Source organism: Narcine bancroftii, unplaced genomic scaffold (assembly GCF_036971445.1).
Source record: "Narcine bancroftii isolate sNarBan1 unplaced genomic scaffold, sNarBan1.hap1 Scaffold_109, whole genome shotgun sequence".
In the NCBI taxonomy this organism is placed as follows: domain Eukaryota; kingdom Metazoa; phylum Chordata; class Chondrichthyes; order Torpediniformes; family Narcinidae; genus Narcine; species Narcine bancroftii.
The window spans coordinates 565455-637543 of record NW_027211835.1 but is presented as its reverse complement, the minus strand read 5'-3'; the positions used below and the strand labels follow the sequence as shown (position 1 = coordinate 637543).

At 45.2% G+C, this 72089-nt stretch overlaps 1 long non-coding RNA gene across 1 annotated transcript; it reads right to left on the bottom strand.

The window, feature by feature from the left end:
• Positions 1–42873: 42873 nt before the first annotated feature.
• LOC138750236 (uncharacterized) lies at positions 42874–54028 on the bottom strand. Its single transcript, XR_011349182.1, has 3 exons — positions 53303–54028; positions 52720–53020; positions 42874–42991 (listed from the first exon to the last, which is right to left on the bottom strand). It is a non-coding gene; the product is annotated as an uncharacterized lncRNA (long non-coding RNA).
• Positions 54029–72089: the final 18061 nt, after the last annotated feature.

The window sequence follows — 72089 nt, the reverse complement described above, 5'->3', positions numbered from 1 at the left end:
GATACTGTTATACCAGGTTCACATTGGGGAGAATGCTTAACAGTAATGTGCAATAAACTGTAGCAGATACTGTGACACCAGGTTCACAATTTGAATAAGGTTTAACGGTGATGTAAAATAAAAAGTGGCAGGCAAAGTGACACCAGATTCAGAGTGGAGAGAGGTTTAATGCTGATGTATGGACGACTGAGATCGTTACTGTGACATTGGCTTCACAGCAGTGAAAAGGTTTAACAGTAATGTACGATAAACTGTGTCAGATATTGTGACACCAGGTTCACAGTTGGGAGAATGTTTAGCGAGATGTACGATAAACTATAGCAGATACTGTGACACCAGGTTCACATTGAGGAGAATGTTTAACAGTAATGTACAATAAACTGTGTCAGATACTGTGACACCAGGCTCATTGTATTGTTCATTTATCTTAATTACAACATCTAATTTATATGCTCCATTTTTTTGTGGTAACTTCCAAACATTCCATAAACTTCAATTCTAATCAGAGTTTTTTCATTTAAATAGGTCACCACTAAAAGCCCAAATCATTTGATCTCTTAAGTACACAGCACAAAATTAAATTCTTTACCTGGGTTTGGGTTCAATGTCACTTCAGTCTGCTTCATTATTTTTTCAGTCCCTCGTTTTGTGCTTTCTGCTTTGCCCAGCCGATTCGCCAAATGGGCATCCAACTCTGTCTTCTCAGCTTGACCCAACGTCTCCTCTGTAAACTTAAGGAAATTTTCACATCTGCATTTTCAAAAACAAAAATGACGCTGTGACTTGCAATTTCACATCATAATCCCACTTGCTAAACTTGCAAGCAACTGCAACACATTCTACAGCTGGAAAATTGCAAGAGAACTGCTTGGTTCAAGCAAAGATTCCACTCAGTCACCCCATTAAAGGCCTCCAAGTTAACAACAGATAGCAACCTGCAAGTTAAATACAAAGATCTGTATCAGGAATATTATCGGGGTTTTTAAAAAAAAAATCATTTCAAGTATTGAAAGAAAACACCTCAGGGAACACCAGGCTCTTGTTGAACAATTCTTGTTGTATTCCTCAAAATGGTTTGAATCTTGATTTCAAGCAGTGTCATTTGGTGAGATTGTTGGTCCAGAACAAACTCTGCCCACACACTCCCTTAACTACCTGCAAAGTCCTGGTTCAGGTCTGCTCCATGCTAAAGCTATCAGAACTTTTTTGAAGAGATAATGGAATTCAGATGCAGGTACGTTGAGTCAAAAACACCGTAATACTTCCCTGAACAACACACCTCTCTCCGAAAACCAACAAGAACCTTCCTGAGTGGTAATCATTTACCTTTCGAGCACCAAAGCCTGGTAAACTATATACATGTTCAATTCTGTCCACAGTATAAGAAAGGCCTGCAACAAGTGGACTTGGAGGAATGAGAAGTGAGATTGGACTATGAACCAAAGAACTTTTCTGAACTTAAACACACGTGCACTTAGAATTAGAAGTGGGGTAAGTTAAGTAAATTAAGTTAAAGTAGTAAAACAATGATAAGTTAAAATGTAAATCCGTGTTCACGTTTAAAGATAATTAAAATCAATTTTTGTTTCAGTAACCATTTGTCTTGGTGAATATCTATTGCTGGTTAGTTTTAGGATCCTCTGGTCTCGTAACACAGCACCAAGCTTCCGGTTATGATAATAGTCCAAAAAAGGACCCGGCATCTTTTACAAATTATTAATTGACTCTTCAATAATTTTTTGTAAATATCAACAAAACATAATATCATTTAACTGTTGTGTTTGTGTCGTTGGAGAATTCCCCTTCCATTCAATCAGAATTAGAGTTTTGGGTGCTGTATTTGAGAAAAGATGTGTTGGTGTTGGAGAAGGTCAGAGATGATTTATTGGAATGATATCAGGAATGAAAGGGTGAGTGTATGAGGACCAATTGTCGACTCTTTGACTGTACTAGTTGGAGTACAGAAGGATAAGGGGGACCTCAGAGGCATTTCAAATGCTGGAAGGCCTGGACAATTAAAAACATCATTTGTTAAAGTATCGCTTTGTCTTGGTGATTTCCTATTGCTGCTAGGTTTTGGGGTCCTCTGGGCCTGTAAAAGTCCCAAGATGAGGTCTTCTACTCCAGGACACCCAAAATGTCTTATTTCTTCAATAAATGCAGTTTCCCCCATACTGACTTTGATAAAATCTGCACCCGTATCTCCAATTCTCTTTCTGCCCTTACCCCACCTCCTCTCCAGCCGAACAAGGACAGAATCCCTCAGGTTTCTCACTTACCACCCATCAGCTGCCACATCTGACACGTTAACCTTGAACACTTCCAACTTCAGCACCATCCTCTAACCTGCTCCACTCAGATCCTCTTTTCACAGGGGCACATCTTTCTGTGACTCCCTCGACGGCACTTTCCTCTCCACCCACCACCACCTGATGCACTTCCCATTGAAACCGCAGAAATTGTCAAACTTGTCCCTTCCTATCCTCTCACCTCCATCCAAGGCCACAATCAGACCTTCCAGTTGAGGCAGTGTTTCACATGCACCCCATCCAACTTAATCTCCTACATTTGGTTGACTCAGTTGACCTCGATATCAGCAAGACCAAATATAGACTGGGAGGCCATTTTGCTGAACACATGCGCTCTGTGGATCTAAACTTGAGATTCCTGTGACCAACCATATCAATTCTCAAACCCTTCCAGCAACATGTCTGTTGGCCCCATCCTTCGCCAGGGTGAGGGTAAAAAATCTTAAAGAAAACACATTATATTCCTCCTGGGCAGCCTTAAACTCTATAGCATGAACACGAATGTTTCTAATTTTAAGCAGCGACTCACCTCTGACTGATTTCATTGTTTCCACTGCCCATTTGAATATAATCACTCCTTTAAGGTAGAAGAGTCGACATGGTGTTTTCCCCATATAGCTTGCCATTGAACAACTGGCAAAATTAAGCGGCAGTTATTGCAGAATGAATGGGGTTATTGATTAAAATCTGCCTGTGATTGAAAGTATTCTTGGACTGAATAGACATCTGGGACAAATGGCTATTTAAAGATAATCTGTACATGATTGTACATCCTAAAGTACAATGACTACTTCTATCCACTAAAGATTGTTAAAGAGCAAGAATAGACAATACAATCACGTAAAATTCCCATCCATACAGCACATGTATTAATACACAAAACAATCACACCTCCTTATTTGTCAGGAAGTGCCTACACTTCCCAAGGAGACTGAGGAAGTCTAGGCCAACAGCTCTCATCTTGAGATTTTACAGGAGCACAGTTGAGTCTCCTGTCTGGCTGCATCATTGGATGGTCCAGTAGCTGTAAAGCATCAGACAGGAATGATGCAAAGAGTTCTGAGGATTACTGGGGTATCCTTTTCTTCTGACGATGACATTAGTGGGAGTGTTGTTCAAATAGGGCTCACGGAATTGTGCAAAGACCATGACCATGCAGTGCACAGCATCTTTAACCATGTCCATCATCAAAATCAGGACTGCCAGGCTGGGGAATAGCTTCTTCCCACAGGGTGTGAGACGGGTATCTTGTAAGTGGGATAATCATCCAAAATATTTATATATGTAGCAGCTACTTTGATAGAGCTACTAAAGGAACACACATACACCAGATTAGTCAACACAAGACTGCTTTATACAGACTTTGCAGGCTTCTTTTATTTACAGCTTGTCCCGGGCTCCATGGGTCAAGGTGGGACATCATTATGAGTTTGCTGCCGATCCACGGGACCCTGTGAATGTTCTGCGCGTTCCGGCAGGAGAATCCACAGATCAGCATTCCATTCTTTGGCACGCAGCACTACGCGAGGTTTGTCAATTAAATGGATGTGTACCCAGCTCTCTGCCTTATGATTTCACGTACCCACCAAAGAACCTTGCCCACTCGGCCCACTAGTAGACAGCTGCTACACCAACCCCCCATCCTCACCCAGAACCGTCGCCAGAAACTAAACCACCAGCTGCATGCACCTTAGGTGGACCCCCTCGCCGTCTGGGCTGGGGGCACTGAAGAGGTGAAGCAGGCTTGAGTCTGTCCACACTAAACAGCTGTGAATTCCCACCAATGTCCAAAGTATAAAGAACCCATCTATCTTCACCACGTGGAAAGGGCCCTCATACGGTCATTGTAACGGGACTCCTGGGATAAAAACAAAATCAGTATCCAGGAGTGGTGGGGGAACATTCTGTTTAGGGGATCCAAGCCAGTGGTTAGGAAAAGGTTTGCTGATCGCGACACCATGTCGGATCTGCTGAAGGATGTTCAGATCAGAGTTGGTTGTGAAAGTCCAATGAAACTGTAAGGACCGTACCATAAACCATCTCTTCGGACAATGCAGACCTATCTTCCTTTTGGAGCCGTGCGCACTCCCAATGGAACCCAGGGCAACTCATCAACCTAATTGAGACCGGTGAGTTGGGCCTTAAGTGCGGACTTCAGTTGCCGGTGGAAACATTCCACAAAGCCGTTGGACCGTGGGTGAATTGTGTTCCGCGATCTGAAGAAATGTGGGTCGGGAAACCAAATCTAGCCATCCATTTGACGATGAATGCTCTGGCCTTTGTCTCAGTGTCACTGGATGTCAAAGGGACGGCCACTGGCCAGCGTGTGAAACATTCTACGACTGTTAGAATGTTTCTCATGTTGTGAGATACTGGCAATGGTCCAAGCAGGTGCACATGCACGTGTTTCAACCGCCTGCGTACCGCCAGGAAAGGTTGAAGAGGTGCCTTAGTGTGCCGCTGAATTTTGGCAGTCTGGCAGGAGATACATGTGCAGACCCATTGTGTGACACCTTTTTTCAGACCGTGCCATACATATTTATTTGACATGAGCTTGAAAGATGTTCTGATGGATGGATGAGACAAGCTGTGTATCTGGTCAAAAAGACGTTGACTCAAAGATGGTGGAATCACTGGTCGAGTGTAGCCCAAAGACATGTCACAAAGTAAGGTTGGCCACCCAGCTGTGTCGCCCCCTGCTGTATGTCCAGGTTAGTAATGGCCGTACTGTATTCCTGTTCACTCTGTGAACAGAGTGAAATGCCGACCCTCCAAAACTAATCAGAAGTGCCATGTGGCTTGATATAATGCACGATATTTCATCTCCAATGGCCAAAGATGTCAGGAAAAGAACACGAGGAGTTGGCAATGGCCATCGACGTACTACTCAAGAACCACACCCAGGGCCGTACTCGAGGCATCAGGACTAAATGTCAAGGAAGTGTTGGGGTTAGGATGGGGGAAGCATTGCTGCATTGACTAAAGCGTCTTTGGCATTGCAAACTCAACCTCTGCCTCTGTTGTCCAGGGATCATCCCTGTGCTTTGTGGTGAGGATTGGAAACCATGGTCGAAGAATGTCAGCAGCTGCTGGAATGAATCGGTGACAGAAGTTTTTCATGCCCAAGAATTTCTGCAGGCCCTGAACCGTGGTAGGTGTTGGAAAAGCACAGACTGCCTCTACCTTGATGGTTAAGGGAAAGACACCATTGACCATGATCTTGTGTCCCAGGAAGTCGATGGTGGACTTGCCAAATTGACATTTGCTATGGTTGATTGGAATTCCTGCAGCCATTGGAACAGACAGCCTAAATGCAGTTGGTTATATCCTGTTCAGTTTGACTGGATTTGAGGACGTCATCCAAGTAGATGGAAGTGAACTCTGCCCAAAGCATCTATAAGATGTTGGAAAGTTTGAGCGGCATTCTTCAGCCCAAATGGTATCTTTAAGAAATTCAAAAAGCCTGAAAGGGGTAACAATGTCATCCTTATAGACCAGGATCTGACGGTATCCCTTGACAAGATCAACTTTGGAGAAAACATGGAAAATGTGCAGATGGGCAGCGAAATCTTGCATATGAGGGAGAGGGTAATGGGACACACCCTTGTCTGTTTTGGAGGTGTTGAAATTAGGAGATAATGATGGGAAATTCATTGAGCAGGACAGCATACGCATCTTTGTGCGGGGTATGCATCCCGAGGTAGGAAATTCTCCCTTTGCTGCATACCAGTGGGTATGGTTTCAAAGTGGTGGAAAGACCAATTTCCTCCACTTCACGTCTACTGGCAAATCATAGGACCTTCAAAAATTTGCACCCAAAATGACCTGTGCAACGGAAGACAATACGCAATTCCAACGGAATGTCACACCTCCTTTCCAAATCGTGACCTGTCCTTTGCTAAAGCAGGGAATTGTAGCACCATTTGCTGCTTGAAGAGCCAGGTGTTGTTATTTATGTTTTTTTTTCAAAATAGGTTGGTTGGATATTTGCACTTACTAGCGTCGTCTTGAAGATACAATAGGCCGGTCAGTACTTGTGCCAGATGCTGAGGCCCCGACTGGCAGCCGGCCTTTTCATTTCCTGCCTTTTTTCTCTTATAGGTAAATGGCTTTTTATGGGCTTTTTTCCCCATTGGAGATGGTAAAAACACCATTCTTGGTGCCCATCAGTAGGTTGATCCTTCTTTGACGGAATTGCAGATATAGGAGGCTTGTAGGACACGGTAGATGGATCTACTGATCAAAGAGGCTGTTTGTGAGCAGACACTTGCGTTGGAGAATGATTGAGCCTGTCAGCCTCCCATGCTACATCATGGGGATGGCAGGAATCCATGTTAACGATTGGTATTGCGACACGACCTGGGAGTTTGGACAGGAATAGAGTCTCAAAAAGTAAACAATCAGAATGACCATCTGCTAATACGAGCATCTCATTCATTAGATCAGATGGATCCCTGTCACTCAGGCCCTCCATATTTAAAAGCTCATGTCTAGTCAATTCCAGGAGAAATAGGCAGAACCTGGTTTAACTGCAGCCGTGGTGGCGGCATCTGCTGTTGTTGTGTCCATGATCACTGGAGATTCAAGCTTCGGCTGAATCTTGCATTCGTGGGGTCACCATTTCTGGCGGCAACTTTGGTACAGCTACTAAAGTCATATACATACCCACGTTAGTCAACACAAGACTGCTTTATTCAAACTTTACAGACTTCTTTTATAAACCGCATTACTTGTCAGGGAAGATATTACAGCGGTGCTCAGGCAAGAGACTGGAGGTCTCATCGAGGGAGGCAGTGTGGGTAAAACTAAAAAATAAGAAGGGTGAAGTTACTATTATAGGGGTATATTATGGGCCGCCAAATGGGAAGGGAGAACTTGAAGAGCAAATGTGCAAGGAATTAGCTGGAATGTGCAGTAGGAATAGGGTGGTGTTGGTTGGGGATTTCAATTCTCATAACATCAATTGGGAAACACAGTCAGTGGGAGGGCAGGATGGCTTAGAGTTCATACAACGTGTTCAGGACTGCTTTTTGCAGCAGTATGTGGAGATGCCCATAAGAGGGGGGGCAATGTTCGATCTGTGGTTGGGGAATGAAATGGGGCAGGTGGCTGAGTGAGTGTTGGGGAGAACTTCAGATCTTGTGATCATGGGTCCATTTGCTTTAGTTTAATTATAGAAGGGGATAGGTCAGGTTCAAAGTCGAAGGTCTTCGAGTGGGGGAAGGCCGTATTTGAAGAAATGAGATGAGATTTGCAGAGAGTTGTGTGGGCTGATTTTTTTGCCGGAAAGGATGTAGAGGAAAATTGGAGGGTATTAAAAGGTGAGATTTTGAGAGTACAGGATCATTATGTTCCAGTCTGGCCGAAAGGCAAGACCAAAAGTTCAAGGGTTTTCTTCGAGATAGTATGTACAAATATCTGGATAGGCAGGGATTGATCAGTAGCACCCAGCATGGGTTTGTGAAAGGAAATTCACGTTTGACAAACCTTGAGTTTTTTGAAGAGGTGACAAGAAAAATGGATAAAGGTAGGGCGGTTGACGTGATCTCTTTGGATCTTAGTTAGGCTTTTGATAAAGTTCCGCACGCAAGGTTAGTTAGAAAGGTTCAGTCACTAGGGATTAATACAGAGATAGTGAGATGGGTTGAGAGGTGGCTGTAAGATAGACAGCAGAGAGTCAGGATGGAAGCCTGTGATGAGAGGTGTGCCTCAGGGATCAGTGCTGGGTCTCGTTGTTTATCATTTATATTCATGATTTGGATGAGGGGATGGTTAATTGGGTAAGCAAATATGCAGATGATACAAAAATAGGGGGAAAAATGGATAGTGAGGAAGGTTTTCTTGGATTACAGGATTTGGTTTGTTTGGAAAAGTGGACTGAAAGATGGCAGATGAAATTTAATGTTGACAAGTGTGAGCTGCTGCATTCCGGAAAAAAATAACCAAAATAAGACATATGCAGTTTAGGGGAGGGCGTTGAGGAATGCAGAGGAACAGAGGGATCTTGGAGTTATGGTACAGAGTTCATTGAAGGTGGATTCCCAGGTAGACAGGGTGGTTAAGAAGGCATATGGCAAACTGGCCTTCATCCATGTGTACATGGATATGAGAGGGTTGGAGGGATATGGATGGAGAGTGGTGGGGGGGAACTAGTGAGTTGTTCAAGTGAACCAGCGCGAACTCAAAGGGCCGATATGGCCTGTTTCCATGTTGTAAACTGTTAAATGGTTAAACGTGCCTGGTTCCATGAGACATGGTGAGACATCATTAAGAGTTTGCTATCGATCCATGGGACCAGCAGGTTTAAATTAAGCCCTGTGAATGTCCTGTACCTACCTGCAGGCAACTCCACAGATCAACATGCCATTCCTCGGCATGCAGCACCATGTGCATGTGATCCATTAAGTGGGTGAGTACCCAGCTGTCTGTTTTATGGTTTTGCGCGACGTCGGAGAACCGTGTCAGCGACGGTTCACAATGTGGGCTGTGCGCCCTCTTGGCCCACTACATTTATTTATTTAGATTATTCATGTGGTCATTACGTGCTGCATATTGTGTGTTTTTGTGCAGACACCATGGTAGTTTTGTCGGGTTGCAGATGTACGACCAAGTGCATCACTCCATAGATTCACAGAACATTACAGCACCGATACAGGCCCTTTAGCTTTTCTAGTCTGTGCCAAACTCTTATTCTGCCTCGTCCCACTGACAAGCATCCAGTTCATCGCCCTCCATCCCCCTTGTATCCCAAATTCTTCAATGCTAACATTGAGCTCACATTTCCTGATGCAGCTGGCAGCTTGTTCCACTCTCCCACCACCTTGCGTAGAGAAGTTCCCACTCCTGTTTCCCCTAAACTTTTCCCCATTCATCCTTTGCCCATGTATTAACGATTTCTCCAAGAGGTGGAGTCTCAAGAAAACAACCTCTATCCTCAAGGACCCTCACCACCCAGGCCAGGCATTCTTCACCCTGCTATCACTAGGGAAACAGGTCCAGGAGCCTCAAGATGAACGCCCAATTGTACAAACGCAGCTTCTCTCCTTCTGCCATCAGATTTCTGAATGGACAAGGAACCACAGATACTCCCTCACTCACTCTTCATTTTGCACAAATGGATTTCTTTTTTTAAAATGTAATTTAGAACAATATTTGCCCCTATATTGCTGCCACAAAACTACAAATATTGTGACATATTCATCACAATAAATTTTTAATTCTGAACACTGCGTGTACATCAGATAACAATCATAGCTCAAAAAACAATTTCAAAAGATGAATTAACTATTTCCATGCACCCTTCCCTTTTATGTCTATTTTTCTCAACCCACTCCATGATCGAGACTTCTCCACTTAACCCAACCCACATTTCTTCTCCTATTCAAAGCACTCAGTAATACACCAAGGCAATAAAATAAAAACTCAATGCTGGAAATACTCAGCAGGTCATCTACTGGAAAAATAATTGGAGTTAAAACCTTCAGGTCGATAACCTTTCACTGGGATTCAGAAAGATGATCAAATAAACCTGATTCTCTTTGCTGAGAAAAAGAAGAGGGGAAATAACAAAATGAATACGTGGGATCAAAAGCCCGAGCAGCAGAAATAGCAGTGGTGCTGGATGAGTGGAGTCGACTCGTTGATCAGCAGATCTGTCTGGATGGAGGGGTAAAGGATAAACAAGACGAACATGATGTCGTCACTGGGAGGTACAATACGACAGCTGCAGAGAATCTGAAATGAAGGAATGGTGAAAATACTTGTTTTTGGATCAATGTGACAAAATTTCACCTGACAAAAGAAAACAAAATTGTTTTGCTCTGCCAGAATTCTCTAGATCAAGGGGCACAATAAAATAGTTCAGAAGCCAACATTACGAAATTGAACAGTGAAGTTAAAGAAATCGGCAGCAAGGGATAAAGCAGAGTTAAATAATTCCCTGAAAATGGTAATAAATATGAAGGAAAGTTTGATAATAAATAGTCTCCTTTGCAGTTGGGTTACAATGTGTTTCTTGAGATCAGAGGAATCCTGGAGCCAGGACCAAGAGATCTTATGAAACCCAAGGATTTGATTGAGTTGTTGGGCTAGTTGGATGTGGAAGGGCTGAAGGGTCTCCTGATCCTTCCACTGCCTCTGTTTTCTGTATTGCGATGCTGATTGGGTGCGCCTGTGTGTTTGCTCGCTCGCTGATTGGTTGCTTCAGTTGCGCAAGCCAATGGGTTGATTCGGTGTGTCCGCTATTGGATTGGACGCTGAAGTCAGGTTGGATTGATGGGCGGATTCATGGGCTGATTGGCTCTTGCTGTGAGGAGGCGGGATGTTGGCGGCGGCGTCGTCTGCTCGGAAGGAAGACAGGGTTCTAAAGACATCATTTGTCATCTTGGCCTTTATTAATTAACATACTGAAAATAGGAGTTGGGAAGTTATGGTGAGGTTGTATAAGATGTTGGTGAGGCCACATTTGGAGTATTGTGTGCAGTTCTGGTCGCCTAGCTACAGGAAGGGTATTAGTAAGATTGAAAGAGTGCAGAGAAGATTTACTAAGACGCTGCCAGATCTTCAGGAGTTGAGCTACAGGGAAAGGTTGAACAGGTTGGGACTTTATTCCTTGGAGTGTCAAAAAATGAGTAAGAAATTGCTTAAAGTGGAATATGAATGGGAAAAAGGCTGAGAAAGACTGCAGTGGACACAATTGTGAAGGAAATATTTTGCTTGAGAAAAATTATCATTGGCCCATTTCCTCGGGAGTTATGAAACCATGCACAGAACAAGTCAATGAGGTACGATTAAAAAAGTGGTTTTCAAACTTTCTTTCCACTCACATCCCACTTTAAGTAATCCTCTACTAACAGAGCACTTCTGGCATAGGGATTAAGTAAAATATGAGCTGGGGAGTGGGGGGGGGGGGAGTTTGAAAATCACTTCTCTCGATGAAAAGGTTTCTCCATCTCCGTATTAAGCAGACATCCTTTTATTATGAGGTTGTGCCCACTGATCCTAAACTCTCCCACTCCTGGCAAAATCCTCTCTATCCAGCCCTTTCACTATTCATAAGATTTCAATGAGGTCCTGCCTCATCCTTCTAAACTCAGGCAAGTTCAGGCCCAGAGCCATCAAATGCTCCTCAAACATTATTCCTCTAATCCACAGGATCCTTCTTGTAAACCACCTCTGGGCCATCACATCCTCTCTTAGAAATGGGGCCTAAAATTGCTAACAACACTTACAAGATCAGGACAACCAGAAGGTGGTCACGGGAGGGGAAGCCAGCTGCAGGACTGCCTAGAGTCCCTGGATTGGATCGTGTTCAAGAACTCACCTGAGAAACTGAATCACTGTACCAGGACCATAGCGAAATTTATCAAAACAGCTGTGGACGAGGGTGTCCCCACCAAATTGTTCAGGGGATTTTCTCAACCAGAAATCCTGGATGAACAACAATATCCAGAAATTGCTGAGAGCCAAATCACAGTTTGGAGATACAGATACACAAGGAGCCAATACGAACCATGGAAACCCATCTCGCAGATGGTGGAGATTCACACGAGAATGGAAACAACAAAGGATACCCGTCAGCTGTGACAGGGGCCTAAATGACATAAAGTGCTGCATAAACAAATCTGGTGCAGTGGGAGGCGGCAAAGCCTCACTCCACATAAACTCAATGCCTTCTACACCTGATATGACCACTAGTACAGGGAAGAACCACTGCACACCCCCCCCCTACATCTCTTGATGATCCGCTGCTATCAGTAACCAAAGATGACAACATGGGCTGCCTTCAGGAGAGTGAATCAAAGGAAAGGATCAAGCCTGGATGGAGAACCCAGACGAGGAATGATAACGTGTGTTGACCAACTGGCCATGGATATCTTCAACATCTCACTCTGACAGGGTGTGGCACCCACCTGTTTCAAATAGGCATCAAACATACCAGTTCCAAAGAGTGGGGTAACCTGCCTAAATGATGATTGACGAGTGACAATCACATCCAGTGATGAGGTGGATTGAGGGGCTGGTGTTGAAGTACATCAGCTCCTGTCCAAGGGGCGACATGGATCGATTCCAATTTGGTTAATGCAGTACCAGACCTATGGCAGATGCCATCTTCACTGGCTCTGCCAAAACCCTGAAACACCCAGACGACAAAGGTGCATCCATCAGAATGCTCTTTATTGACTAGAGTCTGGCATTCCAAACCATCCTCCCATCAAAGATGATGAGCAAATTCCAAAGTCCTGGGACTCCATAACATACTGTGCAATTGGATCCAGAATTTCTTCATCTCCAGGCCCCAATTAGTGTGGATTGGCAAGAACAACTCTTCCAAAATCTCCATTAGCTCCCAAACACCAGAGGGTTGCATATTTCACCCCTGCTCGACTCGCTTTACATCTACAGCTGCATGGCTTGGTATGACGACACCATCTACAAATTCACTGACGATAGCACAGTCATGAGCTGCATGAGGAGGGCAACGAGTCAGCATTCAGGAGGGAGATTGAAAGCAGGGTTCAATCATGGACCAACAACAACTTCGCACTCAATGCCACCAAAACCAAGGAGATGATTGTCGACTGTAGGAAGAAAAAAAGATGGGCATTGCCTTAATTGGAATGGTTTTGGTTTTGATACACACACACACACACACACACACACACACACACACACACACACACACACACACACACACACACATATATATTTGTGCAGAGTGGAGTTAGAGTGAAGTAAAAAGTGTTGTTATTAATCTTTACCAATTAAAATTATTGTTTGAAGATGCCATTGTCCTGTGAATTATCATGGACTATTTTGTGCGAATATTAATCTTTAAAGTTACAATAGTTTATATATATTATCAAGTTATTTTGTGGGTTGGATTCAGGGTCACACACACAATCCTTTGAGATGCCAGAAGGCAAGCCATGTACACAGATGAAACGTCTGCTCATTCAGCATCTGAAACCGAAAGAGGAAAACCTTCATGATGGTCCTTGAGATACTGGAGTGTTTGCTTTATTAAAAACGGAAGAATTTGTGTCGTTAGGGAAGACTGCTGATCAAATCGAGAGACCATCTGTTGATTATCTGTGTTCTTAAAATTGAAACTAAGTCAATAGAGTGCTGAGAGATGGCAACTGTTCGAATAAGCGAGTTCTTGATTCAAGGCTGGAATCCATTGGCTCATGATTCATACTTTTGAAGAGGCTGAATGGACTTCAAAGGCAGAAATGACGGCACGTGTCATGGGATGAGCCATTCTGGAGAAACATTACAAATGAGAGGCAGAAGATGTTGTCCATGCTGTGGGGAAGAGAGGATTGAAGGTACAGTCATCAGAGAAGGTACAGATACATCGTCTTCTCCTTTCACCAGGAGTAACAAGTGGATTTTGAAGGAGGAAGACCATTTCTAACCATCTCTTTGAGATCAAGAGAGCAGCCTCGTTGAGACCGTGGAAATGGTCACTTTTGATGAATTAAGCCAAAGTAATCTTGCATTTGCAACATAACCATTTTTAAATGGAGACTTAGTTCAGCCCTTGACTGAGTTGATGAAATCTTGGTGGAAGAAAATAGCCACTCCACTGTCTCTTTGAAAAGACAACAGATTCATCATGTGGAACAGATTCTGAAACCTCCCTGCAAGAGAGGAAAATAAACTCTCGCAGAGTAAGTTTCAGAGCAATGATTTTTCATCCAAGAAATTCAGACGAGTTTGAAAGAGGACCGATGACGAGGTTTTGAAATCCTTCAGTTGCTTTTGCCACAATTTAAAGAAATCGACATGGTGTCAAACGACTCAAATCCAGATACAACCCTTCACAAATTGAGCTCTTCCAGCTCCATTGGGTTCAACCAGCGAAAGATGAGGGGGTAAAGCCACAGGGTTAGAGAGAGTCAGCAGGTCAAACAGACATAGAGCAAAGAGAAAGAGACATCAAACACATTGTGGGTTTGTCCCTTCATCAAAGAAAGATGAGGAAGAGAAGGTCAGAAATGGGACCATTAAATTGTGGGGGTGGAGGGCAGGAGGAAGCTAACACACACAGAGAGGGGACTTGGGTACCTGGGGCAAACAGGCGGTTCCCTCCCCCCGCCCTGCTCCCCCCGCCCTGCTCCCCCCGCCCTGCTCCCCCCGCCCTGCTCCCCCCGCCCTGCTCCCCCCGCCCTGCTCCCCCCGCCCTGCTCCCCCCGCCCTGCTCCCCCCGCCCTGCTCCCCCCGCCCTGCTCTCCCCGCCCTGCTCCCCCCGCCCTGCTCCCCCCGCCCTGCTCCCCCCGCCCTGCTCCCCCCGCCCTGCTCCCCCCGCCCTGCTCCCCCCGCCCTGCTCCCCCCGCCCTGCACCCCCCGCCCTGCACCCCCCGCCCTGCTCCCCCCGCCCTGATCCCCCCGCCCTGCTCCCCCCGCCCTGCTCCCCCCGCCCTGCTCCCCCCGCCCTGCTCCCCCGCCCTGCTCCCCCCGCCCTGCTCCCCCTCCCCTCCCCTCCTTGCCCAGCCTCCCCCTCGCCCTCCAACACCCACTTCACCCTCCCCCTTACCCCGTCCTGGCCCCGCCCCCTCCCCTCCTTGACCTGCCCCGCCCCCTCCGGGCTCCCGCCCCTCCCATTCCCCTCCCTCTCCCTCATCCCCCTCCCCTACCCGACCCCTGCACCGACGCCTCAGCTCCACCCAAACACCCCGCCGGTACCGGCCACTCCCGGGTGGGGCCCGGCGGGCTGCGGGTCGCCCGCTTTCCCTGGACCGTGTGGCTGAGGAAGGTCCAGGCGCCGCCGCCAACTTCATCCCATTCGCGCCCGCGGCAACGCGACGGACCCCGATCAGACGACGCCGCCGCCAACGTCCCGCCTCCTCACAGCAAGAGCCAATCAGCCCGCGAACCCGCCCATCAATCCAACCTGACTTCAGCGTCCAATCCAATAGCGGCCTCACCGAATCAACCCATTGGCTCGCGCAACTGAAGCAACCAATCAGCGAGCGAGCGAACACACAGGAGGACCCAATCAGCATCGCAAGACAGAAAACAAAGGCAGTGGAAGGAGCAGGAGACCTTTCGGCCCTTCCACTTACAACTACCCCAACAACTCAATCAAATCCTTGGGAAACACAGGATCACTTTGTCTTGGCTCCAGGATTCCTCTGATCTCAAGAAATACATTGTACCCCAACTGCAAAGGAGACTATTTATTATCAAACTTTCCTTTATATTTATTACCGCTTCCAATTTAATGGAGGACACAAGTGGTAGTGTCAGCCAGCTGGACTGCCTCGGGGAACCTCATGGAGCAGGCAATCATGGTGAGACGGTAACTCATCCCGTGGGAGGCCGGTAGTGACCCTACAATGTCATTGTAGATATGGCTGAACCTTGTGGTGCTGGCTCGAATGTCTGGCATGGTGCCTTCACGTATGTCTGTATTTTGGTCATCTGGCAGAGTGTGCAGGCCTTGGCCCACTGACAACCTGTTTCTGGAGGCTCAGCAAGACCAACCGATTGACCACCATTTTGACAGTACTGATGGCCGGGTGTGTCAGATTGTGCACCTCATCATAAAACTGCCATCTCAATGCTGTCGGCACGATGAGGTGGGGTTTGCCATTGGAATGTCGCAGAGGAGCGTCTACTTACCAGGATCGAAGTTAACATCCTCCAGCCTGAGCCTGGACATTACTGTCTTGCTTGCAAGGATCTCAGGGTCATCCTGCTGTCCCCTGCCGAGGGCTAAGTAGTCTATTCACTGGGACAGGGCCTGGATAGACTTGATTGCGGGGATGGGGCAGTGCGTCACCCACGATGTGTTGAATGTCTGTAGTGAACTCAGACTCATATGAGAGGAGTCGCTGCTGCTTGGCCGACCACAGGTCTAACACTTTATGGAAGGCAAATATTAATGGCTTCTGGTCAATGAAGACACTGAATTGTCTACCTTCCAAAATTACCTTAAGTGCCTGACTGCCAGGTACAGCACCAATTGTTCTCAGTCAAAGACGCTGTATTTGAGTTCAGGTGGCCAGAGGTGTCTGCTAAAGAAGGACAGGGGCTGCCATTCCCCTTTGATGAATTGCTCCAATGCACCCCCTACTGCTGTGCAGGAAGCATCTACTGTGAGAGTGGTGGGTGTCTCTGGCCTGGTGTGTACCACAAGTGTTGTGTTGGCCAGTGCATCCTTGGCCTTCTGGACGCCTCCAAATCCTATTGTCCCAGGTAATGTCTTTACCTTTCTCCGCATGATGAGGGCCACGGGGGGCGTGGCAAGATGGCGTAAGGATCAGACGTGCCTTCCAGTCCTCTCCTGACTCTATCTTAATGTTTTGTCTAGAAATGCCCGTTAAAATTCTTTAAAAGTTTAGATAACTTCAGTGCTGTTAATTTAACTTATGATGGTAAAATTGGTGGAAAAGAGCAAAAAAAACGACAACAGATTATCAAAAAACTACATTTTCCAAAAGTTCAAGTTTTGGAGCCTACCTACAGGAAAGACATCGAGACTCAGCCTGAAATGGATCCCAGGAGAAAGGTACAGCTTTCGGATGTAGAGTTCAATATTACATCGGTAGAGCCCTCTAAAGAGGGCGCCAAACAGCCTTTAGAACAAAGAGTTACTCAGGTTCGCACATGTGCAGTTATATCTGATGGCAATGTTATGAATGAACCACTTGTAGTAACATCAGTTGAAGTACCGGCTGGGGAAAGGCATTTGTCAACTGTAGCGGTGGCACTGCAAACTGCACCTTTTGAGATAAAAGAACCTATACAACTTGATGGATGGGGAAAACCCCGGCCAGCGTCCTCCAGTCATTGCTGGAGAGGCTGTGGCTGGGGTTTCCACACGCAGCTATACTACAAGGAAGGCAACCAGAATGAAGGAAGCAAAAGAAGACCCTTTGGTTATGCAGAAGAAGCAGGAATCTGTTGAGCCAGAATCTCTTCCAATTGAAAAGATTCTTGTGAATCTTGAATCTAAATTATCTTATACAATGCAGGGATTATCCAAGATTATGACTGAACTTGGTACTAGGTTTAATACTCTGTGGTGAAAATACATTCTCAACAGATGGCTGAGTTTGGAGCTTTTAAGCTTGAAGTGAGAGATAAATTTAATTCGTGTGAAGAAGATATATACGAAATACGAGATCATGTTTCAGATGTGACCAAAATGGTCAAAGACTTACAAACTCAAAATAAAGATTTGGTGAAAAAGATTGATTATTTGGAAAACCAATCCAGACGGAACAATATAAAGATTATTGGTTTGCCGGAAGGAATGGAGGGACCAGACCCAAGAAAATTTTTTACTGAATGGATTCCGCAGGTGCTGGGTCAAGAACATTTCCCGGAAGATATAATACTGGAATGTGCTCACAGAGCCTTGCGTAGAAGACCTATTTCAGGTCAAATTCCAAGACCTGTTTTGGTTCGTTGGTTGAATTATTACGACAGAGAAATAATTTTATGAGTGGCTATTAGAAATGCACAACAGAGAAAATCACCCTTGATGATTCAAAATAATCGAGTTTTCTTCTATGCAGATTTGAGTCAAGAAGTTATGTTCCAATGACGGGAATTCAATTCTGCTAAAGAGTTGTTGTGGAAGAAAGGTTATAAGGCAACCTTTGGATATCCAGCTGTTTTGAAGGTTTTTCAAGGTGGTTGCCAACCAAAGTTCTTTGATTCTCCAAAGGAAGCTATAGCATTTGCTCAAGTGCTGCCAATTACTCGGTTTCAACAGAGACGTAGTCGCCGCGATCTCTAAGGAGACAAGAGATGGAAGAAAAGAGTCGTGCTCCAAGAAGGAATGGTTGTAATGGTGACTCGGCAGTTGGAGCTGATTAAAAGAAGAGTTGTTCTTTTTTTTTAATTTTTAAAAAAAAAATGAATATTAAATAATGATGATGTGAGTTTAAGATGAAGTGAGAGTTGGGGGAGAGAACTGGATGGGCACTATTTCCAGAAAGTCATCTGCTACGTGTGAGTTATCTCACACCCATTTTTTTTGGGAGTTACCGCATTGCGTGGTTTAGACGGGAGGGGGTATTTTTAACCTCCTACCTGTTTTTTTTTCTTTTTTTGTATTATTAGATTAAAGAGTTAAGGGTTTTCTTTTGTGTTGAAAAAAAAAGCATAAGAAAGTATTTGATTGTTTAAAAAACTAAAAATTCATGTGGTTTTTTTTGTAAAGTTTATTCAGTAGATCAGGAATTTTTGAAATTTAAATGTGAATGGGATGGATAAATTTTTTTTAAATATTTTTTCTTTAACTTTAAGGTGAAAGGAGTGGTAATTCTGGTGCATATTATTTTGCTATTTTAGTTATAGAACGAAGGGAATAATGGTGAAAGTTATAAATTGAATTGTACAATTCTTAATGAGGCTTGAATTTTGTTTGTGGCTTATGCTCTATTTGTTGAAGATATAGATTTCGTTGTAGATGTATTTTTATTATTTGGATATCTGAATTTTAACGTAATGATTGGGGATATTTAAATGTGGTATTGGAGCTTTTATTGGGTAATTATTCAAGGTTAAAAGGGAAAAATGGTGGAAGAGTACCAAATTTGAATTCTACAATGTTTAATGAGGTTGGAATTTTGTTTTAAGATGGCAGTTTATGTGACTAATATGATGTTAGATGTGAAGTTAGTTGATATTTGGTGAAGGTTTATCTCTATAGAGAAAGTTTTATTTTTCATCTTTTTTTTTCTCATGCTGCAATTTTTTTTAAAGAATTGATTATTGTTTAAGAATTTTTGATAGACAATGTTACTAATTTTACTAATTTTTTATATTAAGTTTGTTAATTATATGTTTCATCTTAACTCTGTTAAATATATGCATTTAAGTTTGATTTAAATATGTTTTTTAAGTCTGATATCTTAGTATTAATTACTTTTCTTTTTGTTAGTATTTTAATCGGTTATGTTTTTGTTTTTTTTTGTAAGTGGGTTTTTTTCTCACATATATTATTAACTTTATTAATTCTTCACTCTCTATATTGGGGGGGAAGGGGGGGTTGGAATTATTGGGGAGGGTATACTTTATTTAGATTACTGATACTGTATTGTAATTTTATTATTTTGTTCTTAATTTTTTAAATGTAATTCTATATGTTATTCATGTTATAAATACTTAAATAAAGTTTAAAAACAAAAAAATGATGTCGGCCACTACCGGTATGAATCGGTGATAAAAATTAATCGTACCAGTGAATTCTTGCAGCCCCTTCATTATGTGGGGTTTGAGGAAGCACTTAACAAACTCTACCTTTTCAAGCAGGGTTTAGTTCCGTGCCTGTTGATTTGACCCCCAAGGAAGTCGAACGTTTCCAACCTGAACTAGCACTTAGCAAGGTTTATATAGTAAGTCCAAATTCCCGCAGCCAGGCGCACAGTCACATTAGATGGCCTCTGTTTAGCTTCATTGCCACCACTTTGACATCTTGTGGTTACTGCCACCCTCTGCTGTTGGAGAATATCCTCCTTGGTCTCAGCCCCTCAATGCAACTAAGAACCCCTAAAATGCCCCTAATGTTTTGGCCTTCATCACTACTCCTGGCAAGGCATTCTTGACACCCACAACTCTGGGTAAAAGAAAATACCCCTGATATCTCCCCTAAATCTTCCTCCCTTTGCTTTAGACAGATGTCTTCTAGTGTTTGCTACTCCCATCTGGGTTTCAGGCAAACTGAAGGGCATCTTTCACTGAGTTTCTGGTTTTCCAGCAGTTCTGGATGTCTGTCTCTGGATGCTCTGCTCCGTGGACCACCCCGCAGTATCCCATCTAGTCCTAGAGTCTCTGTGTCAGACATTCTCTGCTGACCACTGCCTGATGGCTTTGTGGTCAAATGTGTTTGTCTATGAAACCGTTCCCAGGAAGGTAAAGGGGCAAAGTCTTGCTGACTGGAACATTGTGCAGCACCAGGGCCAGGCCAATCTTTCGCAACACCTGAGCCAGGTAGAACCTCAGCACATAGCAGCATTTGGTGCCCTTGCACTTTGGTTGCAAGCACAGCCACACACAATTATGGCCATGCTGGTTACACCCTTGTCCCCATTGATTGACGATGTACACGGTCCTTCTCCAGACTCTATCCATTTTGGACCCCCACATGAATAGAAAATTTGTTTTGGGAATTGACAGGGTGGTGGTGTGGGGATGGGCCACACCTGGCCCACGTGCAGCAGGACCAAAAGTTCCTTGCACATTGCACTTGATAATCAGGTTTTACCCGAATGACAGAGATGGGTATCTCTGTGGTTCTCCCTGTCTCCTGGACCTGGGGGTCTTTGTACTGCTCCCCATCTCCTTAAGTTGGTGCTTTGTTCTCCACCACCCCCACAAGAAATCCAAGACCCCTGGATGGAGGGCAGAGGCGCAGAGAGATCAGTGAGAACACGGGTAGTTTCAACAGGGTGGGGTCCATCCAGCCGCCTGATAACAGGAGGAACCAAATGGGAAGGAGGATGCAGGGCATTCGATAGCAGGACATTGCAAGAGAGTGGATTCCTCAAACTCTTGAGGGGAGAAGGCGCTGGTCGATCCATCGGTTTAGGTGGGGCAGGGTATAGACATGGCAGTTGACTGGAATTGTCAGCGGGTTACTGAGACCTGGGAAAGGAGGGGAAGGAGGGTGCAGTAGTGTTCTGAGAGTGCTGAGGGAGAGGCAACATGGGTGCCACCTCAAGGCAAGGGTCCCCTCATTGTTTGCTGGTATGGGCTCTGTAAATAGACTCATAGATATCCAGCACAGAGCATCTTTGTCCCCCTGCCATCAGGAAGGAGATATGGAGGAATAAAAGCAGAGCAGCCAGGGAGGGAAATAGCTTCTTCCCACAGGCCGTGCGATTGACAAGGCAACATGAGCTGGATGGGAGCTAAGAATGAAAAGGGTGAGAGGAATATGGACTGATTACAACAGCTCAGCTAGCAGGAGAGAGGGGCTGAAGGGCCTGTTTCTGTTTTGTCTATCTGGACCAGCTTTTGAGTTCAAGCTTTAAAAAACCCAATCATTTTTAAATTTAATATTAACGGTACAGAGTGAATCAAGAGACAAGTTGTCTGTCCAGCAGCAAGCGTCGAAGGCACTTCCTGAAACGGAGGCTCTGAAACCACAGGGAGGTTCTGGACGGAAAGAGGCCCAGCTTCTTCTGGAAGGAGGAGAGGAGAGGCAGGGGAAATGCGGGGGAAGGGAAGGGGTGGGGAGGGGCTAGGGATGCCGTCCACCGTTCACCGCCCCTTTCCTCTACCCCGTTCCCCTCCCCTTTCCACTGCCCGTTCCCCTCCCACATCCCCTCCCCTTCCAGTCCCCAGTTCCCGTCCCCCGCTCGCCTCCCCCATTCCCCTCCCCCTTCCCTTCCTCCTACTCCTAACCCTAACCCCTAACAAAATCCTAAACCTAACCTTAACACAACCGATACCCCCTACCACCACTCCACGTCCCCTAACTCTACCCCCACCCCGTCCACTAAACCTAACTTTATTCCTACGCCTATGCCGCCCCCTAACCCCAACCCTAATGCTACCCACCATCCCCTAACCCCAAACCTCACTCCTCCTCTACCCCCCTGCTCCTACCCCCTTCCCCTATACCTAACACAAGCCCACTTCCCCGAACTATAGACCTAACCATAAACCAAGATATAGCCCTACCCCATGTCTCCTAACACTAACCCTAACTCTACCCAACTTCCCCAACCCTAAACTAAACCCTATCCCTATCCCTTACAACCTACCCCCTTCCCCTAACACTACCTCCTACCCCTTCCCCATACCCGCACCCCCTACAACTACCCCCTTCCCCTAACCATACCTCCTACCCCTTCCCCATACCCACACCCCCTACAACTACCCCCTACCCTATCCCTTACAACCTACCCCCTTCCCCTAACCCTACCTCCTACCCCTTCCCCATACCCGCACCCCCTACCACTATCCCTACCCTATCCCTAACAACCTACCCACTTCCCCTAACCCTACCTCCTACCCCTTCCCCAACCCCGCACCCCCTACCACTACCCCCTACCCTACCCCTTACCACAACCCCTACCCTTACCCCCTTCCACTACCCCCTTTCTCCTACCCCCTTCCCCTCCCCCTCCTCCCCTAGGTTAGGGGTAGGAAGGGGAAAGGGAAGGGGGAGGGGAAGGGGAGGAGGAGAAAGGGAGGGGAAGGGGGAGGGTTAGGGGAGGGGATGGGGGAGGGGAAGGGGAGGGGGAAAGGGGAAGGGAAGGGCGGAGGGGAAGGGGGAGGTGAAGAGTGGAGGGCTGGGGTTAGGGCATAGGTGTGAGGGCAGGAGAAGGGGAAGGTGAGCAGGAGGGGGTTGGGATGGAGGAGGGATAGAGGAGAAGAGGGGAAGTGGGTGAAGGGACATGGAAGAGGCAGGGAATGGGGTTGGCAGGGCCAGAGGGATACGACGGGGAGGGGTTCAGGCCATCATGATGTTGTCCGTTCTCTGTTCAGCTGGGATGCGAGGTTCTCTGGACTCGTGTCTTGTCTCTGAGATCGCTCCTTCTCCTGGGAAGAGAAATACGAGTGATAGAGATACTGTCTCTGAGGCCTGATCACAATGACTTTGGAGGGTCCCAACTCTTCCCCCATCATCCCCCCTACCCCTGAACACTGGAGCTTTTCCCCTTCCTCTGCTTTACCTGAGGAAGTCTGTTTTGGCGAAAACCACGATCTCTCTCTGCAGAGCTCAGAGCAACGTGTGTCCATCAGGCAACACCCTGGTTCTCCATGATATGGCAGCAAGATGTTAGACAATCATGGATGGATCAGTCGAGACCATTCAGCTGATCCATCTGAACCTACCCCACAACAATGTTACCCTCCCCTCCCTCACACCAGTACTCTCCATTTTTCTTGAATTCCTGTCCATATTAAAATCCTTTTCATGCCTTTTTTGGACCATCCTCCGCTACTACCCCGACAATGCATTCCAGCCACCCACTACATTCTGTGTGAATAAAATGTACCCCTCACGTCTTGCCTAAATTTCCCTCAGCTCACCTTATTTAGACGTCCTCTGGTATTCTCGCCCCAGGAATGCACACAATATTCCAAGTGTGGTCTGACGAGAATTTTATACATCTGCAACGATACCTCTTGGTTTTTGAACTCAATCCCCTGACTCCTGAAGGCCAGCACACAATACACCATCTTAAACTCCCTCTCAATTTGCACAGCAACCTTGAGTGATATATGGAGCAGGATCTAAATATTTCTCTGTCTTGCACACTGTTCATAATCCTGCCATTAACCAAGTGCTCTGCCCACACATTCTTGTAATCCGCATTCAATGAAGATATTGGTCTATATGAAGCTACTTTTAATGGGTCTCCAACCTTCTTTGGAATAACTGTTATTCGTGCCCTTGAAAATTACTCTGGAAATAAACCTGGACCAGTTGCTTATTTAAGAACATCTGATTTACAGGATTGAACTCCATCTGTCACTTCTCTGCAAACTGGATGACCTATGACAACCTTCTACACTGTCTACAACATCTCTACCTCTGTGTGATCCCCTGACGTACCCACCCTTCCACTCCCATCATCATTCATAAAAATCACAAAGAGCAGGGGTCCCAGAGCAGATCCCTTTGGAGCGCCACTAGTCATTGTTCCATCTACTACTACCCTCTGTTTTCTGTAGACAAGCCATTTCTGAATCCACACAGCCAAGGGTCCATGGATCCCATGCCTCCAGACATTCTGAATGAGGCCTCCGTGGGGACCTTGTCAAGCACCTTACTAAAATCCTCGTGCAGCACATACAGACTTTGACCTTCATCTATTTCCGTTGACACCTCCTCGAAAAACTCAATTTGACTCGTGAAGCAGGACCTGCTCCTCACAAAACTATCCATGAGTTTCCCCAGCATGTCTGGGCATTGCCCTCGGCCCCAGCATCTGCAGACTTCCTGGCCAGTCCCTCCCTTACCCCTTCCCAGAGCTTCCGCATCCATTACAACATCAAGCATTGCTGCCCAGTACAGGCCCTTTGGCCCATAAAGGCTGTACTGACCTTTGTAAATGTTCTCCACAACCTTTACCTGTACCACACCCATAGGAACATAGGAAGTGGGAACAGGAGTAGGACAAAAATGGCCTATCGAGCCTGCTCCGCCATTCAATATGATCATGGCTGATCTAATTTATGACCAAACTCGACCTACCCTGCCTTCTCGCCATATCCCCAAATTCCTCTATCATGTAAAAATTCTGTTCCCTTACATCCACATGCTCGTCTCAGAGACTTTAATATGTACCTATTATACCAACCGCTACCACTTTCTCCGGTGACGCATTCAAAGCTCTCACAACTCTCTGCATAAAAAAAATCTCCCCTCACCTGAAGCGGATGCTCTCTGAGATTTGCACCTGACACTTTAGGAAAGGTTTCTGGCTGTTCATTCCATCTAAGCCCCCCACAATCTTATTTAGAATAAGTTATTAAGCTGTGGAAGGGGCAAGTTGGGAGAGGGAGGAGGGGAGAGAGCTGGTGGGGGAGGGGTGAGAGCTGATGGGGAGGGGACAAGGCCGTGTTGGGGAGAGGGATCAGCACCCCGTTGAGGTGGTGAACGGACAGACATGGGTGGATCTACCTGCCGAAATAAAGGAGCAATAAGAAGGCCATCTCGGTATCTACCAGCATCTTCTGGGGCTTGATGTCTCAATGGAAAACCCCCTGAGGATGGAAGTAGGCCATGCTCTGCTACAGCTGGTACATGAACATCTGGCAACACAACGATATAACATGACCAGCTCTGCCTCCACACTGGCCGGGTCTATATCCTGAGGGTAAGGGGAGGTGGGTGAAGGGCTCCTCCCTGCCAATCAACATCCATCCTCATCATCCTCTCCGCCCCTCTCCCCTCACTACCCTTTCTCTCCTCACCAATACCCATTGAGACCCTCATGCACCCTTCATCGATATCCAGTCCCCAGCGAGACTCAGCCAGTAAACTCCTTCATATCCTCCAACCCCACCATCCAAGCTTGCCCCAGTGGACAACTTGACCACCTAGACCCACAACCACCTTGATGTAGATCATGGGAATGGGCTGCTTGGCCTTGTTGAAGTGCTGGGCCATGCAGTGAACCGTCTCGGGAACATAGACCAGACCCAGATTCAAATAAACCTCCTCTTTCTCTTGGACACAATACAAACATGTCAGCTGGATTTACCCTCCAACACCCAGTGCCTCTCCCAACTGGAGTGCCAGCCCCTCCTGATCTCAGTAGGCCTGATGCCCCCACTGCTCAACACAACATGGCATGAATCCAAGGGCTCAGCGAGCAGAGCGTCAACAGGCCGTAGTGGACCCGTTCGCTGCCCCATCATTCGGCTTCTGGTGAGACTGCACAAAATGTGCAGCTCTGACCGCCCTCCCTCGTGAGGCAAGTATTCACCGGGAGAGAAAAACCATTGACGTTTCGAGATGAGAAATGTTTCCAGCCGGGTGTTGTCTGGGGTCGAACATGTGGAGGCTGAGTTGTTGGGACGATTCAGAACAGGCGTTGATTTGGAAGGGCACCAAAAGGTTCTGGGGAAGTGAGTTATGGGGGAAAATACATTCGTGAAATGAATTGGGGAAACAGACTGGAGGGGCTGAGTGGCCGAATTTGGCGACCTTGTCTTGTGGTCTTGGCTGCTGCTGTCTGGAGTTGAAATGGGAAGAGGTCATGAGTTAATGGGTGAGGAGCAGGGCAGCCAGTGTCAAGGAGTCGGCACTGGTCAGAGGGGCAGGATGGAGGCAACAGAGAGGCTGCAGCGAGACAGATCAATTGAAGGAATGGGGAAGGTAGCAGCAAATGATATGCATCAGAGTGGGGGTGGGGTGGGTGCAGGTGGATCTTACCTTGACTACAGAGGAGTAGAAGTTGAGAAGAGGGACGATGACGGTGTGATCCAACTTTTGCATGATCTGCAGTTTGCGGTTCTATGGCGAGAGAGGAACATCAGCAAGGCTGGGCGATGGTTCGGAGCCCTGAGTGGCGACTTGTCCAAGTTGAGGGGGGAGGCGGGGAGGAGATTCGTCAAGAGGTCAGAGGTGGTGAACTCCAAGGGAGGCCGAAATGGGGGACTCGTCGAGAGTCGGTGGGGGGGACTTTTTGTGTTGCTGGAGCGGGGACTCGTCAGGGGGTTCAATGAAGTATCACTTCCATTTTTATGATTGTTTTCCCAGCTTCTGCTAAACAATGAATTTGCAGAAAATCTTTGATATTTGCCAGGTGTGTGTGTGTGTGTGTGTGTGTGTGTGTGTGTGTGTGTGTGTGTGTGTGTGTGTGTGTGTGTGTGTGTGTGTGTGTGGGGTGGGGGGTTGTGTGTGGGGAGGGGGGCTGCTGTTGTGGGTTTGTGTGACTTTCTCTGTTTCCAAACCCCATGGCTGCTTTGGTCTCTGTCAGATGCTCCTCTTTCCACCCACCCTTCAAAAATGTGTTTGGGGTGTTTGTCAATTGGGTGTAATTGTGTGAAACGGGCTCATGTGTCGCAAGGGCCTGTGAACGTGCTGTAGGCCTAAAGTTAAATATCAGGGTGTTCCATTTCCACACAACTGCTCCTCCCCCTCACCTTGAATCTCTTGTCCTGCAAGATCTTCTTGATGGCAATCAGCTCTCCGGAGTCCACCAGCCTTGCCTGGTACACCACACCGAAAGATCCATTGTCGATGATTTTATCATCTGTGCAGGACACCACCTTGGGGACGTTGGGTCCATGACACAGAGTGGCCATCTCTGTGGTGACCTTATTGCCATGTCCTCTGGGGCAGAAGCAGCAGCATTTACACACCCAGAGGGTACACAACAGGTCATTTATCCCAACCCAGCCTTGCTGTCCTAGTTAGTCTCTACCCCTCCCTCTAACTCCCTTTTAAGGGTCACCTAAATGTCAGAATTGATCCTCTGGTGGTTTGTTCCAGCCTCTCAGTAGAAATATTGCCACCCCAGGTTCCTCTTTGATCACTCTCCTCAGACTGAGGCCAGTTCTGCAGCCGTTCACTTTGTCTACGACCCTCCCTCCATGGGAGGATCGGGTCATCCTTGACCTTCAGCACGTCCCGGGGAGATGAACCACTCTGAACCCTACCACGGGTTTAGCAGAAGCCCTCCACATTCCCAGAAGCTCAGCAACACCGTGATCTTCCATGATGCAAGCGAGACCTCATCGCATGAGGGAGCAGGTGGGGCGGAGGTAGACCCATGCTTCATCGCTCAACTCTGCTGGGTCCACCGCAGCAGAAACACTTTCTAGCACCTTGATCCAGGTCCACTGGGAGAAAGAATCCTATCCCGGTTGGGGGGGTGTGGGGGTGTATGCAAGGGTGGAAGGGATCTTGTAACCACGGGGAGGAGGAGCGGTCCTGTCTCTCAGTGGACAGATCCCATTCCAGGTGGAGGGGGAGCTCTGTCCCATTTCTGTTGAAAGGTCTGCCTTCCATCCCCCTCGCAACTTCTCTTCTCTCTCAGACACCTCACACACTCCCCTGCCCCGATTCCTCTACCACACTCTCATCCCCCACCCAACACCACCCCCATGGTTTCCCCAGTCCTTTCCGTCCCCTCGCACCCCATCCCCCCAGCTCAACCCTATGTCCCCTATCTCTGATCCAATCTCCCTTGACATTAGCCTGTGGTGCTACCCCGTTCCTTTGTTCTCCCCTCCACTCCTACAGACCCCATCCCTGTATCCCCTCACATGCCATTGTTCTCCCCTCCCCACTCCCCTCCAGCTGCCTCATAAAGTGCCCTGCACTCAGGGTGGGGAGAGGGGAAATTAAATGCAGCCTCCATTCTCTCTGCCCACACTGGGTGAAGGATGGTGCCAGAGGAGGTTCTGTCCCAGTCGGGGAGCCTGTAACAGGCTCTTTATCTCACCCATGGGCGCAGGGTGCTTCCAAACACAACCCTGTTGATCAGAGGGTCCCTGGGATGAGACAGCGTCCTACTCCGACACGTGGGCCAGAATCCCTTTCCAGGAGAGGCATCTTTCTCTTGTTGCTGTGCCATGGCACAACTCAGCTATGGCTGCCCCATGCAGTGACATCATCACCCCCTCTGTGTCATCATCTCCCCCCTCTGTGATACCTCCCCTCTCTGTAACACCACTAGTGTAATGGGCAGGGACATCCAACCATTTAAATCCTCCTCAATTTCCCCAAGCAAGAGGAGAATAATTCAGCTGGTCTAAATTACTCGTTGTTATCTATTCTAACTCCTAGATATTTGATCCCATTTTGCTGCCACATTTGTTGACTATTTTCTTGACATTGGCTCTAATCCCCCTTCCTAAGTGAGAACATATCACTTTTTATTTTGGCAGGGGAGAGGCCTGATATGGTCAATTTATCAGACTTGGGCGGCTCCCGAACTCCAGCGAATGTGGCCCTTGGTTTTAATTGCTGACAAATAGGGCATTTGGCCATCACAGTTCTTGCAACATCATGAGACCCCCAGATCCTCTGTCCATCATAGTGCCCCCATATGCCCACATTTATGATGCACCAATGCTGCCAAGGCTCCGGGGTCACTCTGCTTGGGGAAAATAGTGGCAGAGCATATTTGAGCAGCTCAGTCCACAGTGACATTGCGTCAGCTTCAGCGGTTTTCCTGGAGGTGTGTCCATCCACGTGGTGGACCCTGACTATTCTTTTGTTGTTCCACCTCTCAGAAGATCTGCCAGTGCTGTTGTCCTCAGAGCAGGCAGCCATGGATCTGCCTCCCTGTCTCCTGCCGCCGACCCATCCACACTGACGTTCTGTTTGGCACAGCCCAGAAATCCTGTGGCACTGATCGGAAAATAGGCTCCTGGGCCCGCCTGGTTGTCCCTTTTCGTATCAGTGCCACAGCTGCCAGCTTGGACATTTGGCTCTCCCCTCCACCACACCCTCTTCTGTCAGTACTTTATCTGTGGTGGGCTGGAGCGCTCCCACCTTACACCGCTGTTTTCTGCACCTCCACCAGCCCGAGCCGTCAGTAAACCAAGCTTTTTCCTGCTGTCCAGCATCAAGGGTGATGAACGGTTTGCCCCAGGCCATGGTGCCAAGCTCTTCTCGGGGGTCATTCAGGTGGGAGGCTGTCACTTTCGGGCAGGACATGATCTGTTCTTGCAAGTGGCTCAGCCCTTAGGGCCCGGCCTCTGTGTGGTCTGCCATGTACCACTTCTTCGGTCCGCTGTGAGTGGCATCCGCAGATTTAACCCATCACATGTTGGGGAGGTGTGGCTGGAGTGTGACTGTCTCTGCTGTCATCTGGTTCTCTGTGGTGAGCAGGCGAGCATCTGACACTCAGATGGGGAGTCGCGTGAGGCAGCTTCCAGGAGGGAATTGAACCAGAAGCTGTGTGGGACTCGGCAACCTTGCCTCTTTCGCTCGAGGCTCCACTAGGCCATTTTCTTCATGGCAGAGACAAGTAATTCAAAGGGTGTTCCAGTTTTGAGGGGTTGGGGGGTGCTTGTGTTCAGTGGCAGTGGTGTTCAACAGTGTGTTTTGCCATTTAAGAAGCCATTTGTTGTTCAGGTCATCATTGAAGCGGAGATTTTTTTTTCTGGGCAACATTGTACAGTAGATGGAGGGGCAGGGTGAGATGGGGAATATGTTGGCACCAGTAACCCAAAAGACCCACAAAACTTTGTGCCTCAACTTGTTGGTGGGCACCGCAATGAGGATTTTGCATTGAGCAACCATTGATATTTCTCTGCTGCCTGGATGCTCAGGAAAAGGACTGTTGGACTAGGACCCTGGACCTTTTCCAGGTGGTGCCTCCCTGGTGCCAGTGTCTGGGGTGTTGCTGCTGGTGTCCAAGACATCCTAAAGTGGGCCAGAGGGTGTGGTACATGGAGATACCAATGACATAGGGAGGAAGAGGGACGAGTTCCTGAAAAGTGGGTCCAGGGCGATGGTGAGAGCTGAAAAGAAATAGCACGAAGGGAGTCATGTTGGGATGACTGTCTGGGCCATGCGACAGTGAGAGCAGGAACAGAATGAGGTGGAGGATGAAGGCGTGGCCTGAAGGTGCGGGTTAAGAGCTCCTTGAGGGCATCCTATTTGCCTAGCTCGGGAGGCTGATGTCGGAAGTCGATGAGCCTTGTTTCATGAGATACATTCTCCAATCCAGGAAAGCTCCTCTGTACCCGTTCAAATTTAACCTGAGGAAACTGTGTTCATGGTGGAAATCTCTGCAAACACACAACCGGTGTCCTGATGAGCAAGAACATCATGGAGGAGTAATGGATGTCATCAGCGGTGATCTCTTGGAGGTGGAACTGTTCCTTGGCCTGTTTGAACCCCACGTGTGGCTGCGACATCCAGAACGTTGACAGCTTCAACCAAACCATCTGAAGAGCCACCTGGACCGTGATCTTCATGTCCAACTGAAGGGCTGGGTCCTGCTGAGGTCACCACTGTAGCAGGCGTGCTCCCGCGAAGTCTGGAAAGAATGACATGCACCCAAGTAGTGGAAGTGGAAGATAAGTTGCTTGAACATGCAGCTCCAGCCTTGGGTCGGAAGGCGATCCTCCTGTTGCTCATTGTTTCCCACCATGTGGGTCATCCCCTGGGATGAAGGGCATTGGCCCCAACGAGGTCTGCGCTGTCAGTGTGTTTGTCGGCTCTCTAGTGTAGTGGCTCATGTCTCGGTTAACAGGCCACTCCAACTCGATATGTCAGAAGAATATGGAGCCCATATTTACCAAGGGTGGGTGTGCATATTTACATGAAACCCTGACACTCCCTTTCACCTGAAGGCCTCTGTTTATTCAATGAAACTTTAAAGTAACAGACACTTCTGTTGAGGCGAGAAGGGGAGGGGTTAGGATATTGGGAATGGGGGTGGGGGGTGGTTTGTTTATTCTTTCTTTTATAGATGCCACACATTAGATGAGCATTATTATTAATTGTGTGAATTTGTTGTGCTTTTAAGTTTATAAATATATTTTAAAATGATCGGCAGGACCACGAGTGGCAGATAGGATCATAGGGACTCTCTCCCCCCAACCCACCCACCCAAAATATCAACCGGGTTCATTGTCGTTGTCAACGTCGTCGAGGATCCATTCCACCTGCCCACAGCATTTGGCAGCTCTTCTCGTCGGGAAAGAGGTCGAGGAATATCGGAGCCAGTAGCACCAGGCCCAGAAACAGATTCTTCCTGCGAGCAGGGAGAATGGAGAATGATGGATGACCGGCTCAGACAAAGACTCCATGACTCTGCTATTGATTCAACAGAATTTAGTTCTTTTTTGGGAGGGACTGCACGTGTATCATTTGTCTCTCTGTGCGTAGGTCCGGTTGTGTGTTTGCAGAGGTTTCCACCATGAACACAGTTTCCTCGGGTTAAATTTGAACGGGTACAGAGGAGCTTTCCTGGATTGGAGAATGTATCTCATGAAACAAAGGTGACTGAGTTCGGGCTTTTCTCTTTTTCACCCCAAAATTAACTTTATTCTAAAATTATTGACCAAGAGGACAACTGTTCCATGTCTTTTCTCATCCTCGTGTTGCATGCCTATATTCCCTTCACTGCACACGTTCTCTGTTTAACATCATTCCACCACTTTGACACCTTGTGGATACTCACTGCACTCTGTGGTTGAAGGGGTTCCCCTTAGCCTCCGCCCCCCAAGACACGGAGGTTTAGAGTCCTTCCCCACAGCGCCCTCGTGTTGGCTGCACCAAGCCTCAGTGCATCTCTCAGCAACCTGGACTAGGACAGTGGGCAGCGTTCCCTCACCCACATCTCCATGTGCTAAAAGACCAGCAGGTTAACGTCGAACAGTTATGCCCTTCGGACCTCGATGTTGTGCTGACCTATCAATTCCAAGCAAAATAAAAACTAGACCCTTCCTCCTTCATAACCCTCCATTCTTGCAATGGAGGGAGTGCAGAGGCAATTTACCAGGCTGATACCTGGAATGGCAGGAATGACTTATGAGGAAAGATTGCACAAATTGGGATTGTACTCGCTGGAGTTTAGAAGATTGAGAGGGGATCTCATAGAGACATATAAAATTCTGGCAGGACTGGACAGAATGGATGCAGATGGGATGTTTCCAATGGTGGGAAAATCCAGAACCCGGGGCCATGGTTTGAGGACAAGAGGCAAACCATTTAGGATCGAGATGAGGAGGAATTTCTTTACCCAGAGGGTGGTGAATCTGTGGAATTCATTGCCACAGAGGGCAGTAGAGGCAGGTTCATTAAATATATTTAAGAGGGAATTAGATCTATTTCTTCAGTATAAGGGTATTAAAGGTTACAGAGAGAAGGCGGGGACGGGGTACTGAACTTTAAAATCAGCCATGATCTCGTTGAATGGCAGAGCAGGCTCGAAGGGTCGAATGACCTACTCCTGCTCCTATCTTCTATGTTTCCTTCATTCATGTGTCCAAGAAGCCCTTAAATGCCGCTAATATTTCAGCCTGCACCACCACTCCTGGCAAGGCAGTCCTGGCACCCACAACTCTGTGTAAAAACAAGTACCCCTGATATTGCCCCTAAACATTCCTCCCTTTGCTTTGGGCTTCTAGTGTTTGCTTCTCTTATCTGGGTTTCAGGCAGACCAAAGGGCATCTTTCACTGAGATTCTGGTCTTCCAGCAGTTCTGGATGTCTGTCTCTGGATGCTCTGCTCAGGGGACCACCCCACAGTATCTCATCAAGTCCTAGTCTCTGTGTCAGCAGGAATTCCATGCTGACCACTGCCTGATGGCCCTGTGGTCAATAGTGTTTGTCTATGCAACCATTCCCATGAAGGTGATGGGGCAAAGTCCTGCTGACTAGGACATTGTGTGGCATCAGGGCCAGACCAATCTTTCGCAACACCTGAGCCAGGTAGAACCTCGGCAAATAGTGGCTTTTCATGCCCTTGCACGTTGTTTCCAAGCACAGCCACACACAATAGCCATGCTGGTTAGGGTTATGCCCCCATTGATTGACGACGTACATGGTCCTCCAGACTCTATCCATTTTGGACCCCCACATGAAAAGGAAATGTGTTTTGGGAATTGACAGGGTGGAGGTGTGGGGATGGGCCACACCTGCCTCACGTGCAGCAGTACCAAGAGCTCCTTGCACCTGATGACCAGGTTCTACCGGATTGAGAGAGTTGGGCATCTCTGTGGTTCTCCCTGTCTCCTGGAACTGGGGGTCTCCTTACTGCTCCCCATCTCCTTGAGTTGGTACTTTGTTCTCCACCATCACCACAAGACAACCAAGACCCCTGGATGGAGGGCAGACGCGCAGAGAGATCAGTGAGAATACGGGTAGTTTCAACAGGGTGGGGCAGGGTGTAGACATGGCAGCTGACTGGAATTGTCAGGGGGATACTGAGACCTGGGAGAGGAGGGGAAGGAGGGTGCAGTTGTGTTCTAACGTGAGAGTGCTGAGGGAGAGGCAACATGGGTGGAACCTCAAGGCAGGGGACCACTCAATTTTTTGCAGGGATGGGCTCTGTAAATAGAATCACAGATATCCAGCAAAGAGCATCTTTGTTCCCCTGCCATCAGGAAAGAGATATAGAGGAATAAAAGCAGAGAAGCCAGGGAGGGAAATAGCTTCTTCCCACAGGCCATGAGATTGACAAGGCAACATGAGCTGGATGGGAGCTAAGAATGAAAAGGTGGAGAGGAATATGGACTGATTACAACAGCACACCCAGCAGGAGAGTGGGGCTGAAGGGCCTGTTTCTGTGTTGTCTATCTGGACCAGCCTTTTGAGTTCAGCTTTAAAAGACCAAACCATTTTTAAATTTAATATCAACGGTATAGAATGAATCAAGAGACAAGATGTATGTCCAGCGGCAAGCGTCGAAGGCACTTCCTGAAACGGAGGCTCTGAAACCACAGGGAGGTTCTAGCCGGAATGAGGCCTGGCTTCCTCTGGAAGGAGGAGAGGAGGCAGGGATAATGTGGGGGAAGGGGTGGGGAGGGGAGGGGGTAGGGATGCCTGCCTCCGTTCACCTCCCATTTCCTCTACACTGTACCCCTCCTAATTCCCCTGCCCATTCCCCTCCCCCATCACCTCCCCATTTCCCGTGCCCCGCTCGCCTCCCCCGCTCCCCTCCCCAACCTAACCCTAACAAACCCTAACCTTAACGTTAACACTACCGATACCCTTAAACACTACACCACGTCCCCAACCCTAACTCTTATTTCCACCCTGTCCCCTAAACCTATACCTACGCTGTCCCCTAAACCCAGCCCTAATCCTACCCACCTTCCCCAAACCCCAACTCACACCCCACCTCTACCTCCTACTCCTACCCCCTTCCCCTAAACCTAAAACAAGCCCACTTCCCCAAACTCTAAACCTAACCCTAAACCTCGACCTAACCCGAGCCCACATCTCCTAACTCTAAACCTAACTGTTCCTCTACCCGTCCCTGACCCTTATCTTAGTTCTACCCACCTTCCCCAACCTTAAACTAAACCCTACCCCTATCCTCTATACCTACCCCCTTCCCCTATCCCTCCTTCCCCTAAGTTAGGGGTAGGAAGGGAAGGGGATGGGAAGGGAACGAGGGGAAGGGGAGGAGGGGAAGGGTAGGAGGTGAAGGGGAGGAGGCGAAGGGGAGGGGGAAAGGAGAGGGGAAGGGGAGGTGCAGGGAGGAGGGCTGAGTTTAGGGCATAGGTGTGAGGGTAGGTGAAGGGGAAGGTGAGTGGGAGGGGGTTGGAATGGAGGAGAGGTAGCGGAGAAATGGGGGCTGGGGGAAGTGGGTGAAAGGATATGGAAGAGGTGGGGAATGGAGTTGGCAGGGTCAGAGGGAGAAGGGGAGGGGTTCAGGCCATCATGATGTTGTCCGTCCTCTGTTCAGCTGGGATGTAATGTTCTTCTGGACTCGTGTCTTGTCTCTGAGATCGCTCCTTCTCCTGGGAAGAGAAATACGAGTGATAGAGATGCCGTCTCTGAGGCCTGATCACGATGACTTTGGAGGGCCCCAACTCTTCCCCCATCACCCCCCTCCCTACCCCTGCACACTAGGGCCTTTCTCTTCCTCTGCTTCACCTAAGGAAGTGTGTTATGGAGAAAACCACAATCTATATCTGCAGAGCTCAGAGTACCGTGTCTCCATCAGGCAACACCCTGGTTCACCACGACATGGCAGCAAGATGCTGGACAAATCATGGATGGATCAGTTGAGTCCCTTCAGCTGACCCATCTGAACCTACCCCACAACAATATTACTCTTCCCTCCCTCTCACCAGTACCTTCTGTTTTTCTTTTATTCCTGTCCCTATATTAAAATCTTTTTTGTGCCTTTTTTGGATGAGCCTCCAGTACCAACCCTGGCAATGTATTCCAGCCACCCACTACATTCTGTGTGAATAAAATATCCCCCTCACATCTTGTCTAAAGTTCCCTCATCTCACCTTATTTAGACGTCCTCTGGTATTCTCGCCCCAGGAATGCACAAATATTCCAAGTGTGGTCTGACTAGAATTTTATACATCTGCAACATTACATCTCTGTTCTTGAACTCAATTCCCTGACTCCTGAAGGCCAGCACACAATACACCATCTTAAACTCCCTCTCAATTTGCACAGCAACCTTGAGCGATTTATGGCGCAGGATCTAAATATATCTCAGTCCTGCACACTGTTCATAATCCTGCCATTAACCAAGTGCTCTGCCCTCACGTTCTTGTAATCCGCATTCAATAAAGATATTGGTCTATTTGAAGCTAAGTTTAATGGGTCTCCAACCTTCTTTGGAATAACTTTTATTCATGCCCTTGAAAATACTATGGAAATAAACCTGTACCAGTTGCTTGTTTAAGTACATCTGTATTTACAGGATTCAACTCTATCTGTCACTTCTCTGCAAACTGGATGACCTATGACAACCTTCTACACTGTCTACAACATCTCTACCTCTGTGTCATCCCCTGACGTACCCACCCTTCCACTCCCATCATCATTCATAAAAATCACAAAGAGCAGGGGTCCCAGAGCAGATCCCTTTTGAGCGCCACTAGTCATTGTTCCATCTACTACTACCCTCTGTTTTCTGCAGACAAGCCAATTCTGAATCCACACAACCAAGGCTCCATGGATCCCATGCCTCCTGACGTTCTAAATGAGGCCACTGTGACGACCTTGTCAAGCACCTTACTAAAATCCACGTGCAGCACATACAGACCTTGACCTTCATCTATTTCCTTTGACACCTTCTCGAAATACTCAATTTGACTCGTGATGCAGGACCTGCTCCTCACAAAACCATCCATGAGTTTCCCCAGCATGTTTGTGCATTGCCCTCGGACCCAGCATCTGCAGACTTCCTGGCCAGTCCCTCCCTTACCCCTTCCCAGAGCTTCCGCATCCATTACAACATTAAGCATTGCTGCCCAGTATTGCCCAGTACAGACCTTTGTTAACGTTCTCCACAACCAACTAACCCTTACCCGTACCACACCCATAACTATGGGTGGATTAAATATCCAATTAACTTCTTTCTGAATTAATGCATCAGGAATTTGATGTTGATTCCAATTTTGAATAACTTTTCATAATTCTCGTTCAGCTCCTTTCAATTTAGATCCATTATCAGAACATAATTCTTTTACTTGACCACGTCTAGGAATAAAACACCAAAGAACATTAATAAAAGAGTCTGTATCAAGCAATGACGCTGCTTCAATATGAATTGCTCTCATAGTCAAACAAGTGAAAATAACTCCATATCGTTTTTCAACACTTCGTCCTCACTTTACTTGCAAAGGACCAAAATAATCAATGTCCACGGATGTAAATGGGAATTCATCAGGTGAAACTCTGTCCTGTGGCAAATCTGCCATTTGTTGTTGTCCAGGTTTTCATTCTCTCTGTTAGTCACAAAGAGATGAAACCTCATGATTTCATTATTAATATATTTAAGCACTGATGATCTATCAGTCCAAAACACAGGATCTGCTAACTCCATCTGTAATTCTCTTCTTAACATAGCGTCCATTTTGCTCACCACAGTAGCAACAGTCAATTCCATTCAAGGTCTTGTGACTGACTTTAATGGAGCCACTCTGGCTTTTCCCATTACAAATCCACCATCTACTCGCACCTGGTTATTTCACAGGACTCAGTAACTGACAGGATCAAAACCATCTTCACTTACATCAGAAAAATGGTGTAACTGAGCAAATGTGGCCACTGCAAAGTCTGTTGACGTCAAAACTTCCAAGTATTTGAAGACGCTCAATCTAATTTTTCCAATCTTGTGTAATGGATTCTGGATTAGTTTCATCCCATCCAAATTTTCTTCTGCACAAAACTGGTATTTGGCTGGGCTGATCATTAGGCTGAATTCGGCCAGTCGGGAGAAGAAGGTGTGCAGGTGAGACTTGTGTTGTGCCCAGTCTCTGCTGGCGACAAGAATGTCATCCAGATAAATGAACACGAAATTCAAATCCCTGCGCACCGTATTCATGAGGTGCTGGAAGGTCTGGGCGGTGTTCTTGAGCCTGAAAGGCATGCATAAAAATTCGAACAAGCCAAAGGGGGTGATGATGGCCGTTTTGGGGATGTCCTCGGGGTGCAATGGGATTTGATGATACACGCACACCAGATCGACCTTGGAGAATACTCTCACACCATGCAGATTGGCCATAAAGTCCTGAATGTGAGGGATGGGGTAACGGTCAGGTACTGTCGTGTCATTAAGCCGTCGATAATCTATGCAGGGTCGCCAGCCATCGGAGGCTTTTGGGAAAAGGTGGAGCAGCGAGGCCCAAGGACTGTCGGAGCGACGAATGATCCCCAGTTCCTGCAGATGCGAGAACTCCTCTTTCGCTATCTGGAGCTTATCTGGCGGGTTCAACAGTAATGTACGATAAACTGTATCAGACACTGTTACACCAGGTTCACAGTTGGGAGAATATTTAACGGTGATATACAGTAGACTTTGGTAGATACTGTGACACCAAGTTTTCAGTAGTGAGAAGGTTTAACAGTGATGTACAATAAACTGTGGAATATACTGTGATTCCAAGTTTACAGCGGGGAGAAGGCTGAACTGTGATGTACGATAAATGGTGGCAAAAACAGTGAAAAATGGGTCAACGTGGGGAGAATGTTTAACGGTGATGTACAGTTGACTTTGACAGATACTATGACACTGTGTTCACAGTCCTGAGAAGGTTAAACAGAGATGTATGGTAGAATAAGGCAGATTCTGTGACTCCAGGTTTACAGTGGTGAGAAGGTTTAAAAATGATGTACAATAAACTGTGGCAGATACTGTGAAACCTGGTTCACAGTGGGGAGGAGGTTAATGGTGATGTACAGGAGACTACGTAGATACATTGATATTGGGCTCAGAGTGGGAAAAAAGAGCTTTATTGGCGATGTATGGGAAACTGAGACAGTTACTGTACACCGGGTTCATAGTGGGGAAAATGTTTAACAGAGTTGTACGATAACCTTTGGCGAATAAAGTGACACCAGCTTCATATTGGGGAGAATTTTTAATGATGATGTACACTAAACAGTGGCAGATACAGTACCACCAGGCTCACATTGAGGAGAAGGTTTACTGGTGATGTGCGGTAGAGTGGCAGGCTCTGTAACACCGAGTTCACAGTAGTGAGAAGGTATAATAGTGATGTACGATAAACTGTGGCAGATACAGTAAAACTGGACTCACAATGGGGAGAAGGTTTAATGGTGATGTGTGGTAAACTTAGGCTGATACTTTAACACCAAGTTAACAGGGGGAGAAGGTTTAACGTTGATGAACGGTAGATTGAGGCATAAGCTAAGAGACAGCATTCACAGTAATGTGAAGGTTTAACAGTGATTTACTATAAACTGTGTCAGATACTGTGACAAGATGGCGCAGAGGGTAGACGTGTGGTTCCACCCATCCCCAGTTAGACTATTAAATGCTCGATTTTAAAAGTTGTAAAAGTGATTAAAAATACTGTTTATTGGCTTTGGAATTGTGGAGGATCAAAATAGCTACAAATGTGAAAAAATCGAAAACTCAGTTCCAGAAGAAATTACCTTACAAAAGAGTTGAAGAATTGAGGCCGAATTCAAGTTGAAGCAACGGAGTTGTCGACTGGAGTCCCCAAGCCTCAGACGACTCCTGCCCGGCTAAGTATTTCGTCGGCGCCAGCTTAGCGATGAGTTCAGCGGTTTCGACTTGTGCACTCGTGAACACAGGCATGAGGGCGAGCCAGCTGAATGAGGACAGGCACGTGAGCCTGCAGCATTGCCTGATGGTCAGGAGAGGTACAGTGTAACATCAGAAGACGCACCTGTGCAGTCGGTGGCCCTACCGGGCAGGCACAGTGTGTCGAGGGTCCACAAACCTTTGGAGAAGGTGTGGGATGTGGGGGAGCCTGAGCGACAGTGAACTGACGAGGTCGGCACACTGTGCCAGGTGTCCAGACCTGCAGCAGCTCCAGAAGAGGACCTATTGCTATGGAGGAAGAAGATGCTCAACTTCATTAGAATTTGAAGAACTGGGGACTGTGGCAAAAGAAGGTCAGCCTCAAATGGAGGTGATGGATCCTGGACTGGATTCTGTGTTTCCAATTCTGGAAGGGATTGCTCAGCTCATGGAAGATATGTCAAATATATCAATGCAAATGACTCATCAGATGACTCAAGGATTTTCAGAAATGAAAACTAAAATGAACACTGTGTGTGAAGAAATAACTTTTATGAAGCAAGATATTAATGTAGTTAAGAGTGATGTTACGAGATGGACACAATCAGTGGATACTGTGCAAAATCATTTTAAAAAGATTGAGGAGGCTTTCTTGAATGCAAGAGTCAAGTGGAGCGTAATAGAGAAAAAATGGAAATAGTGGAAGATCCTTTTGTAGATTGGGGGATTCAGAAGAAGGAATTATTGAAGAAGTTTGACTCATTAGAAAACCAAAGTCGTAGAAATAATGTTAAGATAGTAGGTTTTCCAGAAGATATGGAAGGTTCGGATCCAGTGAAGGTTTTGAAGAAATGGATCCCAGAAGTGTAGGGCAGCTAATTTGTTCCAGATGGACTGGAATTAGATCGAGCGAACAGAGAGTTAAGGAAGAAACCGTTTCCAGGCCAATTACCACGAGCAGTTTAGATTCGCTGTTTTAAATATCAAGACAGAGAGATGATCCTCCGATTGGTGGTGCAGAAAACACGGCAAAATCAGGCTCCAATAATGGTTCAAAATAATAGGGTTTTTTTAATGCAGATCTGAGTCAAGAAATTATCAGAAGAGATTGAGAATTTAATTCAGCCTAAGAAGTATTGTGGCGAAAGGGATAAAAATTTGCTTTTCGTTATGCGGCAGTATTGAAAGATTTTTATGGGAATTTTCAATCTCTGTTTTTTGATGATGACCATGATCCTTTAATATTTGCTAATTCATTGTCAGATGTTCGAGGAAATGGGTGATCGTCACCATTGTCACCGAAGAAAAGGGTCAATGGGAATGAAAATGAAAAGATTGGAAAATATGGAAAGAATGGGAAAAAAGTTGAATTGACGCAAAGTCTTCTCGATATTGAAGATCCTGAACAATCAGTGGGACTGGAATCACTGGGTTGAATGTTTTTGTTTCAGGACTTTGTGAAAGTCTGACTGGGGGTGGGTGACACTGAGTCCTTTAGTCACCTGCCACTTGTGGACTTTACCATACCCAGATTTTTAGGGGGCTACTACTTTTGAGTAACTTGTTTTGGGATTGATTTTTCTCTTTTTTTTGGAATTTTTAAAATAGGTGGGATTTGAATACAGCGAGACTTAGAAGGGGAGCATTATTTTATAGTAGGATTCACAATTGTGAGAAGGTTTTACAGTGATATACTATGAACTGTGTCAGATACTGTGACACCAGGTTCACATGAGAATAAGGTTTAATGGTGATGTACGGTATGTTGAGGTAGATAAAGTGATACCAGGTACACAATGGGGATAATGTTTAACGGTGATGTATGGTAGACTGAGGCAGATACAGTGACACCAGGTTCACAGTGGGGAGAAGGTTTAATGGTGATATACGGGAGACTGAGGCAGATACTCTGCCACCAGGTTCACAGCTGGAGAATGATCAACAATGATGTATGGTAGACTGAGACAGTTACTGTGACACTGGGTTCACAGAAGTGAGAAAGTTGAAAAGTAATGTCCGATAAACTGTGTCAGATACTGTGATACCAGGTTCACATGGGGAGAAGGTTTAACGGTGATCTACGGTATGTTGAAGTAGATAATGTGACACCAGGTGCATAGTGGGGATAAAGTTCAACGATGATGTACGGTAGACTGAGACAGTTACTGTGACGCTGGGTTCACAGCAGTGAAAAGGTTTAACAGTAATCTACGATAAACTGTGTCAGATACAGTGACACCCATTCACAGATGTGTAAAGGTTTAACGATGATGTATGGTAGACTGATAAGAGATAATGAGACAATGGGTTCACAACATTAACAAGGTTCAACAGTCATGTACGATAAACTGTGTGAGATACTGCGACACCAGGTTCAGAGTGGGGAGATGTTTTAACGGTAAAGTACAGTAGACTTTGGCATATACTGTGACACTGAGTTCATGGCAGTAAGAAGGCTTAATGGTCATGTACATTAAACTGAGGGAGATACTTTAACACCAGGTTCACAGGAGGAAAAGGTTTAATGTTTATGAACGGTAGACTGAGGCAGAAAATGTGAGATGGATTCCACAGGAGTAAGAAGGTTTAACAGTGATTGACTTAAAACTGTGTCAGATACTGTGACATCATGTTCACATTGGGGAGAATGTTTAACAGTGATGTACGGTAAATTGAGATGGATACCGTGACACCGGGTGCACAGTGGGGAAGAGGTTTATCAGTGATATACGATAGACTGAGATCAATACTGTGACACAAAGTTCACAATAGTGACAAGGTTTAACGGTGATGTACGGTAGACTGAGGCAGATACTGTGACACCAGGTTTACGGGGAGAATGTTTAATGGTGATATACTGTAAATTGAGATATATACCGTGACACCAGGTTCATAGTGGGGAGAAGGTTTAACGGTGATGGACTGTAGACTGAGGCAGATTCTATTACACCAGGTTCACAGGGGGGAGAAGGTTTAACGGTGATATACTGTAAATTCAGATATATACCGTGACACCAGGTTGACAGTGGGGAGAAGGTTCAACGGTGATGGACGGTAGACTGAGGCAGATTCTATTACACCAGGTTCACAGGGGGGAGAAAGTTTAACAGTGATGTACGATAGACTGAGGCAGAAACTTTGAGACAGGATTCACATTCGTGAGAAGGTTTAACATTGATGTACGATTAACAGTGTCAGATACTTTGACATCAGGTTCATATTGGGGAGAAGGTTTAACGGTGATGTACAGTAGAGAGAGGCAGATACTGTTACACCAGGCTCATTGATTTGTTCATTTATCGTAATTATAAACATTAACTTCCAAACATTCCATAAACTTCAATTCTAATCAGATTTTGTTCATTTAAATAGGTCACCACTAAAAGCCCAAATCGTTTGGTCTCTTAAGTAGACTGCACAAAATGAAATTCTTTACCTGGGTTTGGTTCAACGGCACTTCAGTCTGCTTCATTATTTTTTCAGCCCCTCGTTTTGTGCTTAATGCTTTGCCCACCCGATTCGCCAAATGGGCATCCAACTCTGTCTTCTCAGCTTGACCCAACGTCTCCTCTGTAAACTTAAGCAAACCAAGGAGACCAAAGTTAAAATTTTCACATTGGCATTTTCAAACACAAAAATGACGCTGTGAGTTGCAATTTCACATCAAAATCCCACTTGCTAAACTTGCAAGCAACTGAATTGCATCCAACAGCTGGAAAATTGCAAGAGAACTGCTTGGTTAAAGCAAAAATTCCACCCAGTCACCCCATTAAAGGCCTCCAAGTTAACAACAGATAGCAACCTGAAAGTTAAATACAAAGATCTGTATCAGGAATATTAACAGGCTTTAAAAAAAAAATCATTTCCACTATTGAAAGAAAACTCCTCAGGGAACACCAGGCTCTTGTTGAACAATTCCTGTTGTATTCCTCAAAATGGTTTGAATCTTGATTTCAAGCAGAGTCATTTGGTGAGATTGTTGGTCCAGAACAAACCCTGCCCACACACTCCCTTAAATACCTGCAAAGTCGTGGCTCAGCTCTGCTCCATGCTAAAGCTATCAAGCTTTTCTGAAGAGATAACAGACTTCAGATGCTGGTACGTTGAATCACAAAAACATTAATTCTTCCCTGAACAACAAACCTCTATCTGAAAACCAACAAGAACCTTCCCGAGTGGTAAATATCAACAAGACATAATATCATGTAACCGTACATGTCTTTGACTGTACTAGTTGGAGTACAGAAGGATAAGGGGGACCTCAGAGGCATTTAAAATGCTGGAAGGCCTGGACAGAGTACATATGGCAAAGATGTTTCCATTGGTAGGGGATTCTAGGACAGGAGAGCATAATTTCTGGATAAAAGGGTGTCAATTTAAAATAAATGTGGAAAAATTGATTTTGTCAATGGGTCGTGAAACCCATGTGAGGTCATTGGATGTATTTAAGGCAGAGATTAAGAGGTATTTGATATGTCAAAGAATTAAGGGTAACGGGGAGAGAGCTGGGCAGTGGGACTGAGTGGAAGAATGGTGGAACAGACTCAACGGGCCTACTTCTGCTCCTATATCTTGTGATCTATATCCTGCTGGAGACCTAGACAACCCTCCTCTTGCATTCCATTCTTAGAAAACAGTCTGCATTGTGGTTTTATGTCACATGAACCCATTTCCGATTGAATCCCATGTTACAAATAACCCAATGGAAATTCTGCATTGAGAGGACTGCAGCTTCCTCATTTTAAAAATTGTTATGGAGCAGCTCAAATGAGATTTCTTGCTTCTTTATTTGAAAGGGTTAAAATAGAATCAAATAAAATAGGAGAGGGAAAAGCAGAAGAATTTATGTACAACTGGGAATCAAAATTAATGGTTGGTGATAAAGATACACAATTGTTGAAACATTTGATTAATATATGGAATAAAATAAATGATGTAATTGGTGTAAGTGGATGTACATCACCCAGAATTGCTTTGATTCAAAATCCTCATTTCTTTTTCAAAGGATCATCAATTTCTGGATAGCGGGTTTCGTAAGGGAATTATAAATGTTGAAGATTGTTATGAAAGGGGTCAATTAATGTCATTTGAGCAACTGAGAAATAAATATCGTATACTCATCGCAAGTTTTTTTGCTATTTCCAACTTAGAGCATATTTGAAGGATAAGTTAGGACCAACCATGTTGTACTGAAATAGAAATTCTTTATAAGAGGAATTGTTAAAAAAAAATATTTGATGATGTCATCTTTATTACAAGTAGGAACTTTTAAATGAGGAGTTCATAAGTTGAGACAAAGGTGGGAAATGGATCTGAATAATTTAATTGATTGGCAAATATGGGGACATCCGTATAAGGATCTCAATGCAAGACATAAATTAGTTCAGTATAATTGTTTTTACATCAGTCATGTCAGCAGATGTCAGCAAGGATTTTATCTGAAAGCTGCACCTCGAGTCAGGTGATTCAGGCTATTGGATTTGAAAAGTTCCTCAGGAAGCTGATTTCCAATAGAGATCACATGATCCAGGGGAGTTGCATTAATTCACTTCAACTCAGCAGTCTGGAACTATTGACCAGAGTTCCACACTGCAGCAGTGAGGAAGGAATTCACAACTAGTTTTTTTCCCACAGTTACTTCTTTCACCAGTGAAATTGAATAGAATAAAATCAGAATTATCAGATCAATGTTTTAGGTGTGGTGAAGATGTTGCAACTTTCTTGCATTCAACTTATCTTTGTCCTAATGCAAGATCTTTTTGGGGAGAATTACAATATTAATGGAACAAGTTATAGGAGATATTTTCACGCAGAATCTGACCTTATTTTTATTCGGAAATATTGAAGGAACAAGGTTCATCAGTGATGTACGATATACTGTGGCAGATACTGTAACACTGGGTTCACAGCAATGAGAAAGGTTAACAGTGATGTACAATAAACAACAGCAGATGCTGTGGCATCAAGTCAACAATGGGGAAAAGGTTTAATGGTGATGTACGATATAATATGGCAAATACAGTGTCACTGGATTAACAGTTGAGAGATAGATCAACGGTGATGTACGGTAGACTGAGCCAGATACTGTGACACCAGTTACACAGTAGGGAGAAAGTTTAACAGTGATATACAGTAGACAGAGGCAGGTACTGTGACACCGAGTTCACAGTAGTGAGAAGGTTTAAGAGTGATGTACAATAAACTGTGGCAGATACTGTGACAACAGGTTCACAGTGGGGAAGAAGTTTAACGATGATTCACGTCACACTGTTGCATATTCAGTGACACTGTGTTCACAGTGTGGAGAACGTTTAATGGTGATGTACGGTAGACTGGGACAGAAACTGTGACACTGGGTTCAGAGCAGTTAAAAGGTTTAACAGTGATGTATATACAGGATCACAGTGAGGTGTAGGTATAATGGGGATAGAAACATAGAAACATAGAAGATAGGAGCAGGAGTAGGTCATTCGACCCTTCGAGACTGCTCCGCCATTCAACGAGATCATGGCTGATCTTAAAGTTCTGTACCCCGTCCCCGCTTTCTCTCCGTAACCTTTAATACCCTTATACTGAAGAAATATATCTAATTCCCTCTTAAATATATTTAATGAACCTGCCTCTACTGCCCTCTGTGGCAATGAATTCCACAGATTCACCACCATCTGGGTAAAGAAATTCCTCCTCATCTCGGTCCTAAATGGTTTGCCTATTATCCTCAAACCATGGCCCCGGGTTCTGGATTTTCCCATCCTTGGAAACATCCCATCTGCATCCATTCTGTCCAGTCCTGCCAGAATTTTATATGTCTCTATGAGATCCCCTCTCAATCTTCTAAACTCCAGCGAGTACAATCTCAATTTGCTCAATCTTTCCTCATAAGTCATTCCTGCCATTCCAGGAATCAGCCTGGTGAATCGCCTCTGCACTCCCTCCATTGCAAGAACATCCTTCCTTAGATAAGGTGACCAAAACTGCACACATTACTCCAGGTGGGGTATCACCAAGGCCCTGTACAGCTGCAGTAAGGTATCCTTGTTCCTGTACTCAAACCCTCTTTATATGAAGGCCACATACCATTTGCCTTTTTAACCGCCTGCTGTACCTGCATGCTCGCCTTCAGAGACTGGTGTACAAGTACCCCTAGGTCTCTCTGCACATCCCCATCTCTTAATCTATTGCCATTCAAATAGTAATCTGTCCTCCGGTTTGTATTACCAAAGTGGATAACCTCACATTTATCCACATTATAGTGCATTTGCCATGTATCTGCCCAGTCCCTCAATTTATCCAAATCACACTGGAGCTTCCTGACCCCCTCTTCCGTGCACACAACCCCTCCTAGCTTAGTGTCATCTGCAAATTTGGAGATATTAAAACCAATCCCCTCATCCAGATCATTAATGTAAATTGTGAACAGCTGGGGTCCCAGTACAGATCCCTGTGGCACCCCACTGGTCACCGCCTGCCACTCAGAAAACAAGCCATTTATCCCAACTCTCTGTCTTCTACCTGCCAGCCAGTTCTCAATCCACATCAATACTTTGCCCCCAATCCCATGAGCCTTGATTTTGGAAGCCAGTCGTTTATGCGGGACCTTATTGAAGGCCTTTTGGAAGTCCAGGTACACCACATCCACTGGCTCTCCCCCATCTATTTTACCTGTCACCATCTCAAAGAATTCCAATAGATTTGTCAAACACGATTTACCTTTTGTAAATCCATGTTGACTCTGTCCGATCCCTTCTCTGCTAGTCATATGCTCCGCTATTACCTCCTTAATAATGGATTCCATAATTTTGCTCACTACTGAAGTAAGGCTCTACGGCCTATAATTCCCTGCTTTTTCTCTACCCCCCTTTTTAAATAGTGGGGTAACATTAGCTACCCTCCAATCCATGGGTACTGATCCTGAGTCTATTGAGTTCTGGAAAATAATTCTTAAAGCATCTGCTATCTGAATGGCCACTTCCTTAAGTACCCTAGGATGTAGATTTTCCGGCCCTTGGGATTTATCTGCCTTCAATCCCATCAATTTCCCCAAGACCATGTCCTTAGAGATACTGATTTCTTTCAGTTCCTCCCTTGCATTAGTCTCTATGTTTCCCAACATCCTTGGGAGGTTATTTGTATCCTCTCTTTTGAAAACAGAATGATTTCTAGAATTGATTATTTTTTAATTTCAGCACATTTGCAGGATAGGGTTACATCTGTGGATTATAAGGCAAGACTGGTTTCGGACCATTCATTATTATTATTAGAATATCAGAGTTGACAGGATGTTCAGAGAGCTCCAAGATGGAGATTCAATACTATGTTACTGCAAAAAACGGAATTTATTAGTTATTTAAAACAACAAATTGAGGTTTTTATTAGTAATAATACTAATTCTGTTTCTAGTCAATTTGTTTTATGGGATGCAATGAAAGCTTTTTTACGAGGTCAAATTATTAGTTATGCTTCTAAAGTAAAGAAAGAGAGAATTAAAGAGATTGAAGATTTAGAGAAAAAGATAACTGTTACTGAAAAAGAATTTCAAAAAAAATGCTACTGAAACGCAAAAGAATCAGTTAACTAATTTAAAATTTAAATATAATGAATTACAAACTTATCGGTTTGAATGTTTAATGAACCGAACTAAACATAAATTTTATGAATGGGGTGAGAAATCTTATAAAGTTCTGTCATGGCAGTTAAAAAAGGAACAATTATGTAGAATTATACCAGTAATTAGAAAGAAATCGGGTATTAATTTTAGTCAAAAGGAAATTAATGAGGAATTTTGTAATTTTTATTAAAAATTATGTACTTCAGAATGTAAAGATGTAACTGAGGATGCTATAGATTCTTTTTTGAAAAATATTAAATTGCCACAATTGAATCAAGAAGATAGACAGGAGTTAGATAAATCCTTTACAGAAAAGGAAATAGAAACGGCCATAAGAGATATGCCAAATGGAAAGGCACCTGGTGAAGGTGGGTTTTCTATAGAGTTTTATAAAACTTTTTATGCTGATATATTTCCTATATATAAGGATGTTTTACAACAAATTTATGACACTTTTCGATTACCCAAGTCTTGTTCCAATGCAATAATTACAGTTATACCAAAAAAAGATAAAGTTCCTTTACAGGTTTCTTCTTAGTTTTGCCAGGGTGGGGTCCATACAGGAGCCTGATAACAGCAGGGAACCCGTGGAAGGGGATGGAGGGCATTCGATTGTGCACCAGCAGGACACTGCTGAGGGTACGGATTCCCTCGGGCTCTCGAGGGTAGAAAGCGCTGGTTATTCCAATGGTTTAGGTGAGGCAGGGTCCAAATTAGAGCTGGCGCAGGTCATCAAGGGTCGACATAACAGGTGCCTGGAACTGTCATGAGGATACTAAGGGCTGGTAGAGGTAGGTAAGGAGGGGGTAGTTGTGTTCCGACGAGGGATTGCTGAGTGAGAGGCCACATGGATGGGACTTTGAGACAAGGGGCCTCTGACTGTCCAGGGATGGGGCCTGTAATTAGACCCGCAGACATCCAGCACACAGCATCTTTGACCCACTACCATCAGGAAGGAGATATGGAGGAACAAAATCAGGCTGACAGGCAGGGAAATAATTTCTTCCCACAGGCCGTGAGATTGACAAAGCAATGCGAGTTGAATGGGTCCGTGGAATGAAAAGGTTGAGAGGGATATGGACTGTTTGCAAGCAGCTTGGCCATCAGAAAAGATGGGCTGAAAGGACTGTTTCGGAGTTGTCTATCTGGACCAGTCTTTTGAATTGAATATTTAAAAAATTCATGACAGGCTGGACTATCATTTTAGATGGTGATTTTAGATTGACACATGCAGCCCGGAAGCAGGCCTTTTCAGCCTATGAGCCACAACCACTCAATTACACCAATGACCTACAACCCCCGGAACATTTTAAATGGTGGAAGGACCAGGAGCAACTGGTGGAAATGCACGCAGACACAGGAAGAATGTAGAACTCCCCAGAGACAGTGTCAAATTTGAACCCGGCTTGCTGCCCCCTTAACAGCGTTGTTCTAACCGCGACGCTAACCTTGCCACACTCAATGATTCCCAGGATTCTTCCTCCTACTTTCCATGAGCTGTGATTGCTACCAAATCCAGGGCCCTTGTTTCCCTGAGGCTCTGACCCCTCCCCAGTGACTCTGTCCCCAATGCCTCTCATTGGCCGGATGATCATCACTCTCTTTCCTGGCTCTCACCCAAACTTTTTCACCCCAATTCCACCACCTACAACTCCCTTGTCATGTTCCACCCATTTACCCATAGGACCAAGTGTAACGAGGTGGGGGCAGGTCCAGGCTGTAGTCACATAGCTTGTCGAAGGACAAATGAGAGCAGAAGTCCTGAGGCAAGAGGTGGAGAGCAGTGTGTACTGTGGCAGCCAGCTGTACAGGGGCACAGTCTCCAGGGTGTGGGGAGAGAGAGAGGACTCGCTCAGATGGGACAGATGTCCCAGTGCAAAGGTTTAGGGAACTCCCCAGCTCGGTGAAGGACTGGGATGCTGCCACTGGCAAGGAGATTGGACCTCTGCCCTCTCCATATCTCCACCGTCTTGGGGTCTTAGGAGTAGCACAGGTTCTAAGGCCTGTCGGTGGGGGAAGGGGAGGTGCAGAAACTGAGGTGAGGCAGTTCTGATGCGTGATCGATTTGAGATGGGCCAAGTGAGAGTATCGGTTCAGTGGGAGGACAGACATGATGGGGAATGGGCCTTTGGGACAGGCCCAGGGGAGGGCTGGGGCTTCAGGATGAGTCTTGTGGGGAGGCGGGGGCTTTGGGGACCAGCCAGTGAAGGACAATGGCTTTGGGAATGGACCTGGCGGGGGTCAGGGGCTTTGGGGAGGGAAAAGTGGGGAATAGGGTTTGTGGGAGGACCTGTTGGACAAAAGAATTAGTGACAGACCGAGTTGGGAATGGTATTGTGGACGGACTCAGAGGGAGACTGGATTTTGTTTGGACCCGGTGGTGATGCGATTGGTAACGGATCCAATGGGGGATGGTATTGGGGACTGATCCGGCGGTGGACGGTATTGGGGTTGGACCCAGTGGGGGAAGAGATTAGGGATGGATGCAGCGGGGGAATGGATTGGGGATGGACTTGTCGGGTGACGGGATTTTGGATGGACCCAGCGGGGACAGGATTGGGGATGGACCCGGCAGGGAACGGTATTTGGGACAGATCCAGCAGGGGACGGTATTGGGGTTGGACCCAGTGCAGACGTGATTGGGGATGGTCCCGGCGAGGGATAATATTGAGGATCGACCTGGTGGAGAGTTTTGGAGATGGACCCGGTGGGGAATGGACCCGGCAGGGGACTGCATTGACTCCGTCTTCAATGCCTGACACAATCTTTACCGGATGATCACAGCCGGCTGATCACCGCTCCCTTTCCCAGGTTTCACCCAAACTTTCTTACCCCAATTCCATGACCTACAACCCCCTCGTCATGTCCCACCCACTCACCCACAGGGCCAAGGGTAATGAGGAGGGGGAAGCTCCTGGCTGTAGTCACACAGCTCATTGAAGGACAAGTGGGAGCAGGAGTCCTGGGACAAGAGTTGAAGGGCAGTGTGTACTGTAGCAGCCAACTGAATTGGGCCACATTCTCCAGGGTGGGGGGAGAGAGAGGCCTGGCTCAGATGGGTCAATTGACCCAGTGCCAAGGGTCAGGGGATTCCCCAATTTGGTGAAGGTATGGAATGCTGCCACCAGGAATGAGATGGATCACTGCCCTCCCCACATCTCCACTGTCTGGGTGTCCCAGGAGCAGCTCTGATTCCAAGGCCTGTGGGTGGGGAAGGGGGAGGTTCAAGAACTTGGGTGGGGTAGTTGTGATGGGTGATCGATTGGAGAGGGTCCCAGTGAGGGAACCGGTCTGGTGGGAGGACAGACCTGATGGCGATGGGCCTTTGGTTGCAGATCAATTGGGGTGGGGGTGCGGGGACGGGCTGGGCATGTTGAGGGACAGTGGCTTGTTTAAGGCCTTGGTGGGAGACAGGAGCTCTGGGGACAGTCCAAGCAATGGGCGGAGCATTGGGGACAGGCCCAGTGGGGGACAGAGGCTTTGGGGACGGGACTGGTGGGGGATAGGGACTTTATTGACAGGATCGGGGGTGAACAGGGTTTTGGGGACGATCTCAGCAGGGGAGGGGTTTGGGGATGGGCCTGGTGGGAGATGGGGGCTTTGGGGATGGGCCTGGTGGGTGACAGGGGACAGTATTGAGGATGGACCCAGAGGACGGAGACCACCCCTGGATCTCCGGTTCACCATCGGGTCACTCATCTTGGCCCACGGACCTGCTTTGATCTGCGGGAACCTGAATTCGATGCAGTTGAGGTTCATCTCCCAGATATGCTCCTCGGCTGAGAAACCACCTTCACCTCTGGCTCGGGGTGGGGGCAGCAGGAGGGTGACAAGGGGAGGGGATACAGTGTATGCCTACCAGGTCAGGGACATAGGATGAGCCCAAGAACTGGGGTGGTGGTGAAGGCTGAAACCTTCGGGGCATTTAAGAGTCTCTGAGTCACATGGATGAAAGAAGAATGGAGGGTTATGAGGGAGGAAGGGGTTAGTTATTTTTATTTTGGTTGGAATACATCGGTCGGCACAACATCGAGGGCCGAAATGCTTGTACTGTGCTCTCGTGTTCTACGTTAAACCTGTCAGTCTTTCAGCAAGCGGAGATGTTGGGGAGGGAACGCTGCCAACTGGCACATTCCAGGCTGCAGGAGTACATGCTGAGGGATGGATGGAGGCTTGGTACAGCCAAAACGAAGGCACTATGGGGATGGATCATAACCCTCTCATTACCGGGCATTGAGAGGCTGAGACCAAGGGGAACTCCTCCAACAGCAGAGGGGAGCTGTAACCACACGGTATCTGAGTGGTGGCAATGAAGGTAAAGAGAGACGTATGCAGCAATGTGCAGTGAAGGGAATATCTGGATACAACAGGAGGAGGAGAAAAGACTTGGAACGGTCTTCCTCTTTGGAAATAATTTGTGAATAAAGTCAATTTCGCTGAGTGGTGGGGGGTGGGTGGTGGTAGTGGGATGAGAAAAGCCCTACTCAGTCAACTTTACTTCATGAGATACTTTCTCCGATCCAGGAAATCTCTTCTGCATCCACTCCAAAGTACAACCTCAAATTTATTACCCTTGGATAGCACAAGTACGACCTGATAAAACAGAGTTCTTGGGGTAAACACACGCAAACACAGAACCAAGCCCTCACACAACAGACAAATAATACATGTGGAGCATGTCCAGAAAAATAACTCACTATTGTTGAATATATAGCAGAGTGGAGGAGTATTTGTATGAGCAGCTCATCAATTGTTCCACGTTCTCCCTGTTTGGAGGAAGCAGCTGTTCCTGGGCCTCGTGGTACCGGCTCTAAAATTCCTGGATCTCTTTCCCAACAGGAATAGCTGGATGATGCTGTTGGCCGGGTGAAGGGGTCCTCGATGATTTTGTCAATGATCGTAGTGGATCACATTGATATTTGGGGTGGTGGGGGGGTGGGGGGCAGGAGGGTGTCCCCAGTGTTGCTCTAGGCCTCTTTAGGTCCAGTGGAATGACCTCTGATCATTTAAAAAAAATATTTATAAATCCACAAAGAATTCACACAATTAATAATAATACAAATCAAATATAAATACATGTTAAAAGAAAGAATAAAGAAATCCCCCCCCCCATAAACCACCCCATCCCCCCTCTATCCCCGTGCCAAAAGAAAAAAGAAGAAAAATGAGGACAAGGGACCCCCCAAACAGGAGCGCCGATTACTTTAATGTTCCTTTTCATAAACTGAGGCCTTAAGGAGAAAGGGAATGTCAGAGTTTCATTTAAATATTCACACCCACCCTTTGTAAATATGGGCTCCATATTCTTCCACAATATATGGTTGTTGCGGCTCACTAACCGGGATGCAAACCAGTACACAAGATGGCTGACGAACGCAGTGACTGAGCAGATCCCACGAGAACCAACAACCTTCGTCCCAGGTGACATCCTGCACGGCGGGAAGCAATGAGCAATGGCAGGAACACCCACCAATCCGAGGCTGGCTCTGCCGTCTCAAAAGACCTGTCCTCAGCAGTGGGAGAGTATATAAGCAGAGCTGCCAGTTCAACAAACCAGTCTTCGACTTCGACTTCTTGGGTGTGTATCGTTCATTCCACACTTCACGGTAAGTGTGCTGGATATTGTTGCGAAGCAAGAGACTTTAACCATCGACCACCTCAAGCCAGCAAATTGGTCTCCACTCAGCCCCCATGACGCAGATATAGGCGATCAAAAGCAGCGAACAGCGCTCCAATCACTGGTTCTGGGGAGGTGGGGGATCATGCTAACTGGGATCCCCCCTGCGCACAAGATGACTGACGAACCTGATGACCACGCAGAGTCAACAGGGACCAACAACTTTCGACCCAGGGGACAACCCGCACAACAGTAATCAACAAGGACAGGAATACTGACTAATTGGAGGCCGGCGCTGATATGACATAATTCCAGTCGACAGCAGCAGGGAGAGAATAGAAGTAGAGCTGCCAGTGTAATAAAGGAGTCTTTAACTTTGATTTCTTGAGTGTGTGTCCTTCTTTCCACCCTTCACAGTAGCGCACACACTCCAATTTCACATCGAATGGTCTTGCTCATCTTACATCGGGAGTCATGTGTCCAGTTTCCTTATCTGAAGAATGAGAAGTGCACAAAAATTATCAGATTTGTTTCTGGGATGTTTTAACCGGGTGATAGGAGGAACGTTTGAATATGGATCTCTTTCTCATTGGAAAAAAAGAAGATGGCCTTACAACATTATGAGGGGACACAGCAGCACGGATCGAGAGAGGATAATGCAAAGGAGCTGAACACCAAGTGTCACAATTTCCCAATAACTGATCAGCTGCTTGGACTTTAAGAAATGTCTTTAATGAAAATGTAATATCCTTGGAATTCTCTACCCTGTTGAAGGTTCATTTAAAATTGGGATCCATGGACATGTGATGAGTTTACTGTCATACACATTCGTAGAGGGATCAGATGCATCGAACTGAGATGCAGATACTTTGAAAAAAGTAACAGACATTAAATTGGAAGCAGTAATTAATTTGAAGGAAAGATAGAGAATAAATAGTCTCCCTTGTATTTCTTCAGATCAGAGGAATCCTGGAGCCAGGACAAAGTGATCTTATGAAATCTAAGGTTTTGATTGTTGTTGGGGTAGTTGTAAATGGATGGGCTGAAGGGGCTCCTGCTCCTTCGACTGCCTGTTTTCTGTCTTGCGAAGCTGATTGGGTGCACCTGTGTGTTCGCTCGCTCACTGATTGGTTGCTTCAGTTGCGGCATCCAATGGGATGATTCGGAGGGGCTGCTATCTGATTGGACGCTGAAGTCGGGTTGGATTGATGGGCAGGTTCGCGGGCTGATTGGCTCGTGCAGTGGGGAGGCGGGACGTTGGCGGCGTCGTCGTCTGCTCGGGATCCATCGCGTCTCCGCGGGCGCGAAAGAGAAGTTGGCGACGGCGCCGGGATCATCCTCAGCCGCGCGGTCCAGGGAAAACGGGCGACCCGCAGCCCGCTGGGCCCCACCCAGGAGTGGCCGGTACCGGCGTGGTGTTTGAGTGGAGCCGAGGAGTCGGTGCGAGGCCTGATGGCGCCGACAGGGCGAGGCAGGATGCCGCGAGGTAACTTGCAGAGGGAGGGGGCGGGGGCAGGAGCTTGGCAAGTCTGGTTGGCGCATGCGTGGTGACTTCGCGCATGTGCGGCTGATTTGGATGTGCCGACGGGGCAACTCAGCGAATCGTTTGCGCAAGCGCATGCGCACAGAAATTAAGATGGTTGCCCCCAGCCGATGGACCCCGAAGCGTTGAGTCGATCCGCACATTTTGGGTCTTTCGTGTCCTGTGTCTCTGTTCTCGTTTGTCAAATCATTTGATTTTAAAAATAGGCTCTAAGACTTCAGGGCTCCTCGCACTGGGTCAAAACCCCGACTTGCGACCATTGTGGAATCTGATGATCATTTGGACTCCACTACGGTCGCAGGTCGGGGAGGACTTGTCGGGGGCATTGGGTCGCTAAGGAAGGGATGAAAAACCAATCTATTTTTCTTTGCTTCCCAATGCTCATAGAATGTGTCTGATTCCATCCGTTTTTCCTGTTGTAGCATCACATTCTTCATCAAGTTAGATGTTATTTTTTTAAAGTTGTGTCTCTTGAACAATAATGCTCCAACCCTTATGATCCTGACGTACCATGTGTCTAAAATATAATGTTTCTCAGTTACTTGTCCGAATGCCTTGAAAAATATAGGGACTTTGGTGTTAATAATACAGAGTCAAGATTTCACCAATCCTTTTGAATTTATGATCTCTGGGATTTCTGGTCATGTTTTCTGTTTAGTTTGGTGTATCTTGCAGACCTGTTTGGTTGCAGCAATAAGAAGTTATCGATTTGTAGCGTCCGCTGCAGCAGTGCTACCAAATAAAGAGACGTCCACACAAGGTGAGTGTAAAACAAAGACTGGCTTTACTGTTTTAAATTCCCTACGTCTGCTCGCTGGCCCGGCCACTTCTGGTGACGTACCCCTGACTTCCAGCAGTGACGTTGTTGCATCATTCTCTGGCCAGCTGGCAGCTACGCAGAAGTGAAGGGCTCCTAAGCCCATACATGGTGCTGGGCATGGGGTCCTTCTCGGTAGTGAAGGGGAGTGCGTGCCATCTTGGACTGTCCAAGTGTTGCAGTGATTTGGCTTTTTTTCCTCGCCCCGTCACTTGGTACACTACAATCTCAATGTTTTAAAGGGGGAAATTCTTTCAATGTTTCATTCACCTTTATTACAGAATTCTTCCTTGATTATCTGTGTAACATTGAATGTTAGGGTTTTCATGAACAGGGATCATGATTTTACTCATAAGTTGGTGAGCAAATTGATGGGACATTTTTTACTAATGCTCCATGGGAATCAAAATAAAAATGAAGTTATATAATTAGGAAGGTTTGTTGACTCTTTTTTTTAAGCAGGATGTCAGAATGATTTTCATCTTGCTTGCTTAATTAAAATGTGATGTGTCAGTTCTTAATGGCAACTGCCATATTGGCATTGCAAGGAGAGATGGGAAATGGGTCAGGTCCTTGTTGGTCCCAGTAATGCAACGTAGAAAGATGTCATGGGACTGAATGTGGTTTAGGGAGGGAGAGGGCATTAATTTTTAGGAAATGTATGTGGCCAGCCACCTATCAATATTTTCCTGAAATAGAAACTCCTGCTGGTAGAAGCCATTTCCTACTTTGAACAGGCCCAATGTCATTATCCAAGAAGATATTGTTACGAGTCCAAAGGTTCCCAAAACCGAGAAGCAATATTCATTCATCAAGAAAATTGGTTTTTAAAACAGAAGATATTTTTAATCAAATTTAATCATGAAAATAGAATCAAACTTTAACTTAACTCTATACTTAACAAACCCAAATTAACCCCCTTCTAATTGTAAGTGCACATGTTTGTAATGTGTTTAAATTTAAGAAAAGTTCTTTGGTTCACAGTTCAATCTCACTTCTCCTGCTTCCAAGTTTTCTGGATGCAGGCAATTCTGCTGTGCACAGAATGGAATGTGTATAAATTTCACCAGGATTTGGTGCTCGAAAGGTAAATGTTTACCACTCAGAATGGTTATTGTAGGGTTTTTAGAGAGAGATTTGTTGTTCCAGGATTTCCACAACTGAAGAACCACCATTAGTCACCTCAGTGTCTCACTGATGAACCTTGCCCCGTTAGGGATTTCCAGATGGTAACTTCTTTCTCAAAGCTACTACAGAGTTCTATTTCTCTTATTCGAAACAACAGGAGTTCTTTCTTCTGCTCAAGCTATTGTTAGATAAACAAAACCTAGGATTAACTTTCCTGTAAGCACCCTGCAGATATGCACTTGTAGTCATCGTGGCTCCATTTACAAACAATGGTCATTCATTTTATGACATCAGTTTGATTAACACCTACTTGTGAATGTGAATAACATTCTCCAGAGATCTTCAATATCTCTTCAGTCTTTCAAATAAGATGGTTTAAAATGTATGTGTGTATGTATGTAACCTACTCTAAATCTTACTAAAATCCCAAATATTACCAAATTCTCCAAATATATTTATCTATTACAATATCACGAAAGGAGCATTTAAGAGACTCTGAGACAGGCATACATGGGTGAAAGAAAAACAGGGTTGTAGCGAACGCATAGCGCGGTATTACGAACCACCACCATCAGTTCACAGACTTACCTGACACATCACGGGCTAACAATGCTGGGCCCAAAAGTTCAGTCAATGGACAAGATGAAGCCCCTGCTGAAAGGCACGGGGCGCTATTGGCTCGTAGCTTTAACCAGCTGGTCCTGTGGACCAGAAAGTTTTCACTAATATTCTCATTGACAGGCAGGGAATAAAAGGTCTGTGTATGTCTGCAATAAACCAGCCTTGAGTTGACTACCTTTGTGTGTGTTTGCCTTTATTGAGTAGCATCTACTGCAGTAGCTGCTACAGGGTATTATTTTTTTCTTAGAAATATCAAGATCAACACATTGTAGGCCAAAGGGCTTGTACCGTGCTGTAATATCCTGTTATTTCTGTTATTGCTTGACTTTGAATATCTCTTGTAAGCTCTGTGAAACTTCAATAATGTAGCAAATGTGCACAGCAACATTGCAGTCAGGAGTTTGTATCTCCTGGTTGACTTGAGCTTTTCTCTTTTTTACACAATGCTTTATAGTTCTGGTCAGTAAGAAAATAAATATTGTGCATGTTGAATATGTCATTATGTCTGCAAGTAACACTGGAAAAGAGTCAGTAACACCAAGGTAAATAGCACCCTGAAGTGGCTGGTGCAATTTTCTGATGGGCACAAGTTATCATTCAGTGGCTACAGTGATGTGAAAATGTGGGTAAATTATTTTGTATATGATTTATACATGGAAAAATTAGCTGTTGTTTCTTCCAATTTCAGGTAGGTGTAGTTGCAAAGTGGGTAAGGATAGAAAATAGTTGGGGATCAACAACTGGGGCTTGCATTTGATTGTGTGAAAGTAGAAATGGAAACTCAGAATAAGGCTAATCTGATTAAGCAAGCCACTGGCTCTTATATTTCCACCAGAAGTGAATTTCGAATTGAATTTTGAGTCATCTACACTGGTTAACTTCAAATCTTTTGATTGTAAGACTAAATTAAGAGCCCTTTTGCCTCTGGCTGTACTGAAAGATTGTTTTGTTTATTACATAAATCTTTCTGAGAGGGAGAATAGACTGAAGCTGCTTTCCTTGTCATTGGTGATGAATCTTGCAGTAAGATCTTTCAAATAATTACAGACTCCTAATTCCTCCCCATCCTCGGGCATTTTCTCCTGCAATCTACATCAGTTAACACCATCCAGGGATTCTCATGCAGGGTAAAGTTTCGAAGTCTCCTACTCCAACCATGTCCGTGCCCTCTGTGGCAAGAAACCCAATGCAGAGTAAATGACAGATTGGCTGAGCACCTCCACTTTGATCACAATGGCCATCTTGGCTCATGGTCACAAGCTGTTTTAAGTTCCATTCCATTCCATTCCCACACTGACCTTTGTCTTCTGCCTCCTCCATTGTCTGGGTGAGGTCAAATCCAGAGGAACCATCTCTTATTGCATTTGTGACTCGATGGTATGAATATGGAATTTTCCAAGTTCATGTAACCTGCCCACACCCCACCCCCCAAGTTTTTCTCTCTGACCTGTTGATCCACCCAGTTCCCCTCATATTATCCCTTCCAAACCAGATGACTTATAAATGTGGGCAGAGAAATGGCAGATGGAGTTTAATCTGGACAAGTGTCTTGCACTTTGAGAGGACTTGTAGTAGTGTTGCAATGAGGGATCTTGGGGTGCAAGCGCGAGCTCCTTGAAAATGGCAATTTCGATAGTTTTCTCTGGAGCTTTGGAGGCTGAGGGATGACCTGGTTGAAATTTATCCAATTATTGTAGTCCTGGAGAAGGTCAATGTCTTCTCCCCTCCCCCCCCAATAGGAAATGTAAAAATACTATGATACTTATATTGAACATGAGAGGGGAAAAGGAGAGAAGTGAGGCAGGTTTTTGCACAGTGCGGTGGGGGTCTGGCCCACGCTGCCAGGATAGTGGTGAAATCGCCACGATTTAAGAGGCATTTGTTTGGGCACATGAACAAGAGGGAATAGGTGATGTGTATGGACCATGTGCTGACAGATGGGATTAATTTAATGAGTATCATGGTCACCCCAGACATTGTTCACCAAATGGCCTATTCCTGGGCTGCTCTATGGGTGATGATTCATTTCTTTTCAAGGATTGTTGCCGATGGGCAGTAAACTTTTCACAGAGGTCTATCTCCAATGAATGTATTTAGAACATTTCCATGAGGTAATTCCCTGTAGAAACACCTGTTTATCATTCAAGCAGTGTAGCCATAGCAATAATGAAAAATTTGAAGGCCATCGTTACTGAATCCACTTTAATCAGCCTTCACCTTGTACAATGTTCAGTTGAGACAAGAAAATCAAAATGCAACTTTTAACCTCTAGGAAAGATGAGTAATCTTCTGTACCACAGAATTATTGCTGAAAAAATATTTGGAAAATTTTGTGAATTCAACTTGCAAAGAGGGGATGAAGAGGAGCCACAACGAGATTTTAAAAAATTAAATCCAGAACATTTATTAGAAGATGTTTACCACAATAAACATGTTCAGGTTCAGTAATGATCAATTTTAGAATGGCATGTGGCCGTAATAAAAGGAATTCAGGATAGATATATTGCCAGGAAATATAAATTAATGATTTGGATTGTGGTTTAAATGGTTTTGTGGCGAAATTTGCGGAGGTCACCAAGATAGGGGACAAAGTAGGAAGTGTAGAAACTGTAAAGTTGCAAAAGGATATAGACAGATAAGGAAACTGGGTAAAATTATGGCAGATGAGATTTAACATTGAGAAATGCTTAGTTGTACATTTTGGCAGTGGAAATAAACAGGAAGCATACAATTTGGATGGGATGAAAATTCAGACCTTGGATGTGCAAAGGGACTTGGGTGTCCTTGTGCAAGGAAACCTAAAAGTTAATGACCAGGTGAAATTGGTAGTGAAGAATTCAGTGGAGTACAGGAAATTAAAGAAGTAATTTCATGGAGGCATTTTGTATATTGAAAGGTTTAGATAGGGTGGATGCGGGTAAGATGGTTCCCTTGGTGGGTGAATCGAGGACAAGAAAATTAGAGGTTATCCATATAAAACAGAGATTAGGAAGAACTTCTTTAGCCAGAGGGTCGTGGATCTGTGGAACCGCTGCCGCATACAGCAGTGGAAGCCAGATCACTGGGCATATTTAAACAAGAAATAGACAAGTATCTCATTAGTAAGGGCATTAAGGGATATGGGAAAAGTCCGGAAATTGGAAGGAGTGCAGAGTGGTTTCGTGTTGGTTTATGGAGCAGACTAGACGGGACTTGTGGCCTGGTTCTGTCCTTTGTCTTGAGATCTTGTTCTCATTTGAGAGAGTTTATTGAACGCAACTGAGAGAAATGGAAAAAAATCTTGGCAGTTGTTAGAGTAGGTTATTAGTTTGACATCTCTATGTAAAACTCCAAAACTATCTGTCACTTTGGAGTGGTGCCTGTCCCTCCAACCCATGAGGAACATAGACTTTCTAATATGTCATGTGTTCTTTCAGTGACAAATGATTCTCTTATTCAAACATGGCCAGAGGTCACTCGCATTTCATTTCAGCTTCACAATCGTTTTGGGTGGGTTTTCAGTTGTAAATGTGGTAAATTCCTTTTCTTGTCACATTTTTCAGTGATGTATTTGGAAAAAAAATGCTGTTGTGTGGACTGCAGCTCTTGAATGCAAGTGAGCTGCATTTGTTGTCCTTCCAATGCCATCTGCTGCTTGACAAGCCTTCAACCTGGCTCCTGCCCTTTCCAAGCCTTGCTCAAGTGTTTTCCTCACCTCGTGACCCCATCATAATGGTGTGCAGACATGCAATAAGCCACCATTTTAAGGCAGGGTCCATAAGACGCAGGCTTGTAAAACCCCCGGATTATCTTAAAATCGCAAAATTGAATGGCAAGAATTGGGCGTAGCCCACAGATCTGACAGCTGCTGGGCTTCAAGGTTGTAAATGGTTCTGAAAAAAACTAGGGATTGGCGGCATTGCAGAGATAATTGTGCCCTGAACAAATCCACCGTGCCTGACTGATACAATATTTCAAATTTACAAGACTTCCCAGCCAACCTCCACGTCAAATATGCATTTGTCAAAATAGATCTAGTACATGCTTACTATTAGATTCCATTTGACTCTTCGGATGTCACGAAAACAGCAGTGATGGTCCCGTTCGGCATGTTTGAGTTTCTGAGAATACCATTCGGTCTATGGAATGCAGCTCAGACATTCCAGTGGTTCATGGACCACGAACTCACTGGCCTTGGATTTTTTTAGTACTTAAGTTCATCGAGGAGATTCTGGTTGTAAGTGTGGATGAAGAGAAGCACAAGAGCCACCTTATCTCATTGTTTCCGAGGCTTGAGGAATGTGGCATCGTGATCAATCCCAGGAAAGTGTTTCTGGTGTTTCTGATCTTGTATTTTTGGGACGTAGAGTTATGCAACATGGTATTTGCCTGATGAATGGGAAGTGCATGGAATTTGATAATTTCCTCCCCCCGTTAGGAACGTTTGGCCAGTTGTGATGGTTTTTAGGTACGAGGAATTTTATTGTTGTTCCCTGGTGAATACCGCAGCATCTCTATTACCTCTTGTTGAACGACTCAAAGGATATGATGTCTGCTTCAAAAAGACATTAACTTTGGGAGACGATGCTGTGTGAGCTTTCCATGATGTGAACACTGTTCTTACAAATGCTACTAAGCTTGTACATCAAATGCCCAAGGCCTTGCTCTCTTACCACAGATGCATCTGTCAGTGCTGTGGGACCAGTGTTCGAACAACGAGTCTGTGGGCAATTAGAATCTCTGGCATTTTTTTTTCAGCCAAGCGGTCACCGGCTCAGGCAAAGTATAGTACAATTGGGCAAGAACTCTTAGCTATCTATCTCGCAGTGAAACATTTCAGAATTTAAAAAAATATTTATAGTTTTGTATACAGTTCAATATAATAATAGAATCATATCCAAACGATACTTACAATTATCAAAATAGAATAAAAAATAAATGTTGTACTGTACATAAAAGTGAGAAGAGAAAAAAGTATAAAAGAAAAAAATACAGATCTAGGTGCAAAGCTCCTGTGATAACTATTCCTTCCCAAAAGGAAAGGCAGGATATTAATAAAATATTAGAATTAGACCAACATGATGAGGTTCAACCATTAAGATTAATGAAAAGTGGTGGTGGGGTGGAGAAGTGAATACATTTGATATATAAACCTATTTTTAAATATGGTTTCCATATTTTGAATTTTGTAACATACCCAGTTCTAATATTATAAGTCACCTTTGCTAAGGGAATACAATTTTGCATTTCCCCACGATCAATTTTAAGATGGGATTCAGATTTCCATGGAATTGTTATACATCTCCAAGCCATTTCCAATGCAATTTATAAAAATAATTAATGTTTTTTTTTAAGAACTTGAATTCGGCTTCCAAATCATATACATTTCCCAAAAGTAAAAGCTCAGGTATTAATGATAAACATTATTATAATTTGTTACAAAAACTTGGCCACATCTTTCCAAAATGATGTCACCTTGAGACATCTCCAGAGACAAAGTATAAATGTACCAATTTCTGTGCCACATCTAAAACATGAATTTGAAAAATTAGGAATAAATTAATTGATGTTGCATTAAATATAATTGATGAATAAATTTGTAATTAACTAATCTATCGAAAACATTAATTACTGTCCCAACAAATGTCAGACAAGCAAAAAGTGTCAATTTCAGTTCCCAAATCCAATTCCCATCTTTCTTTTGATTTATTCAAGTCTGGGTTTGGAGATTCCTCTTGAAATAGAAGATACAATTTTGAAATAAATTTCTTTATAATTCTCTCATGAATCCCAATTTCCAATTCGATATTTCAACTTTTTATTGGAAGGTCATTCTTTGACCATTTGTACAGACCACCAGCCTCTTCTGCATACTGCAAGTAGAAGCACACATCTCTACTTGCCCAGAGAGATTCAGCACTTGGACTTCATCCTACAATTTTCATCGGACACACAGCACATCTGAGGAAAAGTGAATGCTGTGGCTGGTGCCCTATTCAGGCACGACATTACTTACAACTACTGCCATCGATTTCAGTGCCATGGCTCATGCACGGCACATTGACCCGATTTCATCCGGTGAAACCAGATCAACTCTGGTCTCCATCTTCAAGATGTGACGCTGGATGAATCGGGTGAAAAGTTGGTCTGTGATGTTTTTCCCCCAACAGGAAGGACTCGGTCGTTTGTGTGGTGGCTATGAGGCAGGAGATTTTCTCTTCACAATCTATCTCTTCCTGGTAGAAGAACATCAATCAAACTGGTTAAGGAACATTTTACCTGGCTTTATGTTAAACAGAAAGTTGGTTTTTCGGCAAGGATTCGTTTGCTGGGTCAACACCCTAAAGTCTCCAGGCACATGAAATTCAAGCTGGGGGATTTTGTTGTTTTGGATTCCCATTTCCAGCACGTGCACCTTGTGGCTTGCAAGGTCCATTTCCGCCATCTCGGCAATGTACAAATCTGCTCACGTGTGAGGACTGGACTACCAGGTGGCAGGATGAAATTCCTAACATTGGTATCTCTGCAGAGACAAATGCCTGTGCTTTTGTGGATTCCATCTTTTGGTGTTCTGGGCACTATTACAACAGATCGAGGGTCTCAGTTGGAGTCAGTATTGGTCCGAGCTCTCACTGATCCTCTTGGCACGACCTGAATTATCGCTGAGCATTTCAGGCGAACAGCTTCTTTGAGCGTTTCCATTGACAATCGAAAGCAGGTGGTGATGCATCTCCATGGAGCGAACGTTTGGCCATGGTTCTCCTTTGCGTGCCTACTGCTGTTAGGGCAGATCTTGGATGTTTAGTGGTAGAGCTTGTCTATGGCTGTATGCTGACCTTGCCAGATGAGTTTGTGAATCTGAGTCCAGGCACAGTGTTCCATGAACAGGTCAGTTATCTTGATTGTCTTCGAGAAAATGACATGGCAGAGAATGATTCCAACTGAAACGGTATCTTCTTATGAACCAAAGTAGCAACACCTCCAGCTTTCGAATTAAATGGAGATGAAAAACATGTCCGACCCAATCTCTTTTCAATTTCATATGTTCTTTCTCAGACAAATGCGTTTGTTGCAAAAAAGCAAGATCAACCTTCATTTTCTTTAATATTTCCTTCCTTTCAATCGGATTATTAAGTTGTTTAACATTAAAGATCACAAAATTTAAATGAGCCATAACTTAATTTCCTCCTGAGATTGACACTTCACACAGCAATTACAACTATATATATAAAAAAATCCCAACCCCCCCCACCTTTGAAACAATAAGAAAACACTATAAAAACATAAGAGTACAAGAGTCAGACCCCCCCCCCCCTGTGAACCAGGTGCAGTTAATTCCACAAGTGGCAGATGATTTTCGAAGAAGTAGAGACAACCACCACCCCCCAACCGAACATTAAAACCCATCAGTCATCCCAGTGATAACACCCACATTGAGCTTGAGCTTCATCTTCAACATCACTTACCGATTCTGATTCCAATTCTTTTCCCCGTTCCCTTCCCAATCTTAACATCAGGCATTTTCCCCATCGATTCCTTCAAATCAGGGAAGGAATTCACAAAAGTTAATGCACCATAAGGACTCTCAAAACATTGATACTGATCTGGCCCATAAATCACCTTAAATACTGATGGATACCGAAAGTAAACATACCCTTTCTTCCACAGCACTGCTTTGACCAGATTAAACTCTTTCCATCACTTAATAATCTCCTGACTTAAATCAGCATAAAATAAACCCTATTTCCTTGATACATCGTAGGGCTTTGATCAAGGCGAGCGTTCTGAACCACAAGCCGCAAATTCATTTCTCTATCCTGATATTGCAAACATTATAAAGAACCGCTCTTGATATTTGACCTGGAAAAGGTTTTCTCCTTAACGCCCTCTGAGCCCGATCTAAAAAAAATTCAACTCCCAATGTCTCTGGAATCCTTTTCCAAAAATAATTTTACAAGATCTGAACCTTCAATATCTTCCGGCAGACCAACTATCTTAATGTTATTACGACAACTTTGATTTACCAACGAATCAATGTTTATAACAAATCTCTCTTCTGGACATCCCAGCCTGGAAATAAATCCTCAATATGATCCATTCTCTCTGCATAATGGTCTTCACGGTCCTTACAGTAAATAAAAACTTCTATCCTCTTAAATTGAACTTGTCCAGTGTCTACTGCTGTTAAGCTCTTATTAATATCAACTTGAATAGATGTAATTTCTTCACACATACCATCCATTTATTTCCTCCATAACAGCAAATTGATCATTTAAAGTTTCAAAACCTTAGTTCACAGAAGACATCATCTTTTCATTTTGGTGGATCAGTTCTGTAGACATGAGGTTGACTTCCATCCCTGTTACAGGGGCCTTGAAGTCTGGGGAAGGTGTCTGTGGTGAAACAACAGCATTCATTGGAGAAGGAGATGTTCTTAAAGCCTTAGGCCTTCCTTCAGTGAGTCCAACTGCAGAAAGTAGACATTCTTGCTCTTCTTCTTCTCAAACTTCTGAGTTGTCCTCCTCCACCTCTTCCCTTCCACATCATACCTGGCAGTCGGACTGTGGATCGGATCCAGAATTTCCTGCAATTGAGAGCATCTCCAGATTCGCCGCTGCATACAGGCAGTCCCCTTCCCGGAAACTCGTGCTCGCATTCGGGCACTCAACCCCCCCCCCCCAACTCTCCTTCGTCAAGCCCGGCTGGTGTCGAATTCTATGCTTGCACTCCACCTGGCCCGACCAAAGATCTCAGCACTATCTTACATCTCCAGATTTCCAGAAAATGCAGACATTTATTCCAGCTGGTCCTGACTTACATGTTGAGGCTTCGGATCCATGTCTAACTGATCCCGAGGTTCCTTCTGGGAGGTTGGCCTTGCTTCTTCTGCACTTTTCACAGGTTGACAAACTGGGTTTATTCTAAGTTGCTTGTTTTGATATGGTATTGTATGTACTGACCAGTACAGGCATGGGCTGCTTACCCCCCCCCACCCCCTGATGTCATCCTCTCCTGGACTCCTCCCCTGTGACCCAGGCCATGAAGGTCGAGCCACATCTTCCTTCCCTTCACTTCCCTCACTTGGACCCAGGTGCCTGCACTGTTGTGTTTAATAAAGCCTATCGTTCCCCTCAGTCTTTGTCTCTGTGATAATTGGGCCACCTGGTCGTGCCCAACACTTTTTTTCCTTTCTTCATTTCAAGAATCCTACTGTAGTAAATTACTGTTCAAAACATTGATAAAGTCAAAAAAGTCACGACAGTTCGAGTATTGAACAATTCAGTCAGGGAAAGATGTCTTCTCATGTCTTTTTCCTACGCCATCTTGCCACAACCAGCCTCCCTCCCCCCTCTCAGTTGACTCCTTGAACACCATCCAATCCACGGACTCTAGGCAGCCCTGCAGCTGTCTTCCCTCACGTGACCACCTTCTGGTTGTCCTGATCTCGTAAGTGTTGTGAGCAATTTTAGGCCCCATTTCTAAGAGAGGATGTGATGGCCCAGAGGTGGTTTACAAGAATGATCCTGGGGATGAGCGGAATAATGTTTGAGGAGCATTTGATGGTTCTGGGCCTGGACTCGCCCGAGTTTAGAAGGATGAGGCAGGACCTCATTGAAATCTGATGACTAGTGAAAGGGCTGGAGAGAGGGAGGATTTTGCCAGTCGTGCGAGAGTTTTGGACAAGTGGGCACAACTTCAGAATAAAAGGATGTCTGCTTAAAAAGGAGATGGAGAAACATTTTCATCTGGAGCAGTGATTTTCAAACTCCTCCTCCACACCCCCACCCCCACCACCCGGATCATATTCCACTTAATCCCTGTGCCAGAAGTGCTCTGTTAGTAAGGGATTACTTAAGGTGGAATGCGATTGGAAAGAAAAAGTTTGAAAAACTTTGTTTTAATTGTACCTCATTGACTTGTTCTGTGCGTGGTTTCATAACTCCAGAGGAAATGGGCCAATGACAATTTTTCTCAAGCAAAATTTTTCCGACACAATTGGGTCGACTGCAGTCTTTCTCATCCTTTTTTCTCATTCATGTGCCACTTTAACCAATCTCTTACTCATTTTTCGACACTCCAAGGAATAAAGTCCCAACCTGTTCAACCTTTCCCTGCAGATCAACTCCTGAAGATCTGGCAGCTTCCTAGTAAATCTTCTCTGCCCTCTTTCAATCTTATTAATACCCTTCCTGTAGCTAGGTGACCAGAACTGCACACAATACTCCAAATTTGACCTCACCATCATCTTATACCACCTCACCATAACTTCCCAACTCCTATTTTCTTTTTGTTAATTAATGAAGGCCAAGATGACAAAAGCTGTCTTTAGAACCCTGTCTTCCTGTGACACCACTTTCATGGAATTATGTAACTGTGTTTTATCTCTTGCTGCCGATTTCTATAACTTGGCTGTTCAATTTCATAATGTTGGCTTCTGGACTATTTTATTGTGCCCCTTGATCTAGAGAGTTCTGGCAGAGCAAAGCAATTTTGTTTTCTTTTGTCAGGTCAAATTTTGTCACATTGATCCAAAAACAAGTATTTTCACCATTCCTTCATTTCAGATTCTCTGCAGCTGTCGTATTGTACCTCACAGTGACAGCATCATGTTTGTCTTGTTTATCCTTTCCCCCTCCATCCAGACAGATGTGCTGATCAACGAGTCAACTCCACTCATCCAGCACCACTGCCATTTCTGCTGCTCGGGCTTTTCATCCCACGTAGTCAGTTTGTTATTTCTCCTCTTCTTTTTCTTAGCAAAGAGAATCAGGTTTGTTAGATCATCTTTCTGAATCCCAGTGAAAGGTTATCGACCTGAAGGTTTTAACTCCGATTATTTTTCCAGTAGATGACCTGCTGAGTATTTCCAGCATTGAGTTTTTATTTTATTGCCTTCATGTATTACTGAGTGCTTTGAATGGGAGAAGAAATGTGGGTTGGGTTAAGTTGAGATGTCTCGATCATGGAGTGAATTTAGAAAAATAGACGTAAAAGTGGAGGGTGCATGGAAATTGTTAATTCATCTTTTGAAATTGTTTTTTGAGCTATGATTGTTTTCTGATGTACGCGCAGTGTTCAGAATTAAAAATTTATTGTGATGAACATATATCAAAATTTGTCATATTGTGGCAACAATACAGGTGCAAATATTGTTCTAAATTACATTTTAAAAAAAGAAATCCATTTGTGCAAAATGAAGAGTAAGTGAGAGAGTGACTGTGGTTCCTTGTCCATTCAGAAATCTGATGGCAGAGGGGGAGAAGCTGTGTTTGTACCATTGGGTGTTATCTTCAGGCTCCTGGATCTGTTTCCCTGGTGATAGCAGTGTGAAAAAGGCCTGGCCTAGGTGGTGAGGGTCCTTGAGGATAGAGGTTGTTTTCTTGAGACTCCGCCTCTTCGAGAAGTCCTTGATACATGGGCCAGAAAGCGCGGGATACTCACATGGCTTAATTTAAACCTGCTGGCAGCAAACTCTTATTGATGTCCCACCTTTTCCCGTGGAGCCTGGCACACTATACCCATATGACAGTTTACAGCACGGTAGCAGGCCATATCGGCCCTTCGAGTCCGTGCCAGTTCACATGAACAACTCCACTAGTTTACCCCTCCCACACTCCGCCCATATCCCTCCAACCCCCTCATAGACATGTACACATCCAACCTTCTCTTAAGTGACAGAATGGACACTGCTGCAATTATCTCTTCTGGAAGATCATTCCATTTTGCCACCACTCTCTGAGTGAAGAAGCATCCTCCAACATTTCTCCTAAAGCTTTACCCCTTACCCTTAACTCATGCCCTCTTGTTCCAACCTCCCCTGCCCTCAGGGGAAAGACTCTACTCATATCTAGTCTATCTATTCCCTTCAAAATTTTAAATACCTCTATCATAACCCCCTTCAATCGTCTACATTCTAATGAATAAAGTCGCAATCCCCTTAATCTTTCTCTGTGCTCTTGATGTTGTAAGTCAGGCAACATTTTTGTAAATCTTCTCTGCACCCTCTCCACCTTATCTATATCCTTCCAATAAATGGAGATCAGAACTGAACACAATTCTCCAAACCTGGCCTCACCAATGCCTTAACATCTATACTCTAGTCTATGCTATGATTTATGAAGGCCAGCATGCCATATGCCTTCTTAACTACCCTGTCAACATGGGAATCCATCTTCAAGGAAATCTACTATTACTCCAAGATCCCTCTGTTCCTCTTCATTCCTTGACGCCCTCCCCTTAACTGCATAGGTCATATTTTGATTATTTTTTCCGGAATGCAGCACCTCACACTTGTCAACAATAAATTCCATCTGGCATCTTTCAGTCGACTATTCCAAACAAACCAAGTCCTGTAATCCAAGAAAACCTTCCTCACTATTTTCGTATCTTCTGCATATTTTCTCACCCAGTTAACCACCCCCTCATCCAAATCATGAATATAAATGATAAACAACAGGGGACTCAGCACCGATCCCTGAGGCACCCCGCTAGTCACAGGCTTGTATCCTGACAAGACAATTGTCCACCATGACTCTCTGCTGTCTGTTTCACAGCCACCTCTGTACCCATCTCACTATCTATTAATCCCTAGTGACTTAACCTTCCTAACTAACTTTACATGCGGAACATTATCAAAAGCCTTACTAAAATTCAAATAGATCTTGTCACCTGATCTACTTTTCTCATCACCTCTTCAAAAAATTCAACAAGATTCATCGAACATGATTTTCCCTTCACAAACCCATGCTGGGTGCCCGTGATCCATCCCTGCCTATCCAGATATTTGTACATACTATCTCGAAGAGTACCCTCCATAACTTTTGCCACCACCAAACTCAAACTTATTTGCTGATAATTACTTGGCCTACACCTTGTGCTCTTTTTAAAACAGCGGAACTACATTTGCAACTCTCCAATCCCACAACACCACACCTTCTTCCAGTGATCTTTGTAAAATCACCGTCAGAGCCCCGGCTATTTGCTCCCTGACCTCCTTTAACGTCCTGAGAAAAGTACCCTCAGGACCAGGAGACTTATCCACCTCCATTGACCCTGGAAGATCCAAAACCCTCTCTTTAATAATCCTTATCCTTTCCATAACTAAAGCATTCATCTCATTTATCTCACGTAGTCCAGTGTCCCTTTCCCTCGTGAATACAGAAGAGAAAAAAAATTGTTCAATATCTCCCCCATCTCATACAGCTCCTCACATACACATCGTCCACCATTACCATTTTCCAGTGGACCTACTCTATCCTTCAACCTCCTTTTACTGTTCATGTATCTGTAAAAACCCTCAGGATTCACGTTCACCTTATTAGCTATTGACACCTCATACCATCTTTTTGCCTTTCTAATTTCCCTTTTGAGGTTCTTTCTGCAATCTAAGTAAGGATCAATCTTTTGCTTATTGTATTTAGCATGGGCCTCCCCCTTATCATGAACCGTTCCTAATATTTCTAGAAAACCACGGCTTCTTTGAATTTTGAGTCTTGTCTTTCGGCCGATCTGTAACATAAAGATGCCTTACTCTCAAAATCTCACTTTTAAATACCCTCCAATTTTATTCTAGATCATTTTCGGCTAAAGAATCAGCCCACACAACTCTCTGCAAATCTCTTCTCATTTCTTCAAATCTGGCCTTCCCCCACTCGAAGATCTTCAACTTTGAACTCGACCTATCCCCTTCCATAATTAAGTTAATCTAAAGGACCCATGATCACTGGATCTGAAGTTCTCCCGAACGCTCACCTCTGCCACCTGCCCCATTTCATTCCCTTCCCACAGATCGAACACTGACCTCATCTCCTGGGCATCTCCACATACTGCTGCAAAAAGCAGTCCTGAACACGTTATCTAAACTCTAAACCATCCTGACCTCTCACTGACTCTGTTTCCCAATCGATGTTAGGACTTCAGTTGCCTCTTTTCTGGACCCATCAACCTTGCGTATGACTTAATCAGGCTGAAACCTAGTTTTGTGTTGTGGCATAATGGCAGAGGACATGACATTCTGGTACATAGTAGGTGCATTGGACGCTGCTACAGCATCTCAAGTAAGAGAATTTGTTGCCAATCCCCTGGCGGAAAACCAGTACACCAGGTTTAGCCAATTTCTCCTGGACACACTGGAATTGATTAGACATGAGTGCAGCTTGCGGCTTTTAAATATGGAGGGCTCGGGTGAGAGGAATCTATCCGATCTAATGAATGAGATGGTTGCATTAGCAGATGGTCATTCTTATTGTATACTTTTTGAGACTCTATTCCTGTCCAAACTCCCAGGTCGTGTCGCAATACCAATCATTAACATGGATTTCCATGTAGCGCGGGAGGCTGATAGGCTCCATCATACTCCAAT